At 43.7% G+C, this 52,328-nt stretch overlaps 1 protein-coding gene across 1 annotated transcript; it reads right to left on the bottom strand.

Moving 5' to 3' along the window:
* Positions 1–6,621: 6,621 nt before the first annotated feature.
* Positions 6,622–51,740, bottom strand: PPP1R1B (protein phosphatase 1 regulatory inhibitor subunit 1B). The gene is made up of 7 exons (XM_033918435.1): positions 51,339–51,740; positions 31,637–31,697; positions 26,681–26,703; positions 21,930–22,005; positions 15,456–15,644; positions 9,024–9,206; positions 6,622–6,866 (listed from the first exon to the last, which is right to left on the bottom strand). The coding sequence occupies exons 1-7, from the start codon at positions 51,417–51,419 to the stop codon at positions 6,832–6,834; spliced, it is 648 nt and encodes a 215-aa protein (XP_033774326.1). The 5' UTR covers positions 51,420–51,740; the 3' UTR covers positions 6,622–6,831.
* Between the last annotated feature and the right edge of the window lie 588 nt (positions 51,741–52,328).

The raw sequence follows: 52,328 nt of genomic DNA, 5'->3' as shown, positions 1-52,328 counted from the left end.
GGTGTGAGTTTGTCTATGTCTGGTTGAGGTAGTTTGGATGAGGCGGTTGTTTGGGTAGATTGGGCTGTCTCCGTTTATAGTTTTAATTAGTATACTGTAGAATTTAAATAGTATTCTTTCCTGAATTGGGAGCCAGTATGAGTTGATGAATGCTTCTGTAATGTGGTCATGTTTCCTGATGAGTAGACGAGTCTATTTTGAATTGTTTGTAATTGTTCAGTCATTGTTGCAGGGCAGGGGAAGTAGAGGATGTTGCAATAATCTAGAGTTGCAATAATCTAGAGTTACGCCAATACAATGATTGCTTTGCAGGAGTCAAGGAGAAAAGACAAGGAAAACTCACAGTAGGTATGCTGCTTCTTCACAATGCAATAATGTGGGTTTCAGCAGCTGAATCATCCACCCTAGCTCCCTCGGATTATTTCCTATTCTGAGTTTTGAAGAAATCTCTCCATGGACAGCGGTTTTCAAGTGATGAAGACGTCAAGGAAGCTGTGACATTCTGGTTTGAAGGTCAAACAGAAGAATTCTTTTCAAAGGGGTTAAAGTCATTGCAGGAAAAGTGGATGAAGTGTATGGAGCTAAACATAAATTTTTGAAAACTCTTTTCGTTCCTACTGAGGTAGATAAATTATTGAACACCTCTTGTATTAAATTAATTAGAATTTTTTTCTGGCTGTATGTAGTCGATAAACCACTTTTTAATGACAACACTGATAAACGGTATAGCCCCCAATTGTCCATTATCTCCCCTTCTCTGCCACAAAGATGTTCAACATCTCCCCTTCCTTTGGAACCCCCCCCAACATCCCCTCTGCCATATCTAGCATCTCTCCTCACTTTCCCTGCCACCCTCTAGCATTTCATATTCCCTTCTCTACCTCTGCAGCCAGCATCTCTTTTCTTCCCTCACCCAGGTGTCCAACATCACTTCTTTCTTCTCCTCTCCTCTCTCCATATGCAGATTTGATCCTTCCTTTCCTTTCCCTATCCTACCCCCCCCCCCCCCGGGCCCGGATTTTTCCCCTTGTTGGCCTGCATCTTTTCCTTGGTCATATTCACTGCTTTTTCAGTCACTGCCACACCTATAGGCTGCAGTACTTAAAAGCAGGAAGTGCAGTCAGTGTAGGGCCCTTAAGCTCAAAGCAAAAAATGTTGTCTCACCAAATGGTCCAAAAAATATAGAACTAAATAATATTAAATCCCACTCCTGAGTTGAGGAGGTCCCGTAATTTATGACATCAGACATAGTAATCTACCGTCTCACTCATGTAGATCCAGGGGGAAAAAAGCCTCAGAAACTGGAGCCATACGCACAGTAAATTATCCAAAGCACACTGTTTTAGCCACTGGTCTGGTCTGTGCACATCAGTTTCTCCTCCCCCATTGCGTACAATGTCTTCAGATTTCTGCAGTTCTTGGTATTAAAGCTTAACTGCTAAGCTTTTGTTCAGCCCATAAGCTCAGGCATGCACTTGAAGCCTTCTATCAATGCAATTTCCTGTTGGAGGGAGCAGGGCCCGGTACAGTTTGAACACAGCTGGAAGCTGAAAGGCCTAGTGATGGTGTCTTCAGCCCCACACAGTGGAGCTGTGCTGCTGTTGCCCTCAGATTCTGCCACCCTAAGCAGAAGCCTAGTCCATCTGGTGATAGGGTCAGCCCTGAATATTTAGGTGTTCAAGTCTCTTTTTGTATGTCTATTGGAGCAGAGCCCCTATCAGTTTGGTTTCCTTTTCTCTGGACCACCTCAAGTCTTTTTATATTCTTACTTATGTACAGCCCCCAAATCGAATCATAGTATTCCAGGTGAGGTTTCAGTCTCACCAATGACCTGGACATAGACATTATCACCTACTTTTTCAGTTGGTTATGCCTACGATTACCAGATTTTCCAAATGGAAAATCTGGACCCCCTAGACCCGCCCCCAGGCCTACCCAGTTCCACCCATCCCCACCCCGTTACGCTCTGGTCCCACCCCCAATCCTGCCCTAGGCTTCCCTCCCACTGCCTGCTCTCATGCCCGATGGCGATTTGTTGGAAGCTTTTCAAAACCCGGATAAAATGCAGGGTTTTGAAAAGCCGTCCGGACCCCCGGACATGTCCTCAAAAGGAGAACATGTCCGGGGAAATCCGGATGTCTGGTAACCCTAGTTATGCCTCTCTTTGTGTAGCACAGCATTTCTCAGACTTTGGCCATCAACTCAATACACTTTTTCACTTTGAAACAATCAGATAAAATTGCTCCAGGGTCTCTCTTCTGGTCTGCGCACATAGCCTCTCCTCCCCATCGTGTACAGTGTCTTCAGATTTCTGCAGTTCTTGGTATTAAAAGCTTAACTGCTAAGCTTTTGTCCAGTCTTCAAGTTTTTGTAGATGGTTGCTCATGTTATCTATTCTTTCAGGGGTGTCCACTCTGTTGCAGATCTTTGGGACTGATTCTATAAGTGGTGCTTGAAACGACAGGCATCTAGAAAAATGGCGCAAACCGCGTGTCAATCACGTTCACGCGCCACTTAGAGAATCGCGGCTACTGGTGCCTAACGACGAACTTAGGTGTCAGTAATGTAGGCCAGAGTTTTAAAGACCTACATTTCTGGTGCCTAGGTTCATCGTAGAATTGCGCCTAGTGGCACAAAGTGGCCCAAGACCAACTATGCCCCTAAAGACGCCTACTTAAGGCATGCGGCATCACTACTGCTTTGCTGCACCGTATGCCTGGAGCAGACTTCCTGACTCAGTGCGTCGAGCTTCGTCTCTGGCGGTGTTGAAGTCCATACTCAGGGCCCGCTTCTTTGGGAATGCTTTCGGTTCCAGACTCCATCCCATCTTCTAAGCACCAATATTTGTCTTATCATTCTCTCTGTAAGCATTGTGTATTGATGCACCTTCTTGTCCAGTTTGTCTGTCTTGACTAGATTGTGAGCTCTTTGGAGCAGGGACAGTATCTTCTATGTGTTGATGTACAGCGCTGTGTATGTCTAGAAGCGCTATAGCAATGATAGGTAGTAGTAGTAAGCACTGCTAGGTGGCCGAGTGTTAGCTGCTGGTCTTGGAAGGTGCCTAGGTTTTAAAAAAATTGCTTTTTATCGGCTTTTAATGGCACAATCAATTATCGTGAAACTTAAAGCTGATTAAAACAATTTAAGTTAAGTGCCAGCAGACGTGATCTAGACACCTGCTGGCACCTAACTTTAGGCGACCCTTACGGAATTTCCCTCTTTTTGTCATCTACAAAAGTAGAGTTACCAGACGTCCGGATTTTCCCAGACATGGACGGCTTTTCAAAACCCAGCACTTTGTCCGGGTTCCATACCTAAAGAAGGATATAACCCTGCTGGAGAAGGTGTAGAGGCGAGCCATGAAACTAGTAAAAGGTATGGAAAATTTGAGTTACAAAGAACGCCTCTGTTCACCCTCGAAAAGAGGAGACTGCGAGGGGATATGATAGAGACTTTTAAAATACTAAAAGGATTCGACAAAATAGAGCAAGAAACATCGTTATTCACACTGTCAAATGTGACACGGACAAAGAGGTCATGGACTGAAACTGAGGGGCAACAGGCCCAGGACAAATGTCAGGAAGTTCTGTTTCACACAGCGAGCGGTGGACGCTTGGAATGCTCTCCCAGAGGAGGTGGTGACGGAGACCACCATTCGGGGATTCAAGGGCAAGTTGGATGCACACCTTCTTGCAAAGCACATTGAGGGATACGGGTTAACAAGGTCTCTATCAGGGAACACCTAGCTTGGCCTCCGCATGTGCGGGTCGCCGGACTAGATGGACCTAAGGTCTGATCCAGTGAAGGCGTTTCTTATGTTTTGAAAAGCTTCCACATCGGGACCGCGTAAGAAGGGCATCTGCACATGCACGGATGCCCTCCCAACGTGGTCCCAAGGAAGGCAACAGGTTGAGGGGGCAGGGCTGGGAGGTGAGACTAGGGTGTAACGGTGTATGACTTGGGCGGGGTGGGCCTGGGAGCAGGGCTATGGGTCCGGATTTTACAGGAGTAAAATCTGGTAACCCTAACAAAAAGGCAAACTTTCCCTTCTGCTTCGGCAATCTCTTTTTCGAAGATACTCAATATGACTGGCCGCAGGACCAATATTTGAGGCATAATGCTTCTCGCCTTTCTTTCCTCTGAGTGAAATGTCTGTTATCTGTCAGTCAACCAATTTAATCCAGTTTACCACCTTGAGATCCACTCCCAGGCCACTCAGTCTATTAAGGAGCCTCCTATGAAGAAATGTACCAAAGGCTTGGCTGAAATCCAAGTAGACCATATCCAGCGTGCTCTCCATGACTCTTTTGTGCAAAAATGGAAAGGCATAATTACCTCCATCCTGCTATATGATTAAGGTTGTGATTACCTTTTAATTTTATAAATTTATTTTTGTAATCATGTACACCACTTAGATAATTTATAAGCGACATATCAAATTTTAGTAAACTTGAATTTAGCATTCCAGTTGTTTTGGTTTTCAGATGGTTATGATTGTACTTTTTGTTATTAAGAGGACTTTCCAAAAATTTGATACAATGTAAATCACCCTGGAAATTCCTGGACTCATATGTTCAATCTATTTCATAGACACTCCTCTCTTCTTCTTCTTCCTCTTCCTCTTCTTTTTCTTTACCTTCATCTTTTTTCCTCATTTTTTTTTTTTTTTTTTTTTTTTTTCTTCCTTCAATTTCTCTTTCCTCTTATCTTTTCTTTTACTAATTTTTCATGAACAGTCCTAGTACTTTAGATCTTTTAAAACGATTCAATTCTACATTGCACAATGTAACTGAATATTTGTTATACTAAATGTTTTGTTTTATATTTTGATACCATGTACTTGAACTGTTTCTTATATTTTTTCAAAAAAATCAATAAAAAATATTGAACTAAAAAAAAAAAAAAAAAAAAAAAAGAGGACTTTCAAAATACAGTTGACAATTGAAAGGTTCTTGTGAATTTCCAAAAAGAGAGGGATGAAAGGGCTTCATAACATAAGTCAGTTGCAAAGTCAGTTAGAGATGAGCAGATTACAGGTCTCATGATCTGTGAATTGCTGTAACTGAGCCTCCCTAAGCAGTTTTAGTTAATTAAAATTTGTGGCACACCCATTTTAATTATCCCTACAGGACATATTTTACAGTGGTCCAGGTTGGAATGATTGGATTCTGCCTTGTGCAATAAATGTATTTTCAGGAAGGGCATCGTTTCAACTTGGCATGGATCTGTGTTCAGGGATTTGGTTTTCAGACTGCAGATGGCAATGTTGTGGAGAGTGTGGTGCAGTGATTAGAGCTACAGCCTCAGCTCCCTGAGGTTGTGGGTTCAAACCCCAAACTGCTCCTTGTGACCCTGCGCAAATCACTTAATCCTCCACTGCCCCAGATACATTAAATAGATTATTAGCCCTCCTGGATAGCTAGGGAAAATGCTAGTAGTACCTGTATGTAAACCACTTTGATTGTGATTGTATAACTACAAAAAGGCAGTATACAAGTCCCAGTCCCTTAATATATAGGATCAGTTTTCCTTCTGATCCAATGGTAGACTCATTGGGCTATAGTATTGGCATTATGTTAGCCAGAGCTGCTATCATTAGTCCAGTGGCTTATAACTGTTATAAAATGTTCTCTGTAGGTATTGTTTTTAGACTTTTACAGCAGATGAATATCCAAACTTCTAAAACTTTGGAAAGTAGGATATGGGCCGAGATAGTGGCACATTGAGATGAATAAGAGGTTCCTTGGCAGCTTGGTTGCAATGAGGAAACAGAATGGTAAGGTAGAATATCTTCCTTCTGAGCCCAGAGCCCCTGTTACAGTGTGGTAGATTGCATTGAATGGCTTAGGGGTTTAACTATTGCCAGATAAAGCTAGTGCTTCAGTCGAGCCTGAGGAGGTTTCTGTGGCATCTAAGGTGACCATCTCCAGATGGATTCATATGGTTATCTCATTGGCATACATTGGCTGTGGAAAACAGCCACCATTTGCCTTGAAAGCACTGTACTAGAGGTGTGGCATCTTCATTGGCAGAGACAAGGGCAATTTCTCCTGAAGAGATTTGTAGAAGAGCAACATGGTCCACTCTTACTAAGTTTTATAGAGAGGATGTGGCAGCAAGAGAGTGTTGGTGTCTGTCCAAGTACCCATAGAGATTTCCAAAACCTGGCAGTTTGTCCAGGGGCCGCATCTGGAGGGCCTCTGTGCATGCGTGGACGTTGATGTGATCATGTCACATGCATACTCGTGATGTCATCACTTCGACATCCGCGCATGTGCAGAGGCCCTCTAGATGTAGCCCTGAGCTTGAGGAAGGAGAAACGAGGTCCGTGTGGAGGTAGGGCGCAGCCAGGTGTCCTATTTTTTTAAAGTGGAAATCTAGTACATAATAAATTAAAATATTACAATGTGGAAGGAACTACACTCCTGATAGGATAAAAAAATGAAGGAAAGCAGGATAGCTGATAACACACACACACACACACACATACACACTGGGTATGCTGTTTTCTAATTGTTCAGTCAGATACCATGATGTCTTTATTGCACTAACCAATAGCAATAAAGTATTAAGAATACTTGATGATATAGCACAGTGAACAAAGTTCACCAGGAGACAACGTGGCATAAGATACGAGTTGTATTTAACCAGCCTACAAAGGAGTATGTGTGCCTCCTGGGTGCCTCTTTTCTCCCATAGTTGCCAAGAGTTGCCCAAAGAAACCAATTGGATGCTAAGTTGATGGAATGCAACCTCTTCTTCTTTCTTCCCCTTCCTTTCTAGAAAGCAAGCTGCAGAGAGAGTATCGTATAGGAGCAGACCTCAGTGAGCTCACTCAGCGATGGGATTCTCCTGATCTTTAAACTCTGGAAAAAAGAAACAGCAATTCATTCCATGCATCTAACTCCTGTGCTGCAACACCCCTTCCACAGCTCTATCAATGTACCTCATTTCTGCACTACATACTGAGACTCTCACAGCTCTACCAATGTGCCTGATTCCTCTGCTGTAGCACCTTCCCCCCCCCACACCGCTATATCAGTACTGAGAACCCCCATAACAGCTCTACCAATGCATTTCACTCCTCTGCTACAACACCTCTTCTGATCTGAGCACTGAGATCTGACCTACCAATGCTGCTGTAGCATCCTCTTATCCCAAAACTGAGATTCTCACACTCAGCTCTATCAATACACAAACCCTCCATATTCATGGGTTTGGAACTCGCGATTTCGGTTATCCGCGGGTTTTGTCTGGGTGACCCACCTCCATCTCCCAGACCTCTCCACTTACTTTTTAAAACCTGATGGTCTTGCGGTGAAGCAGGGCAGGAGCGATCTTCCTACGCGCCTGCCCTGTGCAGAACTGGGAACAAAAATGGCTGCTGTGAGTTCCTGTGGTCTCGTGGGAACTCACGGTAGCCATTTTTGTTCCAGGCTCTGCACAGGGCAGGAGCATAGGTAGGGTTACCAGACGTCTGGATTTCCCTGGACATGTCCTTCTTTTCGAGGATATGTCCGGGGGTCTGGATGGCTTTTCAAAGCCCAACACTTTGTCCGGGTTTTGAAAAGCTTCCTCAAAACTGCGTCGGGCAAGAGGGCATCCGCACATACGCGGATGCCACGCAATGATATCACGCGTGCGTGTGCGTGACATCATCACATCGCATCTGGATGCCCTCCTGCCCAGGCAGTGGGGGGGGGGGAGGCTGGGGGGGCATGATTGAGATGGAACTGGGTGGGCTTGGGGGATGATCTAGGGCAGTGATTCCCAACCCTGTCCTGGAGGAACACCAGGCCAATTGGGTTTTCAGGCTAGCCCTAATGAATATGCATGAAGCAAATTTGCATGCCTATCACTTCCATCATATGCAAATCTCTCTCATGCATATTCATTAGGGCTAGCCTGAAAACCCGATTGGCCTGGTGTTCCTCCAGGACAGGGTTGGGAATCACTGATCTAGGGGTTCAGATTCTATTAAATTAAAATCTGGTAACCCTAAACCAGATCAAAACATGAGCCATAACGTGTGAGAGTTTCTGTTGTGGAGCACAGTTCTTATCTCAATAACTGAATGCCATCATTTGATATTGCAAAATCTGTGGACCGGGCTCCAAATCTTAGCATAGGAGCACATGGATCTGTGCTTTTCTGCTATAACACTTTCATATTTCACTGTGAGGCGTACCATGTTCCACCATGTGGTATAATTTGTCTGGGATAAGTCCTTCCAACAGTGTAGTATGTTTTTGAGGGCCAGAAAAAGAAGGGTGTTAAGCAATCTTGCATTATGAACAGGCAACAGTTGGTGGAGACCGTTGTCTCTCTTTACCTTGAACGCTCTAGTAACTATGGCTGTGTGTTGTGTCGACATTCCTCTTCTATATATATAGGCTTAGATCGGCTTGTTGTATCATGTGGATATTATTGTATTCATTTCATTTACATGTTCAACATGTCTGTATCTTGCCTCGTTAACATTTCTCTTTCTGTACTTATTGTACATTGTATATTAAAATCAATAAAATATTTGAACTAAAAAAAATCTGGTAACCCTAAGTGCCCTGTTTCACTGTTAGACTGCGAGGCTTTAAAAAGTAAGTATGGTAGAGAGGTACAGGAGGCGGGGATGGGTCAGAGTTGGCCCTAAAGTTATTCGCGGGCTTGGCTTTGCCTTTAACCCCCGCAAAAATGGAGGGGGATGTGTATATCTAATTCCTACCCTGCATCACACTTTAGTATTCTAGTAGAGAGACTCTCAGGCACAGCTGGCTCCTGGTGAACTTTGTTCACTGTGCTATGATATCATCAAGTATTCTTAATATCACACCTTATTTAAGTACTGCAACACCCTTTCCGTTCTAGTACTGAGACTACCTACACAGCTCTACCATGCTCTGCTATTCCAAAAGAGACCCTCATATGTAGCTCTGCCAGTACATCTCAATGACATTGTTTCCCTGCCCATTCAGACACAGCCCTAGGGTTCTCCATCTGGATCACTCCCACCCCTCCTCCCTTACCCTGGGAGCTGCAGCTTGTGGTATCACTTTGTGTGCATGCTTCTGGAGAACCAGGCTCCCCTGGTGCTGTTTCCTGTTTGTCTGAGGGCTTTCCTTCTTCAGTGATTTCTGACCTCTTGGTTTCCGTCAGTGGATGATCTTCCATGAGAACATCCAGCCTTCTACACATCGAGCTCTCCTCATCTAGGAACAGTCAGTGCCAACAGATTATTATTATTATTATTTTAGAAATTGTTCATTGAATGTAATACATATAACATAACAAAGAATATGGAACAATCAAATAACAAATATGATCCAAAAAGATTTTCCAAAAATCATCAAGCCCACATCATTGAAAGAAGTTTCAAGTTCAAGTTTCAAGTTTTTTATTTATTCTTGATTAATCGCTTTCTCTAATTCAAAGCGATGTACAAATCAAATTTAGTTAAAAGAGAACAAACAAACAAACAAAACAAACTTTGGGAATTACAATGCTTACAAAGGTTAAAACTTGTTATACAACATTGGGTAAAAATAGGGTTATGAAATACATTCGTTATATAAAAGATTAAACATAGGAAAACACATTAGGAAAAACAATAAATAAAAAATCAGGAATTAAAAGCATCATTAAAAAGAAATGTTTTTAATAGTGATTTAAATTTTACCAAATCTTGATCGTTCCGTATAAAAATTGGAAGAGCATTCCAGGTTTGAGGGGCTGTTACGGAAAATATAAATTGCCGTCTAGTATTAATCAATTTCAGTGAAGGTACTGTTAATAAATTTTGATCAATAGATCTTAATGTTCTAGTTGGATGGTAAGGTATTAAAAGTTTATGAATAAAAGCAGGAGTCTTATATAATAGTGTTTTAAATGTAAGTAAACAGATTTTATAAGTTATTCTATGGATGACAGGGAGCCAATGTGCCTTTTCAAGTAGGGGAGTAACATGATCAAATTTTTTAGATTTTGTAATAAGTTTTATAGAGACATTCTGTATAATTTGTAAACGTTTGATTTCATTTAATGCAATACCTCTAAAAAGAGAATTACAATAATCTATTTTTGATATGACTAATGAGTGGATAAGAATGTTTAAAGATTGGGCATTCAGAAATTTTGAGATGGATCTAATTTGTCGTAATCTATAGAATGAAGTTTTAACAATATGACTTATATGGTCATGAAAATTTAATTTAGAATCAACAATTACTCCTAATATTTTCGTTTTATTAACTATCTGTAGAGGAATATTTCTTATAGTAATAGGGGTGATAAGTGTGGGATTTTCCTTCCATGGAAAGATCATCAAATTTGTTTTTTTTATATTAAGGGCCAGTTTATTAGTGTTTAGCCAATGTTGAATTTGATCGAGTTTCTTACTGATCTCATGTATTTCTGATATATTATCAGTATCTACAGGGTGTAAAAGTTGAATATCATCTGCGTATCCGAAAACTTGAAAACCTATAGATTGACACAATGTAAGAAGTGGTGATAGAAAGATATTAAATAGTAATGGAGAAAGAATAGACCCTTGTGGAACACCGAAAGTGGTTGAAGTAGGATTAGATATAGATTCTTTAAAAAAAACAGAAGAAGAGCGATCTGTAAAGTAAGAATTAAACCAAGAAAGAATTTGATCCGTGATCCCAATAGATTGAAGTCGATTTATGAGAAGTTTATGATCAATTGTATCGAAAGCTGCGGAAAGATCTAGTGAAATTAATAAAGTAGTTTTGTGATGATCAAGAAAATAATGAATGGAAGTAGTTAAGCCAACTAGTGATAATTCTGTACTGTGATGTTCTCTAAAACCTGTTTGATTGGGGTGGAGGACGTTAGTTTTTTCCACAAAATCTAATATTTGAGTATAAACTATCTTTTCCGTTAACTTGGCCAGAAAAGTAAACAATAAAGGCAAATTTAAAAAAAAGAAGAACATTTTCCAAATGGGACAAACCAGACCCACAAGGAATTTTCTTTAAACTCTCAGCACTGAAAAATATTAAAGGACCCTCAGTCAGAATCAGAATAATCACTTCAAATTATTTCTCATTACCCTGTAAGAATAACTCTAATTGTGTTGGTTCCCCCCAAATATAATCCTTATTTTGTAAGTGTATCAAGCACTTACAGGGGAACTTTAAAAAGAAAGTAGCTCCCAGACCCAGAGCTCTGGATTTTAAAGCCAAAAGGGCCTTCCTACGGAGCTGCATGGGTCTGGCCATGTCGGGAAACATCATAATCTTGTCACTGGAAAATTTAGCCTCTTTATTTTTTAAAATATAATTTCAAAATCAATATCTTATCCACTTCGTTTAAGCAGGAGACCAATACAGTGGACCTTTCCTGTATCAGGTGTGAATGGTAAGAAATCTCCCTGCAGCACTCCTGCTTTTCTAGCACTGAGGTGCCCCACATACACAGCTCTTGTCAATGCACTGCCCTATAGCACCCCTTGGTATTCCTGCTTTGCAGCATCCTGTGCTATTCTGATACGGAGCCTCCCGCGGTCAGTACCAGCACAATGCAGCATGAAGTGTGATGCAATTTCATCCAGAACTGGGGAATGAAGTTTGGAGTGGCAACTTGAAACACATTATCCTGGTAGCTGCAGAGAGCACGCAGGTGGAAGAAAGTTATTTCTGGCCGATGCCTTTAGACATGGTTTTACCCAGAAGCTCTGAAGGATAGCTTTATTTGTAGTGTCTGTAAACAGCTGGATGGTGGTGCTGACTTCCAGGCTAAATGCTGAAAATGCAATCTGTGTGTTTGCAAAATAAACAGAATCACCCACTGACTGCAGACTAGTACTGCCAAGACCAGCTGTAGCTCCCTGATTAGTAGCCGTCTGCAGCCCTCCTCTCTGGCGCTAGAGTCCATACTATCATTTATCTCGCTGTGTGGGTCCCCACCAGGAACTTACCAGCTTCCCAGCTGGAGCTGCAGTTGGGGAACAGAGCTCTACTGATGTCATAGGACGAAGCAGCCTCTGAGCACAGTAGCACAATGTACGTAGATACTGAATCATCAGTCTACATCAGCTATTGAGGCTAACAACTAGTACAGCTCTGCATGGAAGATAAAAGTTGAAGCAGTACAAAGGCATCTCGGGGAAAGAAGGGAGATCCTGGCGATAGTCAGGGAGAAGTGACAGAGCAGAGCATCTCAGGAAGAGCAGAGGGACCTTGGCTGTAATCAGAGTAGTGACAGCGCATTTCAGGAGGGACTGGGTAAAGCTTGAACCTCGCCCGCATGCCCTTAAAAATCTGCTCATCTCGGGGGGGGATGGGGGGGAGGCGTGAGGGGGATCTGTGAGATCCACAGAATTAAAACAAGGATCTCTGTGGACCCCACGTCCTGGCCGCTTTCTTTTTAAGGCCATGCGCTTTGCGGGATTCGTGGGGCCTCTAGATAGAAGGCATTTGGGACACTGGGGTGCAGAAAAGCTGGGCACAACAAAAGGGAGAACTAAGGTGAAATTCCGGTAGCAGTAAATCTCATCCACCAACAGAAAAGAAGTCAGCAAAGGTAAACATTAAGAGGATCTCACGGATCCCACAGAACTAAAAGCGGCTGTGGTGTGGAGTCTGCACGGATCCTCATTTTTTTTTTTTAAACTTCTGCGGACCTCACTGATCCCGTTCACTCTACAGACCCCCGAAACCCACCCCAAAAACTTACTGTACCCCACAACAATAGCCCTTATATCTGCAGGTATCATCTTTATGTAGGTACAATAGGTTTTTTTGGGGGGCTCACCATACAATATTTCCCTATCTGTCCTGGTGGACTCAAACTCTATCTAGAGTACTTGAGGCAATGAGGGGATTAAGTGGCTTGCCCAGGGTCACAAGGAGCAGCAAGGGATTTGAACCCACAACCTCAGGGTGCTAAGGCTGTAGCTCTAATCACTGCACCACACACTCCCACATGTATCTGTGTGGCCATCTGAAACTGTCATACAGGCTGGAATATACTGTTTCTTTCACATCTTTGAGTGGTGGGAGGGGGTCAGTGACCACAAGGGGAGTAAGGGGGGGTCATGCCTTAATCCCTCTAGAGGTCATCTGGTCCGTTTGGGCACCTTTTAGGCCCTTTTTTTTTTAAACCGGTCTAGCTCCAAATATCTAAATGGTGCCTTGGATGTTTTGTTAAATGATTTATGATGCAAAATGTCCCAAGTCCTAAGTCCATCCAAAATATGCCTTTTCAACATGCTATTTTGGAATTTAAAAACAAAAGGAATTGACCCCAAAATATCCACAAAGAAGAAAATCCAGAGAAAACCAAAAAAAACTCTGTGGAGTGACGATGTTCCTAAATGGACTTTATTTGAAAGTATCAAAGTTCCAAAGGTACACTGAAATCATCCACATAAAAGCCTTAAAGGACCTAGTCTGCTAGGGATACAGGACCCAACACGGTCTGCGTTTCGACAAAAAGTCTTCTTCAGGGGCCCTATAAAGGTGAATACATGGGAAACAATTTTGTGGTGAGCCGGAAGTGAGACACTGCTTGCATTTGCAATTGAAAGGGTCTTTTTGTCGAAACGCGGACCGTGTTGGGTCCTGTATCCCTAGCGGACTAGGTCCTTTAAGGCTTTTATGTGGATGATTTCAGTGTACCTTTGGAACTTTGACACTTTCAAATAAAGTCCATTTAGGAACATCGTCACTCCACAGAGGTTTTTTTTTTATTTTCCCTTGGAATTTAAACAAACAGGGAATGGCCAGCCTAGAAAAACTTCTGAAGTATGGATTTTGAAAATGGTGATTTGGACGTTTTAGCAAGAAAGACATCCAAGTGCCATTTTATACTGTTTCTGGATGTTCTTCTCTTTTGAAAATAATCTCCATAGACACACAATCATACAGATCCACACACATACAGGCAGATACATATACATGCACACATTGCCTCCTTATTCTTCTAGAGGGCATAGAGGATCACTTGCCAGGTCCCTCTGTTAGGATGCTAAATACACTTTGATTTCCCTTCAGAACTGGCAGAAGGGCAGGAAGACGGGACGAGGCTGGTATATGAGGCTGTGAGAGTTGTGGGGGAGTGAAGCAGATGCAGCGGAGAACGTGCTAATATTGTCAGGTTTCTCCAGGATCAGAGGTACAAGCTGTATATCAGTCCATATGTCTCACCCTCTACCCCCACACCCTCCTTGACACAGATGTAAGGAGTCAGAAAAGATATTAGACAGAAAGGATGATACAAATTAGAGAATGACATGGAGACAAACTTTTCTCCGTCCCCGCAGGAACTCAATTTCTCCGTCCCGTCCCCACGAGTTTTGTCGCTGTCGCTGTCCCTGCCCCATTCCTGTAAACTCTGCCTTAACCACACTTATGATTTTAAAGTATTTGAGGCTTACACAGATGAGGACAGAGCTTGCAGGATTGGGGCAGGGATGGGATGGGATGGGAAAATGAGTTCCGGTGGGGCGGGTAAAAATTTGTCCCCCATGTCATTCTCTAACACAAATATCATCATGAACTAGGATTATTTCCACAGGCACAGAACGCAGAGAACTGTGATCAGCAAGTCACTTCATTATTTAGAAGAGCACCATAATAGCACAAACTGTAAATTTTCGAAAAAGAGCATTTAGTGCAGCTGAAATGAGGGATCCAACTGTTAGGTTTCAATCTAAAAGAACTCCTGGGTGTCTAACAGAAATACATGGGGGCCAGAGGGAGGGCATCCCCATGGCATGGGCAACCGTGGGATTATCAAATGGAAACCCCATGAAGAATTTCCCTTTGAAATTCAGCTTGCAGGTTTACCCACTGCCACAAACACAGCCACCCTCTCTACCTATGGCAAAGAGACAGGAAAACACAGAGACAAGATGATTTCCTGCTTCCAGTGTTTCTTCACACATAATAATAATAATTTTATTCTTATATACTGCCAAAGCCATGGTAGTTCGAGGCAGTTTACAATAAGAAGATTTGGACAATCAGTGAAGTAGTCACAATGTTAAATCATCGGATACATGTATGCAGAATAGGAGAGATAATGAACTATAAATCATTAGGTATCAAATCGGTTAAACAGTTTCTTTTACTAATTTTCTAAAACTAAAATAGGATGAGGAGTGCATAATAATGTTACCCAGCCAAACATTCAGTTTACCTGCTTAAAAGGCTAGGAATCTTTTATATTGGCAGGCCTTTATTGTTGGATGGGTAAACATGTGGATTCTATGTGTGGGCCTAATAGCACAGTCCAAATTAAAGTGGGAAGCCAGGTATAAAGGGGCCAAGCCAAAGATTGATTTGAGACAGAGACAAGAAAATTTAAACAGAACTCTTGCTTCCAGGAGCAGCCAATGAAGTTTTTGATAATAGGGAGTTATATTTTCCCATTTTTTAAAACCGAAAATCAGTCGTACTGCTGAATTTTGAATAACATCTCCCGTTTCTTACCCATGTTAATGCCGCTCTCTGGTTTAGATACATCAGGGGACTCTGCTGTATCCTCTGGTTCACAGGAGCTCTCAGAGCCATCTTCTTCTTCGAGATCAGAGTTGCTATTTTCTGGGCCATCTTCGGGTAGGTTACTGTCTGCCAGAGAGCTGATGGAGTGGATATGGGACTGAACAATGCGCTGGACAGCTGCAAGAAGGAAAGAAAAGATGAACCCAGGCACCAAAATAACTCCTCAGCAACTGGGGGGGGGGGGGGGGGGGGGAGGAGGGCACAGGACTCACAGAAACAACACAGCCATCTCTACAGGGCACTGAGGACACAGGGGACAACAAAGGCATCTTTGCAAGGGCACCATGGCTCCAGAGTGGCAGCACAATCCCAGAGGGAAAAGAAGGAAGGTGAGCTTCTTATTCTTCCAAGAAAGGAGAGTGAAGGGGATCCTTGGAATCAGGGGCAGAAGAACAAGAGGTCCTCATGCTTTACCATGTGTGAGAAAAAGGAGACCCAGGCACCTGCTGCTCCCCTAAGCTCCTATCCAGGGGCTGTGGAGACATAAGGCACCCACTTCCAAATCCATAAGCTGACATTTATAGATTCTGGGTGGTATTTCCTGTGACTTTTAATTAGAGAAGTTTCTAAATCACTGACTGTGATAAAGTCACAAGTCACAGCTGCTGTGCCGCTCTCAAATGCCAGCAGTTAACATCAAAAGCCTGGAAGACAAGGCTTGATAGGAGCCCATCCTATAGCAGTGAGTACAGGGTGAGTTCAGCCATAGAGAGGACGGGAGCGTCCATCGTGGTCTCAGAGTCCAGCCATGAAGAGGAGGGGGAGGGCTCATTGTGGTGTCAAAGCACAGCCAGGGAGGGCCCATCCATTGGGGGGGGGGGGGGTGCGGTTCCATTGTGGTGTCAGGGCTCAGCCATAAAGAGGAGGGGGAGGGGTCCATCATGGTGATAGAGCCCAGCCATGGAAAGGAAGAAAGGAGAACTAAAGGAATGGGCAGGGAAATATACTAGGGACAAAAGCATAGCAGACAGGATTAAAATCAAGCATCCAGCAGGAATTCAACTAGCAACAGTGCTTCCCTTATTAAATTGACATGGTTTTAGATAATACATGTGAAATATTTGTTGCCTAAAGTTAGTATTTGTTACTTTTTTGACTAGTTTTGAGGTCTTGCACTGTTTACAGTCCTTTGTACAAGTCTGTCATCTTTGCAGTATTCCACACTGTTACGTCTAGTTATTGTTCACATCCACTTGCCTAAGCCATATTCTACTCATCTATCTACCTGTCCAAAGACACCACTTTCAAGTTTAAGTTGCCAAATACAATGTTGGATGAATCGTTTTTACAAAAAACAAGGCAATAAATGATACTACTACATATATACGTCACTGGTCTAGACAACTAAACAGTCCCAGGATCTCCTGGTTTTCGGCTCAGCTGCTCTTCAATTCCGCTGCCTAGATCCTGATTGTAATTGTACACACACATACACACTGCCTGGAGCTCCAAAATAATCACTCAAAGCTGCAGGGAGGGGGAGGGGGTGCTGGTAGTTTGTCCTCTCTCTCTTCGCTTACACAGTGCTCCGCCAACCAGTGCAGATCCTGGCCTGAGAAGCACAAATGCACCGTGTTGGCAGGCGTCAGACCCACTGCTTATCCATGTGGTACGCAAGTAATGATGTGACTGATACCCAGGACCTGTGGGCGCCAGGCTGATAGCTTCATGGACATAGGCATAGTTTTTGACTGGGTTTTGAATCTGGCCTGAGCCAGCCTTATCTAGTGACCCTCGGAGAGAGTTTGACTGTTTGTGAATCTCCTCTCAGCAGTTCAGCTATAAACCTTCCTCCACCCTGCTGACGTCTTTGGCTAAAGACAATTTTGCATACCTTAGGAAATCTCTTAGCAGGCTCTGTCCAAGGGATATATTAAAAAATGCAACAGTTTGGATAAATAATGATCTAGTCCAGGGGTGCCCACACTTTTTGGGCTTGTGAGCTATTTTTAAAATGACCAAGTCAAAATGATCTACCAACAATAAAATTTTAAAAAACACAAAGCAAACTGTACGCAGAGAAAATGTTAATTATCATTCCTATTCCGGGGATTTTCAAAGAGGTCAAGGCAGATGACTTTATGCAATGTCACCTCAGGAACAACTATACAAAAATAGACAAATATACCCCCTCCCTTTTTACTAAACTGCGATAGCAGTTTTTAGCGCAGGGAGCTGCGCTGAATGCCCCACACTGCTCTCGACGCTCATAGGCTCCCTGCGCTAAAAACCGCTATTGCGGTTTAGTAAAAGGGGGCCATAGTGCAAAATATAGACAGCAGATATAAATTCTCAAAATGGACACATTTTAATCACTAAATTGAAAATAAAATCATTTTTCCTACCTTTGTTGGCTGGTGATTTCATGAGTCTCTGGTTGCACTTTATTCTTCTGACTGTGCATCCAGTATTTCTTCCCTTCTCTCAGCCTGCTGTATGCTTCCAGACCTCATTCCCTCCGCCAACTTTTTCTTCCTCTCTACCTGCCCCCTTCCCTTTCTTTCTTTCTGTCTCCCTGCCCCCCTTTCTTTCTGTCTGTTTTTCTCTCTCCATGTCCCCTTTCTTTCTGTCTTCCTGTCCCCCCTTTCTTTCTTTCTGTCTCCCTGCTCCTCCTTCTTTCTGTTTCCCTGCCTGCTCCCAAGCCGCTGCCGCCACCATCTGGAAAAACAGGCCTCCAAACCACAGCCGCCCCAAGCTCTCCCTTCTTCAAATCTAAAGTCATTATATCAGGAGTGTCAAGTCCCTCCTCAAGGGCCGCAATCCAGTCAGGTTTTCAGGATTTCCCCAATGAATGTACATGAGATCTATTAGCATACAATGAAAGCAGTGCATGCAAATAGATCTCATGCATATTCATTGGGGAAATCCTGAAAACCCGACTGGATTGCAGCCTTCGAGGAGGGACTTTGACACCCCTGACCTAACATCTTCAACAAAGTAACCAGTCATTTTTGGGCCAAGCTCTTCCTCTTCCTACCAACATCTGCTTTACTGGCCACTAGAGAGTTTACTACAAGGAACATCTAATTAGGGTTACCAGTCGTCCGGATTTACCCAGACATGTCATCTTTTTAGAGGGCAGGTCCAGGCATCTGGACAGCTTTTCAAAACCCGGCACTTTGTCCGGCTTTTGAAAAGCAGATCACGTCAGGAGGGGCATCTGCACATGGGTGGATGCTATGCAGTGGCATCACATTGCACACGCCCATGCACTCATGCCCTCCTGACCGAGACGAGCAGGTTTTGGGGGGAGTAAGGCTAGGGGTGTGGGGTGGACATGACAGGGCAGGGATGGGTGCAACTGGGCAGGCCTGGGGGCAGGTCTATGGGTACGGATTTTACATATGTAAAATCTGGTAACCTTACATCTAATGATCTATAAATGCATCCCTAGCTTTCTCAGTATAGTATTGTCTTTCTCAGTATAATATCGTCTTCTAGCTTTCTAAACTTTCAGAACGCACAGATATGATATCCTCAAAGCATCCCCCTTAATTCTATGAGAGGCGCTAAAAAGTTCTCAGCTCAACCAACAAAGTCAGAAAAATAAGGAACGGAAAAATTGGAAAATCGATGGAGACTGCCCCAGCTTTGTTGGTTGGGCTGAGAACTTTTCAGTGGCCCCTCAAATTTCACTACAGTATTCAGCCAAATACAAATAATGAAAAAATATTATTCAGCTGAATACAAATACAAATAATGGGCATTGAGATTTGACATACCAAATAATAAAAGAAGCAGTGTGAAAGCAAAGATCAAGTGTTTATTTCAGCAGGATTTGGCACAGTAGATCCCTGGATTATTTGTATTTGAATTTAAATTACTATTTGGCTGAATATGAATTATGTATTTGAGACACTAGTATTCGGAGCTGAATCAAATTGAATATAAATATTTACTTCAGTCCTAATATTATCCCCCAAATGATCATGAACAACAGGTGCTTTATTTCTTACAGACCTAGACTGATCTCCCATCATTTTCTATCCTCTATAATAAAACCCTAAGCGCGCATGCGCACTTAGGGTTTTGTGATCCCTGCCACTGTGTTGTGTCCCTCCATGCCGAATTCGATTTCCAGCGATTGGAGCGGCTTGCGACAGCGATTTCAGCGGCGGTTTGATTCCTGCGCTGCTGGGATGCCTCGTCTCACCCCCTACCAGCAAATGCAGCAGCCACGGGGCATTTGCTAGGCCGGCCCACTTCGATAATGCGAGGTGGGCCGGCCTGGCAAAAGCCCCTAGGCTGCCCAGGCTAGTGGATCAGCTAAGAGGTGCTGCTGGATAGGGGAGAGGTAAAACAAAGGGAGAAGGGCTACTGCTGGACAGGGGGGAGCAGGGAAGAGGTGCTGCTGGACAAGGGGGAGGTAAAAGGAAGGGAGAAGGCCTACTGCTGGACAGAGGGAGCAGGGAAGAGGTGCTGCTGGATAGGGGAGAGGTAAAACAAAGGGAGAAGGGCTGCTGCTGGACAGGTGGGAGGTAAAAGGAAGGGAGAAGGCCTACTGCTGGACAGAGAGAGCAGGGAAGAGGTGCTGCTGGATAGGGGAGAGGTAAACTGAAGGGAGAAGGGCTACTGCTGGACAGGGGGAGCAGGCAAGGGGTGGTGGTGGTGGACAGCCGAGGAAAGAGAGAGACAAAAAGAAAGAAAGAAAGAAAGACACACACATCTATTCTAGCACCCGTTAATGTAACAGGCTTAAAGACTAGTGTTTTATAAAAGATCCACCCTTTCCACTCATTTATTTCTCTTCACAGTGCCCAAGATACATCCCAACTACCAGCTGTAAAGAGGTCCATTCTTAACTTATATTTGAGGCGAAACTTGCTTGACTCCTGTAGCTATTTCATATCAAACATGAGCACTGGCGTGCCAGGGTCCATGTGTGATGAGATTGAAAGGGGGGAATGTGTCCAGGAAGAGGGCTCCTGAGCTTTAAAAGATGTCAGCACTGGAGCAGGTTTACAACTCCTTGAACTGAAAGGTTTAGGACCAGCACTCTGTGTTTACTCCTGCCACAGACACCAAATCTATTCAACACCTGCCTTAACTAGGTCTATACAAAAAAGTCACTACCTGAAAGATATTCATGAATAATTGTCTCAAAAAACAATTCAACAAGTGTCAATTCTTAACTTGGTTTCTTCTTAAAGTACAAACCACACTTGGATAATACAAGCTAACTGTTTTCCCCATGAGCTTTCACCTCCAGTTTAACTGTGTTTGTTTGTCGGTTCCCTGACGAAGGACCGAAATGTGGCACGTCGGAACCTGCTACTATTTCAAAGCTAAGTTTGAGTAATTTGCCTTTCAACTTTTAGATGTGCATAAGAAGCTAAGCATAGCCGTTATAGCTAGCAACATAGCAGTTAAGGAGAATATCTCACACTGGAGCAAAGAATTTTTTGGAACACTGCAATGATTGGGTGATGAGGCGGAACATATCGCCTTCATGTCTCTGAGCAGAGTTCTCCAAGTTAAGAATTGACACTTGTTGAATGGTTTTTTGAGACAATTATTCATGAATATCTTTCATGTAGTGACTTTTTTGTATATAACTAACTTTATTTAGTCACTCAACAGCAACACTTTATTTGTTGATTTTGTTACCCCTTCAGTATATTTTTTAACTAGGTCTAAGCAAGGAAAGAAGATGTGGACTGTAAACCCCAGTGGTCCGACATTTTTGCCAACTAATATCAATGAAAAATATATACAAATGTACTGTATTTGACGCAATAAAATAGGCTAACTTAGCAAACCACAATGCTGCAATTTCAAAAAATGGAGAAAAAGATACTCTAAGATCTAGGTTTTTTTTCTTAGAGCTTTAATCAGTGGTCAGAAAAAATTCCACTCATATAAACATGCAAATACATTCCAAAATCTAAATTTTATGTCAAGTCTCTTCAAATTATATTTTGCATTTCCATGTTTATATGATCAGAAAGAGTAAAACAGATTTTATGCTGCTTATCTGAGGAATAAGGAATGGATTTCCCCACATCCATCTTAATAATGGCTTATGGACTTCTCTTTTGGAAATTATCTAAACCTTTTTCAAACCCTGATAAGCTAACTGCTTTCACCACATTCTCCAGCAACGAATTCCAGAGTTTAATTACACATTGAAGAAATGTTTTCTCCTGCCTGTTTAAAATCTACTACTTAGTAGCTTCACCACATGCCCCCTATTGTTTTTGGAAAGAGTTAAGAAGCGATTCACGTCTACCCTTTCCACTTCACTCATTATTTTATCATATCACCCCTGAACTGTCTCTTCTCCTAGCTGAAGAACCTTAGCCACTTTAGCCTTTCCTCATAGGGAAGCCATCCCATCCATTTGATCATTTTTATTGCCCTTCCCTGTACCTTTTCAAAGATGATAAGGAACCATTACTTTACCTTTAAGGGAAGGTGGGTTGTAGCCACAGGGATTGGGTCTCTTTGTCTTGAGCAGGTGAGAGTCTCCCAAAGCTCTCTGGAAAGAGGAAAAAAAGGGGAGCATTACTGCTATAGAAACAGCCTCCCATTATTATGTTTTTCTTTATGATTATTATAACATTTATTTCTCACCCATCAAAAATAGTCTCAGCAAGTTAAAAGCAATTTACACAATCATAAAATCCAGACAAACAGTAGCAAATCAAATTAGACTCAATATGGAGTAGGGAAAGAGAGAGAGAGAGATCTCTTTCCCTACTCTCTTCCCTGCATCTCTTCCATCCCCTCTACTGCCACATCCAACATGTCTCCCTCGCTCATCCCCCGGATCATGTGCAGCATTTTTCACCACTGCCCACCAGCCCTATGCCCATTTCTCCTTCTATCACCCCTCTCCAACACCATGCCATATCTCTCCCTCTATCACTATGTCTAACATTCCTCCACCCTGCAATCCCTTCAGTCTGTTCCTCTGTTCCCTCTCCACCACCATAGCCAACATTTCTCTTTCTCATCCTTCTTGTCCCCATGCATCTCTACTTCAGTCCTCTCTCTATGCCCCAAAATTTTCTTCTTTCTTCCTTTCTCCATGTGCACCATCTCTTTTTCTCTCACTCACACACTCATACCCAACAATTCTCCCTTTTTTATTCCCTCTTTCCCACGTCCCAAGTTAGTGCCCCTTCTGTGTCTCATGTTCATGCCCCCTCCCTTCCTTCTGTGTCCCAAGTTCATACCCCCTTCCCTGCCTTCCAGCCTTTGTCCCAAATTCGTGCCCCTCTCATCTCCCAATGTGCTCCTTCCTCCCTCCTTTCTCTCTTTGTCCCTCAACTATGTCCTCTCTCTTCCTTATTTGTTGTCTTTAGGGCCGACCAGCTGGGCTGCTCCTTCCTGCCTTCAGCCATACTTGTTCTTTGTAGGGACGCAGGCAGCGGCTTTTTCCCAGCAGGTAGTGGCTCTTGCAGAGGGAAGGCTTGCAAGGTCAGCCACTGACCCCGCAAGCCTTCTCTCCTACGTCAGCTCTGACGTAGGAGAGAAGGCATGTGGGTCAGCCGCTGCCTGCATTCCTGCAAAGAACAAGTGCGGCTGAAGGCAGGAAAGAGCAGCCCACCTGGAACGAGGACTACTGAGGTAACTGGGATCCCGGCTGACCCAGAAGGCTTCCCTCTGACCTCAGCTCTGACATCAAAGGGAAGCCTTCTGGGTTGGCTTCGTCAGAGGGGGGGGGGCATGCAGTTTGAGGGCAGGAAGGAGGCCAGTTTTTTAAAATGGGATCCCCAGCGGTGGCGAATGACATTGGGGAGGAAGGGGGCAGGAGACCCAAGCAGTGCCACGTACCCCCAACAAGCTGTTAATGATGGTGAAGAATGAGGGGGGTGCTTCCAACTGTGGGGACAAAGCTTTACTCCGTTCTCGCCAGTGGTAAAAAGTTTTGTTCCCATGTTTGCGGCGAATCAGTCTTTGACGTCTTTATAGCCTTGGGCAAACTGTGGTTCACCACAGTGTTTGTTCACCGTGTCATTCTCTATTATAGAATACTTGCTAATCAATGCACAACTACCAAGCCTTAGACACCAACATTTACTCCAGCTTATGACTGGCACAGATGCTCTGGCCTAACCTTAGTCACTGATATCCACAGTGCAAATTCTCTTGCTACAGAATTTGCACTCAGCGCAAATCATAATGGCAACTAACATTGGGTGGCATTTACTGAATCTGGCCCATAGTGTAGAACTGCAAGGGGGTGGAGCATGCAAGTGAACAGAGCATGTCTGGATCTTCCAGATTCATAGAGCTACCAGGTTACCAATTTCAGGAGGGAAACTCTGGCTGGTCCTGGGTTTAAACTTACATCCCAAAGCCAGGGCAGGATTAATTTGTTGAGGGCTCCTAGGCACACAAGTACACTGGGCCTCCTGCCCTGCCCCACCCCACCATGCAGAAACAGAAACAGGCAGCTGCGTCAGAGGGAAGCTTTGGGTAAGTAGCACCGCTTGCACAATTACAGTTCCTGTTGCCTTTCTTACCCGCGTTGCTTGCTTGTCTTACTTTCCGTCGATGGGGGGGGGAGGGCCTGCGTTGCCGATCGATGCTGGAGGGGCCCATCACCGTTTGGAAAAAACAATGTTGATGCCCTCCTTCATCGGGCTCCCCTGACCATTTCGGGCCCTAGGCACAGGCCTACTTGGCCTATTGGTTAATCCTGCCCTGCCCAAAGCACTGTAGTATTTGTAGTCCATAATTCTATTCGTTGCTATCCATGCTGCAGGTCCCATAATGCACCAGGATGAGGTTGGCTGATATCCAGGACTGGCCAAAAAATCTCCCTCCTGGAAGGGGTAACTTGGCAGCTCTGTATAGCAGGGCTACTCAGTTCCAGTTCTAGAGGTCCACAGGAAGGCCAGGTTTTCAGGATATCCACAATGAATATGCATGAGAGAAATCTGCATGCCGGTGGTGTAATCAGAAGACAATTGTTGGATGGGCCAGTGGGTAGGCTTGGTAGGCATACGTTTCCTCTTCTCTCCTTCCTTCCCTCCTCCCCCCCCCCCTCCAAACTTTAAAAATTAAATATTTAGTTAACAAAAATTCCCAGCCTTGCTAGTTGAAGACATCCACAACCCGCCAACCCATGTTTAGAAAAGTGCAGCAGTCAAAGGTAGTGCTCTGAGCACCCCAGGCATACTCAATTCTCATGCATGAACTGAACAGTTCCTGTTCTGGTGTCAGCAGTTTAGAGTAGGGTCACCAGATATCTGGATTTCCCTGGACATGTCCAGCCTTTCAAAACCCGGCACTTTGGGTTCTGAAAAGCCTCCTCTAAATCGCATCGGGCAGAACGATGAGAGCAGACAGCGGGCGGTGGGGCCAGGGAGGGGCTAGGGCGAGATTGGGCGGGACTGGGGCATAACAGGGCGAGGGATGGGTGGAGCTGGCAGACCTGGGGGCAGGTCTAGGGGTCTGGATTTTACTATAGTTTGGAGCACCACCACTAACTGCCACAGTTTTTTGATGGGGAGTTCAGCAGGCTGCAGATGTCTTCAGCTGGTGGGGCTTGGAGATCCTTGTCAGCTACGTAAATGTTACAACTAAAGTGCCAAGTTTTTATGTTTCAAAAACTCAGCACCCACAAAACTGTACACTTAGGACCTAGAGAAAATCTACCATTACTTCCAAAACTCACTTAAAGACTATAAACCTATACTATGCCAAAGGCAGTGGGACCTAGAACATCAGTACAGCTATTGAGAAAACTGAACAAGCCAGATTACTACAGATCCTTACATGGCAACTCCATTATTTGGCCTCCACCACTCATACAGAACACAGAGACCTTCACCAAATACAAACACAGTGACCACAGAAATATGGAGATAAAACACTCATCTGAAACCTCAAGAAGCCAGATTCTTGCATGCAGTAAAACACTAAACAAACAAAAATATTCCCCCCTGTACTGTGAAAAATAAGATAGCAGATGTCAAGGCCAGTGCTTGGGGTTGGGGGGTAGTTGCAACCAGGGCAAATGCTCTGGGCCTTCAGGACAGAGAGGGCTCCAAAGCCTGCCTGAAGCTGAAGCTGTTATAATGCATTGGGGTCCCCTCCCAAATTTCTGCCATGAGCACCAACTATTCTATCACCAGCTCTAGAGATTCCAAAAAGTGACATACTCCAGTCACTAAATAGAAAATAACATTTTTCTTTCTACCTTTTTTGTCTGGTTATTTTATTTTTCTAATTGTGTTGTCCTAGTCTCTGGTTTCTGTGTTCCTCTGTCTTCTCTTAATTCTTTTCCCATTTTCTCCTGTTCATTTGGCATTTCTTCTCTCTCTGTGTCTACCATCCATCTCTCTTCTGTGTCCTTGTCCTTATCATCCTTTTTGTCCAGCATCTGTTTCTTTATCTTACTCTTCCCCAGGTCCAGCATCTCACCTTTATGACTCTGCCCTTTTTCTTCCCTGTGTCCAGAATTTTCCACATGCCTTCCTTCATATCCAGCATTCTCCATGGCCTGTATCTCCCCATGTCTGGAATCTCAATCCATTTCTTTCCCTATCCAATATCCCCTCTGTGTGGTTTCCCTGTATCCAGAATTTATTTTTACCATTCCTTCCCTTATGTCCAGCTTGCCCTCTCAGTGGCCTGTCCCTCCCTGTGGCCAGAATTTCCCCCCTCAGAATCCAACCCCAGTATACCCTTTGTCTGTTCATCCCTCCCTGTGTCCAAGATCTCCCCCATTCTTTCTCTTACAACTGGCATTCCTTCTTTATATCATTTCTGTCCACCTCAACCCCCCTCCCCCCACAAAAAATCTAGCATCTTGTCCTATGTCCTTATCCCCCCATTTGATGTCTTTACATCTTTTAATTCCAAGCAATCACCTCCCTCTCCTTAACAGCTCTTTTCCCTACTAGCCTGTTATTGAATTGCCCCATTAGAACTTCTGGTCAAGAGCATGTTTTCTGATTCAGGTTAATTTTCTCTACTGACACATTGTTTGATCTCATGAAGATCATGACTGAGGTTATAAGCAATTTCTGCCAAAAATGCCACAAAGACATTGGAATGGGGGTTAAGGGAGGTGGAAGTGCATATGGAGAGAATGGAGCCATCACTCTACAAACCTCTCAGGAGGTTCCTCCTGAGTGTATCTATGGTATTTACCAGTAACCTGCTGCTCAAATTGCACCAACATCAGCTTTACTCACCTGGCATGGAGAGGATTCTTCTTCTGAAAGAGAGAGAGAGAAAGACCATCGTAAAGATGTTTTCAAATATGAAGAGGGACCCCTCCCCCACCAAATTAGTGCACTGGGAGGAGGGGATAGAGGGGAGTTCTAAGGTGTAGTGAGGAGAAAGGGAAAATGGAGGAGGAGTGATTGCAAGTGGCTACTTAGCCCACCAGAGAAAATCATCGGGCTGAGGAGCTCCAGGAGTGGTGGACCATCAAGGACATTTGTAGGGTGTTGGGATTAACTGGAGGGAGGGGGAAAGAGAATCAAGAGTCTCTAAGGGAGATGCAATGAGCAGTGTCAGCTCTATGTTAGTGTCAATTGGAGATCTTATGCAAGACTTCCAGTTGGCACTAATGCAAAGCTGTGTGTGCATGCTCTGGCGAGATCTTCCATGTCAGTGCACATTTTTCTACGCTCGGCCTATTTACATGTTATTTGGTTAAGAACATAATAGTAGCCTTACTGGGTCAGACCAATGGTTCATCTAGCCCAGTATCCCGTCTTCACGGAGGCCAATCCAAGTCACAAGTACCTGGCAAAAACCCAAATAGTAGTACCATTCCATACCATGAATCCAGGGCAAGCCATGGCTTCCTCCATGTCTGTCTCAACGGCAGACTATGGACATTTCCTCCAGGAACTTGTCCAAACCTTTTTTAAAACTAGCTACATTAATCGCTCTCACCACATCCTCTGGCAATGCATTCCAGAGCTTAAGTATTCTGAGTGAAAAAAAGATTTCCTTCTATTGTTTTTAAAAGTATTACTCTAACTTGGAAAGCAAAATTTTGTTACGTTTGCATTACAAAAAATGGTGTCAGGTCAAAAGCGCGCCGGGACAAAGGCGCGCCCAGACAATTGAGCGCAGCGCGCGCCGCCGCGCCCCTCTAAATTACTGTTTTTAACGCTCCGACGGGTGGGCGTGGGGGGGAACCCCCCACTTTACTTAATAGACATCGCGCCACGTTGTGGGGGCGTTGTGGGGGGTGGGGAGGGTTCTAACCCCCCACATTTTACTGAAAACTTCACTTTTTCCCTGTTTTTAGGGAAAAAGTTCAGTTTACAGTAAAATGTGGAGGGTTACAACCCTCCAAACCCCCCCATAACGCCGGCGCAATGTCTATTAAGTAAACTGTGGGAGTTCCCCAACAAAACCCCCCGTCGGAGCCCCTAAAAACTGTAATTTAGAGTGGCGCGGCGGCACGCGCTTTTGTCTTTCGCGCCGTTGTCTATGAACCGTTAAGACAGAGCTTACAGGAATGGGGTAGGGACAGAGACAAATTTATCCCCGTGTCATTCTCTACTTCACAGTAACTAAATTAGCTGCTAAAAAAGTGGATGGTTGCCCCCAGAGGATAGGAGGAAAGGAAATTTGGCCACTTAGCCACCAATTTCCTGTACTAAGCAGCAAAGTTTACAAAGTTTGACTGTAACATAGAAAAGCCATCTAGTGACGGATTATAGATTGCTATATTTGTGAGGACAATTAAGGAAAGAAACACACCTAGCGTTTTATATTCTATTTACTCTATGCGGTAGACACAAGAGTTGTGAGGTAGGAATTAAAGGGCAGCCCTGCAGGAGAAACTGAACAGGTCATGAATCCAAAAAGTCAATAAGATTTCAAATTCTAACATTAAATACTAGGCTCAGATTCAGATTCTCTGAAGACACCAACAGAGCCAGTCTATAACTAAAGATTGGCCTGGGCCCCTCTTCTCACCTCAGCTTCTCTCTCTTCCACTTAACCTTAATGATAGATCCTCTATTGCAGTGATTCCCAACCCTGTCCTGGAGGAACACCAGGCCAATCGGGTTTTCAGGCTAGCCCTAATGAATATGCATGAGAGAGATTTGCATATGATGGAAGTGATAGGCATGCAAATTTGCTTCATGCATATTCATTAGGGCTAGCCTGAAAACCCAATTGGCCTGGTGTTCCTCCAGGACAGGGTTGGGAACCACTGCTCTATTGCAGTGTTTTCCAAGTCATTTCTGGAATATTCCCTTGCCGGTCAAGTTTACAGGATATCAACAATGAATATGCATGAGATTGATTTGCATACACTACTTCCATTGTATGCAAATCTATTTCTTGCTTATTCATTGAAGATATCCTGAAAACCTGACTGGCAAGGGAGTACTTCAGGACACCATGCCTGTAATTCAGGGATCTCAAAGTCCCTCCTTGAAGGGCCGCAATCCAGTCGGGTTTTCAGGATTTCCCCAATGAATATGTATTGGAAGCAGTGCATGCACATAGATCTCATGCATATTCATTGGGAAAATCCGGAAAACCCAACTGGATTGCGGCCCTCAAGGAGGGACTTTGAGACCCCTGCTGTAATTGATTGTATAACCATGAGGGAAGGTGGACCTTTAATGACACAGCTGAACATGGCTGTAAAGGGTTAAAGTTGGCACTTTTTAACTCAAAACGTGCCCCCTGTTACTTCACAGGGTCAGGAACAAAAGAAAGTCTCTTAATTCAAAGGAAAAAGTCTTGAGATGGACTTATTGCTGGCAGGGCCCAAGATATCTGTGGCCTCTGACTGCCATGCCCCAAACACAGTCTACAAAGTGTCTTTCTGGATCGCAAAGTCTGGCCCCAGCCAAACCTCTGAGCAGGGCTCACATGTATCCAAAAGAAAATTTGGCTTACCTCAGCCCAGCAGAGTATCTGTACACATAGGGTTACCAGTTTTGACGTATGTAGAATCTGGACCCATAGACCCGCCCCCAGGCCTGACCAGTTTTACCCATTCCCGCCCCGTTGGGCCCACACCACACCCCAGCCTTGCCCCTAGCCCCGCTCCCTCAGCCTCATCACCGCTTTGCATCCGCATATGAGCAAATGCCCCTCCCGACACAATCTGCTTTTCAAAACCCGGACAAATTGAAAGGTTTTGAAAAGCCATCCGGATGCCCAGACATGCCCTCTAAAAAGAGGACATGTCCGGGTAAATCCAGATGTCTGGTAACCCTATGTGTACGCATGGTCAAGGCATGGGATGGAAATCACTTCTTCCTTCCCTGTGCCTATTTAATGCAACACTGACCCTGCCTTTTATACTTCGTGGCAGCTGCTTTCCTGGATCTGCCCCTCCCATGACACTTCCCCCTTGGGAGGGGTAATGGAAATTAAGGTGGCTCTGACTGTGAGGGAGTATCCAGCAGGGGGAGTGGTAGCATCCTACGGATTAGGGAATGACACGGTGACAAAATTCATCACCGTTCCCATCTCCGCGGATAACCGCGGGAAACCATCTTCATGTCATTCTTTAAAGAGAGAGGGAAGAATCAGAGTATGAATGGCCACAACCACTGACCCACAAGCTTTGCTTTGAAGAATGCTGGTGTACAAGGACTGCGGTTGAAATAGACACTAAAAAATGACATGGGATTATTTCCCGCGGTTATCCGCGGGGACGGGAACGGTGATGAATTTTGTCACCGTGTCATTCTCTACTATGAATTCCCTCACATTGATGTATACCAGGTGTGTCCAACTTTGGCTGTTGCCAGGTCGGGTTTTCAAGATTTCCGAAATCAATATGCATGAGATCTATTTGCTGACAATGGAAACAGTGCATGCAACTAGATCTCATGCAAATTCATTACGGAACTCCTGAAAACTTGATTAGATTTTGGCCCTTGAGGACCGACATTGGCCAACCCTGATGTAAACAAACTGTAATACAGTGGATCTCCTCTTGAGTTTGCCCTCTTAACAGTAGTAGCGCTCACGTGCTAGCAGCTGTTACTGTACTGCTGGCCTGCAAACTAGAGAGTTGCACGGGGACAGAAATCCCACCCATCCCAGCCCATCCCCGCCAGGATCCTCTCCGTCCCCATCAGGATCCTCTCCATCCCCACCCATCCCCGCAAGGAATTACCTCCATCCCCGCCTGTCCCCATAAAAAGCAGCAATTACTTCTGACAGGATCATCAATTCCACAGTTTCTTTTGTGTTTGTGCTGTTTTCCTTGTGGAATCTCTTTGGTGGAACCCTTTTTTTGTTTTCTGTTCAGGTAATTAGCTTATAAACCCCCTCTTTTACTAAGGCTGACATGTCCATTATATTATAGAAACATAGAAACATAGAAAGATGACGGCAGATAAGGGCTACAGCCCATCAAGTCTGCCCACACCATCGACCCTCCCTTTTAAGTCTAATGTCCCCTTTAAGTAGAATTGTAATAATGCCATTCTACTGACCCGCTCTTTCAAGTCTATACCCTAGTGATCCTATCCTTTGGCTGACCCTCGTAGGGATCCTACATAGGTATCCCATTTATTCTTGAAGTCTGGGACGCTGTGTGCCTCTATCACCTGCATTGGAAGCTTGTTCCAATGCTCAATCACTCTCTCCGTGAAGAAGTACTTCCTGGCATCTCCACGAAACTTCCCTCCCCTGAGTTTGAGCGGATGACCTCTTGTGGTCGAGGGTCCCTTCAGGAGAAAGATATCATCTTCCACCTCAACCCGTCCCGTGATGTACTTAAATGTCTCAATCATGTCTCCCCTCTCCCTACGCTCCTCCTCGACGAACCCTGCTTCAAAAGCCTTCCATCCCCGTGGGAGTCCCGTGGGTTAGGGGGGGAATCCTGCAGGAACCCTGCGGGACCCGCGGGATTCCCGCAATTCCAGTTCCCATGCAGACCTCTACTGCAAACCCCTGCATTTTTAAGAGGACAGACTCGAGGAGGATGTATGTTGCAGCTTATTTACTTCAGTGGCCCACTAGGAGGGGATACCTGATCTCTGATAGGGCAATCCAACCCTGGACACAAATTGTTTTGATGGTTTTATTCCTGCTTTGCTGGATTTGTTTATATCTTACACATGCACTTCATCCACCATGGCTGGAGAGCAATGCCCCTCCCCACCCCCTCTTTTGGAACGGTCTGCAGACTGCAAGCATCTCACCTGGAGAGGAAGGATCTGACACACGAAAAAGCGTGGCTGGAGTGGGTCTCCGACGCCGGATCTGTAGACAATGGAAAAAAAGTTCTGTATGTTTATTATATATGTTTAAGAACTGAATTGTTCAAAGTCACTGCAAAAGCTGGAAATGCAAAGAAGGTCAAACTTACACCTTCACCTACAAACTTCTCTTTTTATTTAGCCTGAAAATAGGGGAAGAGAATTATATCATTATTACACGCCAAAGCCTCAAGCTTTCAGGACTATGAATATGACATCAGATACTGGCTGAGGATTTTTATACTGGCCTCACTGGCTTTCTCTCATGGATTAAAGCTCTTTCCTCTTTTATTTTCCTGCTACAGGACGGGTTGTTCGAGTGTTAGTGCACTGAGATCAAGGTCCCCACTATGATGGACCTCAGTGTTCTGCTACTGAACAAAACTATAGGATGGCAGGACAGAGCTGGAGTAAATGCTCCTGCCTAGGTGCTGGAAATACTTGTGTAACTTATGGCGACCCGTCAAAAGTGCGCCGGACATTGGCACGCTGACATTTGCAGGACAAATGTGCGCTGCAGCTTTGACCGCTCTCAGGCCTTCCTACGGGTGCTCTGAGGAGGTGTGTATGGGAGGGAACACTTACAATTCTTTGCCCTCCCGTTCAGGGGGGGGCATGGAGGGAATATACTTAAAATTCGTGCTCTCTTCCCAAAGCCTGGCTCTTCTGCTCTGAGGGGGTGGGTGGGGGAAAAACCCCTTCCCACTAGAATCGCGCTCTCATTTGGGGGATCCTGACACAGTCTCCCCTCCTACCCTCTCTATACCCTTAATACACTCTAATGTGCTTCTAACTACCCAACAAAGTCTAAAATGCTTCCAATTTACCCAATACTTCTCACTTTAAGATCTCGACTTCTCTTTGGTACGTTTTAAGTAAATATTATGACATCGCTTATGCTATTCCTGCAAACTTTTTAATGTAATTCTTGATAACTTTGATGTAATCCACCTTGAACCGCAAGGCATTGGCGGAATAGAAATCACTAATGTAATGTAATGTAAGATTGCCGCAATCCCCTCCCCCCACTACACTTACAATTGCGCCCCTAAAACCCTGCTCCCTTCATGCGCACACTTGTTGGTGCGTGCATTTGACGGAGTGGAATTGTCGGGGCACAATTGTCCTACGTGCTATTGCTGATGTGCCATAACTTATAGTATTCTCTAAGTTAGTGTTTCCCAAGTCTGCACTGAAGTACTCACTTTCCAGTCAGGTTTTCAGCATATCTACAGGGAATATACATGAGATTGATTTGCACACAATGGAGGCACTGTATGCAAATCATAAGAACATAAGAAGTTGCCTCCGCTGAGTCAGACCAGAGGTCCATCCTGCCCAGCGGTCCGCTCCCGCGGCGGCCCATCAGGCCTAATTGCCTGAACAGTGTCCATGACTAATTTTGTAACTGCCTCTGATCCTCTAATTCTATCCCTATTACCTACCTCTACTCCTATCTGTACCCCTGTATCAATCTCATGCATATTCTTTGTGGATATCCTGAAAACTTGACTGGCAAGGGGTACTCCAGGGTGGACTTGGGAAACACTGCTCTAACCCCCACTTTTATCATGCTCCGCTCGAGTTTTTAGTGAGACAAGTGCTCTGACACTCAAAGAAATTCTATAAGCATCGGAGCATTTACACACCGGCCCACACTAAAAACTTCTAGCGCAGCTTGATAAAAGCTGTCATAAATTATATGCACAAGTGGTGTACATTCAGGTACTTTTCCCTATCTGTCCTGGCAGGCTCACACTTTATCTAATGTACCTGGGGCAATGAGGGATTAAGTGACTTGCCCAGGGTCACAAGGAGCAGTGTGGGATTTGAACCCACAACCTCAGGGTGCTGAGGCTGTGGCTCTAACCACTGCACCACACACTGTCCATTCGTTGGCCAGACTCTGCCCATGTAACTATTCACCTGTCAAATATGTGCTATGTATAATATCAAGCCAGTCTCCCGCTTTTCTGTGTTTACCTCTGTATGATATGCTCATATTTACACAACTATGCCTGGGCAGATTTTTGGCATTCACATGCATATGTGCTGACATCACAAGGGCCTGGGATAGGCACGAGGGATCTCTTGGAGAGAGAAAGAGTTAATGGTTACTGCGGTTAGGCAGACTAGATGGGCCATTTGGCCTTTATCTGCCATTATGTTTCTATCACATATAAGCAATGGTATTCTAGTCATGTATGCCTGTATTTGCCATATACTCTATATATTAACCTCTTATTTACAGAATCACTCCTTTACTGCCTGGAGGCCAAGAACTGATGAAATGAAACTGGCACTGTTAATAGCTTTGTACTGGGATCAAGGGGCCCTTGCCTCTCAGTATCAGCACATATATTTCAGGCTGATTCAAGGTCATACCAGCTTTGTCGAATTGTGTTACTAGACACTGTGACTCTCTGCAGAAAAGCAACAAAGAGCTGTGTCCTTCAGCTAATCAACTAGGACTGCATGACAGAGAAGAATAAAAGTGGATATTTTATTCCTGGGTCACTCTTCCACCATTTGATTCCCCCTTTTTCATCATTCAGTCTCCTCTCTGCCATTATCCTATTCCTTCCTTGTTCATTATTCAACCTCCCGTCCTGCACTCTCATTTCCCCTTCTTCACCATTCATTCTCACTATTTCATTTTTCTTTTTCTAATATCCCCATCACCCTTCTTTGTCATTCAGTATCTTCTCCTCCACTATCCTGTTTCCCCCCCTTTTCATCATTTAATCTCCTCTCCTCCATTATCTTATTCCCTCCTTGTTCCTCATTCAGTCTCTTCTCCTGAACTGTCTCATTTATCCTTCTTCACCATTCACTCTCATTATTTCATCCTTTCTATTCCATATCCTGTTCTCCCTCTTTCACCATCCCATTAATGTTCTTTATTTCTCCAGGTTTTAATAAAAGAAGAAATAAAGAAAATTAATGGGATGGTGAAAGAGGGTTTTATTGCATTGCGGGGCGACCTTTATTTTTACGTTACCCATGTAAATGTGTGGTTCATTTTTCCTCACAGAAATATGTCTTTTTTGAACTGTTCAAGTTGACTGCTTTCCTTTCACTGTCACGACTGGAGAAAGACTAAGTTGCTAGCCCTAAATAGAATTATATAGAGGTAACTATTCCAACTAGATATCAGCCTGACCAGTCATGCTATCCTGTTTACGAATTTTCCCTTTTCTTTTTGACTAGCCCGCTATCTACATTTTGGATCCCATATATTGGGGACTAGAGCAATTATAGTCAAAATTTTTCTTAAATATATTGTATTCTTTTGTGTATTGATATGATTCCATATGCTATCTATATGATTTTCGGACTGAAGAAGTCCGATCACATAACCCCTTCCTACCGACTCCTACACTGGCTGCCGATGGAGGCACGCACGAAGTTCAAGCTAGGATGTCTCTGCTTCAAAGTATTAAATGGTCTAGCCCCAAAATACATTACAGACCTCTTCTCATTCCCAACCAACAGACATGAAAGAAAAACACACATGAAATTTGTCTCCCCACCGGCTAGAGGGTGCAAATATAAGAGACACCATCAACAACTGCTATCGTATCAAGCAGCCATATGGGGTAAAGACCTAGAAAAACTAATTGCACACACAAACAACTATGAAGAATTCAGGCGACACCTAAAAACTTACCTATTCTTGAAATACCTAGGTAATGAACCGGAACATCAACCCCCCTCGTAACATCACCACACACCTGAACTTGCAACTGTTAACCCCAAACCCCCTAATCACTAAACATGAACACTATACGAACTTACGGAATATTTCTACTTCTATGTAAACAACTTGGCGCTTCCTGGCCTTGCAACACACAAACTGACGTTAACATTACTAATGTTATCAGATGCACACTGCTATACTCATTAATTCGTTGTATGTAAAGTTTCTCTTTATTGTATTTACAGTTCTCGTATTGTAAACCGCCTAGAAGTCGCAAGATTGCTGGCGGTATATAAGAATAAAGTTATTATTATTATTATCTATACAAGTCTATACTTGAAATTATGTCTATAATTGTAATTATGTAAATATGTAAATAAAGTATAATTGTAAATATGAAATTAAGTCTATAATTGTAATTATGAAAATGATAAATAAATAATATTCTTTATTTCTCAGATTTGATATCTACTGTCTCAACAACACAACTCAATGTTTACAACAATACACAGCAATTATAATCAACAATATCCTCCCTACTGCTACTACTTATCATTTCTATAGCACTGCTAGACATACACAGCATTGTACATTAAAACAATCCCTGCTCAGTAGAGCTTACAATCTAATCAAACAGGACAAGTAGGGGATTAGGGAGTTTTTCAGTCATGGGTGCTTTACAAGTGGATGAACACAGAGGATCTAGAATCAGAAAATAATATTAAATATTGAACTAAGGCCAGTACTGGGCAGACTTGCACGGTCTGTATATGGCCATTGGGGGGAGGATGGGCTGGGAGGGCTTCAATGGCTGAGAGGGTGTAGATGGGCTGAAGTCGGTTTTGACGGAGATTTCGGCAGTTGGAACCCAAGCACAGTACTGGGTAGAGCTTTGAATTCTTGCCCAGAAATAGCTATGAAGGAAAAATTAAAAAAATTTAAATTGAATCAAGTTGGGCAGACTGGATGGACCATTTGGGTCTTTATCTGCCGTCATCTACTATGTTACTATGTGAATGGGGGTTAGGAATTAACAGCAACCTCAAAAAAAGTGGGCTTTCAGTCTGGATTTGAATACTGCGAGAGTCGGAACTTGATGTACTGACTCAGGCAGTCTGTTCCAGGTACATGGTGTAGCAAGAGATAAGAAACATAGAGGAGAAGGGTACAAATAAGAAAGACTTGTCCAATGAACAGAGTTCCTGTGGAGGAGTATAGGGAAAGATAAGAGAGGAGAGATATTGAGGAGCTGCAGAGTGAAAGTCAAGACGAGGAGTTTGAAGAGGAGTAATGTGAGCATAGCGAAACTGGAGGAATATGTCATGAAGCAGAATTTTGAATGGATTGAAGGAGAAAGAGATGTTACGTGTAGAGAATGTTTGAACTGGGTGTGTGATACATAGGGCTCCTTTTACTAACCTGCGAATTGCCGTGCTAGAACTAACGCCAGCTCAATGCTGGTGTTAGCGTCTAGCGCATTGGGCAATTCTGCGCGCACTAAGTTTGTGCTAAAACCGCTATCGCAGCTTAGTAAAAGGAGCCCATAGTCTGTGTGGTTCTGTGGGTGAGTGATTTAAAATCAACAGGACCAAAGAAACTTGTTTTACTGTATGTTCTGAGAAACAGCCGACTTGCTTAGTATGATGTTTGGAACGAAGGAGAAATATTAGTGCGACTGGGAAGAGTGAGTCTGGGAAAAGAAGTTTCAAGTTTATTTAAAATATTTGATATGATCGCAATATCCAAATCCAATGCGATTTACAAAGATTAAAAATTAAAAAATTAAAACTCCAACAAACAGGACACTAAAAAAAAATATGACATAAAGATGCAGTTGAGGGGATTAAAAAAAAAAATTTGGAGTAAATACAATTCCAAAATAAATGAAAAAGGATGGGTAAAGAGACAAAAGGTTAGGGAACGTTACCCACTTAATTTCTACTTAGCAGTGTTCCTTGTCCAGATATATTCCAGAGTGAGGTCATGTGATTTTAATGGGTCAGTTAAAGGCGTCCTTAAAAAGCCAACTTTTTAGTAGAATTAGCACTGGGTTAAAAAAAAGGGAACAAGACCAGAAGCAGGGCTGGCACCACTGAAGAAATGTTCAGTCATAGCTTCTTGTAAGCTGGGTGCAGTAATAGAAAAAAAATGGAATATTGCACGTTAACAAGCTTATCTGAAAAACCCTGATTTCTTGGATTTCGAGGAAATTACTTTTCTGTTATGATGATTGAAAGGTGTTGATTGCTTTGATATGACATCTCTACATTTCAGGAACGTTTGTTAGGTTGGCTATTTGTGAGATTTTTTTTAAAAGGGGAAAACTAAGCATCTGCTTAGTGTGAGTGAAATTATGGATGTGTCTTTGTGTATGACGCAAATGTATATAAAAAAAAAAAAAGCAATCATTCGCTAGAGATGATATCTGACAAGAAACTGATGTAGACCCAGATTTTAACAGCCTGAGGTTGTAAAGAGATGACGAAGGGAAATTTAGTAGGTCAGGAAAGGAAAAAAGGGTGGTTAGTTAGGGTGGTCCTTTCTTTACCTTTTTTTTGTGGGTAGGTAGAGACACAATAGGGTCAGTATTCAGCCAATGATGGCGAGTGTTTTTTTAAAGCCGCTGCTGGCATTATTATTCTGAATATCCAAGTTTATGCAGTTAAGTGTGATATTGAGCACTTAACTGACAGTGCCATAGCCATGGGCTGGGTCCCTCTCCCACACACTTTGGGCTCAGGCCCCCTCCAAACCTGCTTCACCTCCTTAAACGGCTGGTTGGAATGTTGAAATCCTGCCAGCCAAAGAAATACAGTGACTGAGCTACTCTCCTCCTCCTTGTGCTGAGTCGTTAATGCGAGGGTTACCAGGTTTTTGTTCAGAGAAACCCAGACACATGCCTCGCCCCGTTCCGCCCATAGCTTCGCCCCTGCAAAGCCTCGTCTTTGTTTTCTGACCTCCAAGTCGCATCTGGAGGGTCTCCGAGCATGTGACGTCATCCGCGCATGCTCATAGGCCCTCCAGATGCAGCCGGGAGGTCAGGGCTTTCCAAAACCCGGACAAACTACTGATTTTATTGCATTTTGTACAATCGCTTAGAATTACGATAGGCGATGCATCAAATTATTATGAAACGTGAAACTTGATTTTGGAAAATCCGTCCAGGCACCCAGACAGTCCTCTAAAAAGAGGGCATATCTGGGTTTTCCCAGACATCTGGTAACCCTAGTTTATGCAGAAGTCTTCAGTATGCTTCCTGCCATTGGCCCCAGGACTTCTTGTGCATACTTAGTTTATGTAAGAACAGAGCATGCTCATGGAGTCCTGGGTGGCTGGAGGCACACTACGGACTTCTGCATTACAGAAGCAGTGCAAAGATGAGGGGAGAACATAAGAACATAAGCAATGCCTCCACTGAGTCAGACCCGAGGTCCATCGTGCCCAGCAGTCCGCTCACGTGGCGGCCCAACAGGTCCAGGACCTGCGCAGTAGCCCCCTATCGATACCCCTCTATCCCTTTCTTCAGCAGGAAATTGTCCAATCCTTTCTTGAACTCCAGTACCGTACTCTGTCCTATTATGTCCTCTGGAAGCGCATTCCAGGTGTCCACCACCCGCTGAGTAAAGAAAAACTTCCTAGCATTTGTTTTGAATCTATCCCCTTCCAATTTTTCCAAATGCCCTCTTGTTCTTATATGTTTTGAAAATTTGAAGAATCTATCTATCAGGCATTGCATTTCTTTAGCTAGTGGGGCTTCAATATCCCCACAAGCAAAGGTCATTTTAAAGTATGCAGGGGGTAGGGGGCAAGAGGAAGAATGTGTTGACTCCTAGTCCACTCCTGGCCCCCCCCCAAAAAAAAAAAAAAAATAAAAATGGAGTGCTGGCTATGCTCCTATTAACCGCATACGTGGTAGCTTATAAAGATAGGACTGGCTTTTTATACGATCTGATTTAACTGTAAAACCTAGGTACTGCTCATGTGCCATTTCCCCCCCCCCCAGTTCCACCACAAAATAGCTGGCTTTGAGTTCAGTGGTCTGTGGTGATATTCAGCGGCTCTACCAGTTAAGTGCTGCTAAATATCAGCAGATAGCTCTGAACAAGCAATTTATTTTATTTCTAAAATTTCTAGACCGCCTATGACTAAGCTATGCTTCAAAGTACTATCAGGTCTAGCCCCTAAATACATAACAGACCTCTTCTCATTCCCAACCAACAGACATGAGAGAAGATTACACCTGAAATTCGTCTCCCCACCAGCCAGAGGATGCAAATATAAGAGATACCATCAACAACTTCTATCCTATCAAGCAGCCTTATGGGGCAAAGACTTAGATAAACTAATTACACACACAAACAACTATGGAGAATTCAGGAAACACCTGAAAAAACATACCTGTTCACAAAATACCTAGGCAACGAACAAGGACAATAACCCCCTTTGCAATCACTCCCCAAATCTGTTCTTGTAAACTGTTAATCCCAATCACTAACTTCCAACCCTGTGCAAACCGCAAGGTACTTCACGACCCTACAGTACATAACTGTTGTTATTATCATTAATGCTGTTACTATCAGATGTACATTGCAATATTCTTTGCTGTAAACCGCCTAGAAGTCGCAAGATTGTTGGCGGTATATAAGAATAAAGTTATTATAAGCGGTTAACAAATGAAACATCCACAATACTTCACAGACAGTACAAATGCAAAATACTTTCACTACAGTGCAATCACATAATAGCTTAATCCACTAAAGATGGCGTCAAAAACTGGAGGAAATGATATGTTATCAATCTTCATTAAGTAATGACTACAGTTCAAGTTTCGTATTAAATATATCTACTACCAAAATTTCAGAGAAAAGCCTCCACATACAGTTGGGCCTTTAAGATTTTCTAAACGGTAAACAGTCAGAATTTAATCAGTCGGGCGCTGTCTCTGACCAGTTACATCGCTTTGAATGTTGACCCAAATAATACGAGATATCCTGCAAATGATAAACCCATAAAAACAAGAGAGAACAAAACACTGGGAAATTAGGTTTCTCTTTTTGATTTATTTGAGTCAGAGTTGTAGGTGTCTGCGACTGAAGAAACTGCAGCTGGGGTCTGGACCAGGACAAACAGGACATCTCCGGACAGGTGCCCAACACAAGAAATAGGGATCGGTAGGAAAAATAAGTGACTCAGCTAAATGAAGAATAAAACCAGACATATATTAGTGAACACGTACTATTTTCTCCTCAGAAAGCACAAGGAACAGAAACCATTATTTCTCATACTTACAGTACCTCATAGATTCAATGTCTAAGGTTAGTGTGTGTTATCTGTCATAGGACCATAAGAATTGCCGCTGCTGGGTCAGACCAGTGGTCCGTCATGCCCAGCAGTCCGCTCACGCGGTGGCCCTTAGGTCAAAAACCAGTGCCCTAACTGAGACTAGCCTTACCTGCATACGTTCTGGTTCAGCAGGAACTTGCTAACTTTGTCTTGAATCCCTGAGGGTGTTTTCCCCCTATAACATCCTCTGGAAGAGCGTTCCAGATTTTTACCACTCTCTGGGTGAAGAAGAACTTCCTTACATTTATACGGAATCTGTCCCCTTTTAACTTTAGAGAATGCCCTCTCGTTCTCTCTACCTTGGAGAGGGTGAACAACCTGTCTTTATCTACTAAATCTATTCCCTTCAGTATCTTGAATGTTTCGATCATGTCCCCTCTCAGTCTCCTCTTTTCAAAGGAGAATAGACCCAGCTTCTCTAATCTCTCACTGTACGGCAACTCCTCCAACTCCTTAACCATTTTAGTCACTCTTCTCTGGACCCTTTCGAGTAGTACCGTGTCCTTCTTCATGTACAGACTGTTTGATTCCTATGAACTCCCCTACAGGTAACATGCACTAAGTGGGTTTTTTTCTTTTCTTGAGTATCAAAACCTATTTGGAGAGAAAAATTTAGAAAAGAATCAAGTTTCTTCAGATAAACAAAATTTAGTGAGAAAATTCTTGCAAACCGTAAGAAAAAAAACCAGGTACTTATCTGATATGTACAGCGCTGCATGCATCTGGTAGTGCTATAGAAATAATAAACAGTTGAGAGTGTCCCTGAATCTAGTTGCAAAACATGTAATGCTAAAAATTATACTAAAGAAATCAAATGCTTTGGTAGCACAATATAATTCTTACCTGAAAAAGTTGTTTGAGCTTGGAATAGATTGAGGCTTTGTTAGCTAAACTTTAAAGTTTAAGAACAACAAGACAGAAAAGTATTGTAATCAGAGGGCCCGATATGTAAAATGATTTACCAAGCAAGAGAGGCTCCTGATCCATTAAATCGTGCTGGGCAGGTCAGGAGTAGTTGAGTAGATATTCTACTTTCTGGATTTCTGCCAGTTACTTGTGACCTGGATTGGCCACTGTTGGAAGCAGGATACTGGGCTAGATGGACCACCAGCATGGCTAGTCTTATGTCCTTATGTTATGTTCTTATTCAGCAGCACTTAACTGGAAAGTGACAATATGGGGCTCATTTTCAAAAAAGAAAAATGTCCAAAAAGTGGCAGATGGACATTTTTCTTGCCAACCCCTTCCAATTTGCTATTTTCGAAACCCATTTTGTAGATGGTTTTCTAAGGGGTTGTCTGCAGTGCATCTAAATCTGAAGAGGGCCTGTTGGAGCCATGGTTTGGGCGGGCTTATCATTTGGACGTTTTGCTGCAATAATTGAACATTTTAGAAAATGTCCAAGGCACAGTTTTGACATTTGAGGCTAGACCTGTTTTAACATTGAATAAGTGCCAAAAAGATGCCCAAATTGACCGGATGACCAGTGGAGGGATAATAGCATGACTCCTCCCACATTCTCTAGTGAGTCACTGACCCCCTTCCTATCCCCAAGGGCTGTGAATAAAACAGTACATACCTGCCTGTATGATTGCTTCAGATGTTATGGCCAGTCCTAGTAGGGGTGGGGGAGGGAAAGAGATTGGACTTGTATACCATCTTTTTGTAGTCATACAACTACTCTCAAAGTGGTTTACATATATACAGGTACTTATTTTGTACCTGGGGCAATGGAGGATTGACTTGGCCAGGGCAGGAACAGCCCTGGGATTTGATCCTACAACCTCTGGGTGCAGAGGCAACAGATCTACCACAAGAGCAGATTTAAAATACAGCTGCCTGTTTAATAACAGGGTCTAAGAGATCTGATCATACGATTACTCCAGTGTTGTACCAATTATACTGTCTGTCTCTAGCAGTTTTTATTAATTTCAAGCTGATGTGTTTAGTTTATAAATTGTGAGAGAAAACAAGTGAGGAGTGGGATTGAACACATTAACCTTGGAACCAACAGATTTTATTCATATAAACTCAAGTCAAAATTAAATACATGTATAAATACATAAATATAGAGTCCTTTGCCTTAAGAAACCTAACAAGGTGCAATCGGAAGCCTGCTTCAGGGGCATGGAGGTCAGTCAACTAGATGGAGCTATTGTGCCGGAAATAAAAACTCCAAACTTGTGAGTACACATTTTACGGAGTAGGACTAAAGACACGTGAAAAAACTTTCTAAGCACTGATCATGAAGAGCGCCATCTAATGAACCGACTCCCATGCCCCTGAAGCAGGCTTCCGATTGGAGGCCAAAACACGGATCGTGTCGGGTTACCAAAGGCAAAGGACTCTATATTCATGTATTTTTATACATGTATTTAATTTTATTCATATAAACTCAAGTCAAAATCTGTTGGTTCCAAGGTTGATGTGTTCAATCCCGCTCCCCACTTGTTTTCTCTCTCTGTTTGATTCTACGTGGGGTTGTTTCTCCTAGTTTTTTTGGGTTTGTATTAGTTTATAAATTGTATCATTTGGGCTTCCAGTCTACCTTTGTAGCAAGCTGATACAATATACTTCTCAGCGGGATCTTCGTTCATCTCAAAGGATCTTGATGTCATTAAACTTTCAAAACCTAGAAAAAGTGCATTTTCATATGCTGGATCCTTTTCTAGGGACCTCCTTGCCTGAGGAGCTTCATAATATTTCTTTGTATTTTGTTTTTCATAAATTTTTTAAAACTTGGTTGTTTCAATAACAATTAAAACTATCCTTCCCCTCGCTAAAAGGCATTTCCCACACAGGAAAGCTAGGGACCTCCCTCCACTTCAAAATCACTGAGCTCTGGAACAACCTTACCTTCCCTCTTCGGAACTTGAGCTCTCTCCAAGTTTTCCGCAAACATCTAAAAACCTGGCTTTTCTCAAAAAATGTAAGTCTCCCTCCAACTTAGGAATCAAGGAAACTCTTATATCTTGGCATCCCAAGTCCTCTAAATTTTCTTCACACTTCTACCTCTAACCCTCTGTTGTAGTTCCTTCCTATTTCTCCTACTGTAAACCGCGTCGAGCTCTACGAACGTGGAGATGATGCGGTATACAAACCTAAGGATTAGATTAGATTTTCACTGATTTGTTATAGATTGTATTTAATAGAACTGTTTGTTTGTAATATTGCATTGAAATTGTAAATTGTAAACCGTTTTGACATTGTGGTATATATGCTGTATATGTAGAGGGGCATTTTTGATAGGACATCTAAGTTCGACTTTGAACATCCAAAGTCAGAGGTGGAGAAGCAGCCATTTTCAAAACCAGCAAAACCACTAGAAGTCCAATTTTTTCTTTTTTTCCCCCCCCAAATCCCCTATTTAAACAACTTGGCCATCAGGATGTCCAGCCTTAGGATGTTTAACTTTGTTCACCATTTTCAACCACAAAAACATCCAAATTCAACCGCCCAATCTAGACCATTTGAACTTAGGAGGGGCCAGGATTGGCCACACAGACATGCCAACAGAGCAATGGGGCACTGCTGTGAACTTCACAGAAAGGGTACCAGATGCACATCTCACCAATAACCTCTTTACAATTTATGGTGAACCCTCCAAAACTTCCCCCAACCAATTTTCTTATCCCTTGTTCGATCGGCTTTACTTGCGCTTGTCTTTTAGTTTCTGGCAGCTCACATCATGCTTGTACTACTTATATTGTCCAATGTTCTTCAATAAAAAGATATATAAATAAAACGTATCTAAATGGCTAATCTGAGGTATCTCAGTTTGCTGTGATATAGGTAATAAACTGGTAGGCTTGGTTCTTCAGAGCAACGTGTCTGGGTGCTTATGTTATTCATCTACTCATCATGTTATTCATCCCTCTGCTCACCTCCCACTGACATCCCTTGCTGCCACCACCAGTGCCTTCGTTTTCCACCCAGAATCACGTCCCTCCCGGTTTTTGACTTTTCAAGCCTTTTCGTTTCCTGGGTGTGATAGTACTTCATCCATATAGTTTGGAAATACCTGTACCCTACTCCTTTCATGCAGTATAGTTGAGTGATTCCTCATGATATTCACAAGGACTCGGTGGCATCAATATGCAGGAGAATAAGGCAGCTGAAACAGTTCCTGCTATGCTAAACTTCCTGTGGTGAGGAGCGTAGGAGCTGTATAGTGTTAGTCTTTATTGCAAGAATCTCTCCCACTCATCACTTTGGTTCCACTTCCTATTCCTGCCCATTGCCCCAGTTCCTCTCTTTAAATAAATTCTCACATCCCACCTCTTCTGATCCTGGATTGATGTCACAAACACCTAATAATGGCTTCAGAGCAGCACATATAGATTAAGCCAGGTGAAGGGATCACAGCCAGCATAACCACTGGCAGAAGACGAGGTCTGTGTACAAACGCTCCCTTGTCTCCTTCTGAAAGTTGCTTTTTAAGCCCTTCCTTGTAAGAGAAGGAAATCTTTGTTCAGTATGGGAGTGATCAAGAACTTATATTTACCTAGGCAAGGTTAGGAGGCCCAAAGACTTTATTCATGTCAGAATCCAGGGGGGGCTGGAGAGTGGCACAGAGATACAGAGTCTGTCGTTTCTAGGACTGAAAGGCTCAGGAGATGGGCACTGAGAAATAGAGCCGGCTCTAGGACTGGAGGCCTCAGGAGATGGGAATGGAGATACAGAGCCTGTCACCTCTAGGCAGTGGAGACAAAAAGAATGATGGAACAGTGACAGAAAATGGATGCTCTAAAAAACAAAATGTAAATGACAATATGTGTATTCATGTGTCAAGTGACTCCAGCTATGAAGAACTAAAGGGCCGGGCAGACTTCTATGGTCTGTCTCATGTATATGACAAGATGGTTTAGGATTGGGTCGGAGAGGGCTTCAGTGGAAAAAAGACCAGGATCAAATATTATATACCAAAATCATTGTTGGTTTAATAAGGAATTGATGTGAATGTGACTGACAGTGTTGGGCAGACTGAATGGGCCATTCAGTTCTTTATCTGCTGTCATCTACTAAGTTACTATGCAATTTAACACAAATTATTATTTATTTAGCAATGGAGGCCTGAGCATTTATCCCAGTTCTATGAATCCAGAAAGGCAGAGAAATATAGACTCTCTTTTAAAAACCTGCCCTGCATTCCTTCACAGAATGCTAACATAGCAGTGCAAGTTGACACGCATGATGTAGGTATGACCACGTACACAGCAATAGAGTTAATAAATATCATTCTCTCCGCAAGAAACTCCCCAACCCCCATGTGTCCTGTCTGTCTGCCCATTAGATTGTAAACTCTTCTGAGCAGGGACCGTCTGTTGCGCGTTGATTATACAGTGCTGCGTACGCTTTTCAGCGCTATAGAAATGATAAACAGTAGTAGTAAATAGAATAGTATGCCCACCTTCAAATTATGTACCATCGCCATTAAGCGCCATTTCATAGAAAAGCACATAACCAGCACATTGGCATTTCTGTGCTCACGTGTTGGTGCCCTCTTTCTAGAAATGTCTGCAGAATCTAGGACTGAAGGGCTCAAGGAGAGGCACAGGAATACAGAGAATCATTCAAAGGGTGCAATGACCTTAGCACAAAATCTATAAGTGTGAAACAAACTCATGGGATTTCAGCCAATGTGAAGTGATGCATTTCAGACCAAGGAGTGAACTCTGTTCCTAAATACTCTACTTATTTCAAATCCAAAATGTCTTTTTTTAATTTATGGGTAGTTTGGCCTTATTATAGTGTGAGCACATAAAGTTTTGTAGATCTGCTCGCCCCTTGGTTTAGAACCTGGGTCAGACCAGTGGTCCATATAGCCCAGTAGCCAATCTGGCCAATCCAGATCACTAGTACCTGGCAGAAACCCAAACAAGATCAACATTCCATGCTACCGATCCAGGGCAAGCAGTAGCTTCCCTCATGTCTGTCTTAATAGCAGACTATGGACCTTTCCTCCAGGAAATTGTCCAAACCTTTCTTAAAACCAGCTACGCTATCTGCTCTTACCACAACCTCTGGCAACGCGTTCCAGAGCTTAACTATTCTCTGAGTGAAAAAATATTTCTTCCTATTGGTTTTAAAAGTATTACGCTGTAACCTCCTCGAGTGTCCCCTAGTCTGTCATTTTTGATGGAATAGAAAATCGATCCACTTGTACCTGTTCTACTCTACTCAGGATTTTGTAGACTTCAATCTTATCTCATCTCATCTGTCTCTTTTCCAAGATGAAGAGTCCTAACCGTTTTAGTCTTTCTTCATACGAGAGAAGTTCCGCTCCCTTTATCATCTTGGTTGCTCTTCTTTGAACCTTTTCTAGTTCTGCTATATCTTCTATGAGATAAATTGACCAGAATTGAAAGCAATACTCAAGGTGAGGTCGCCCCATGGAGTGATACAGAGGCATATAACATCCTTAGTTTTGTGTACCATCCCTTTTCTAATAATTCCCAGCATTTTGTTTGCTCCTTTGGCCACTGCCGCACATTGGGTGGAAGGTTTTAGCATATTGTCTACAATAACACCCATATCTTTTTCTTGGTCACTGAACAGTGACTCCCCAGTGATTAAATAGTAAGCAATGCACACTCCTGTTATGCTGTGGGAAGAACCACAGAGCCAGGAGGCTTCATCAGAGGATGTGTGGTGTCTCACTGAACTGATATAGTAGGAAGTGTTGATACAGTAGTTTGTGTGAGTGAGAACACTGCAGATATCAATGGCATTAGTGAATTCCTCCTGGGGTAACAATGATATTAGTGGATTAATGAGGTCTCCTGGCTCCTTTGGGATATCAGTGGTATTCATGAATACATTGTCTGGGACATTAATAATATTAATAAATCCTCCTTTCCCCCAGGTATCAGTGATACTGAATATTGTCCCTCATTGGAAAAAGAGGTTGTTTATGGACTCTGAAATACTAAAATGTCTCAATCTTAATGCAGGTGAGAAATAGTAAACTGGCAAATGCATACAGACAATTGCGCCCCATCAATCATGCCCCGTCAAATGCACGCACCAACAATTCCATGCACGACAATGGTGTAGTGGGGGGGGGGGGGGATCCCCCCTCAAAAAAGAGAGTTACTTCATAACCCTCAAAAAGACAAAATAGTATTCACTGTATGGAGTGCGTGCAATTGTCCTGCATGCATTTGTCGGGTCACGATAAGAAATTGTCTCACTGCAGGTGAGGGAGAAAAGATCCTAGTTCTTATCCCAAGAGGACTGGCAGGAACTAGTTACTTTTCCTTTAAGAATCTCAAAACCAGGGGATTTCAGTAATGAGATTAGGCCAGGAAAGAAGAGAATCAGGCTCACAGAGGCTCAGAACAGGGCACTCTCCCCTCCCCTCCCCTTCCTTTGTGGAATATTTAGACACTTTTTCCATTAAGTGCTTATGTGTCCTTTTGGAGAAGAAAATATTTCAGCAAAATATATCATACTTTATAGAGGACAAAAAGATACAGAGAGGACACTAGACAGACACCCTTGATCTGGGGCTCTGTCACGCCTTGTCATGTGTAATATCCACAGAAAATCATGTATGTGAGTAGCACACCCATACATCCTTCTCAAAGATAATGCTGCTGCCCCTGAAAATGGAAATCCAGCAGTGTAATCAATCATCATCACTAGGGCCAATAAAGTGAATGGCAAACTTCAGGCCACAGAAACGTCACAAAAAATCAGCATTGTGCCAATGAGTCAGCACATCCTCACAGGCCCAGCAGGGACCCTGCTTAATCCACAAGTGGGCTAGGTAACAGGAGCCCATACAGGTGAAGGGCAGGGCCATCAGAGTGCCTAGCAGGCTCACAAGAGGTGAGAGCTGAGGAGTTAGGAATGGGTATGAGAGAGAAAACACTAGAAGCAGAAAAAGTCTAAAAGGGGAGGACCCAGGAAGGTTCATGGGAGGGAAAGGAGGAGAAGAGAAATGGTCTATAGGGACACAAGAAGAAAAGTACTGAAAAAGGGGCTGTTGGGGGAGGAGAGCAGGAGAAATAACTCTTGAGAAGGAGCCACAGGAGGACAGGAGAAAGAGAAACCAAGATGGAGCTAATGGAGATAGGGCCACAGGGGTGAGGGAAGGAGTGGACAGTTATGTGACTTGCCCAGGGTCACAAGGAGCAAACTTTGTTAAACTGTGTGGCACATTAAACTTAGTTGCCGTGGCTCAAGGCATCTGGAAGTACACAGATATCAAAGTGATGATGTCATGCACATGCGTGAAGGCCCTCCAGATGGGCCCCGAGCTGCCATTGGGGGGGGGGGGGTGCCGGCAGGGAAGATGTGCAGAGAACAGGAGAGGCGCTGGTGTTGGCTGACTGCCTACAGGACGTGCCTCTTGCCACGAGAGGCACGTCCTGTAGGCAGTCAGTTGGCACCAGCGCCCCTCCTCCTCCCTGCTGTCTCGCGGCACACCTGAAATCACAGGAGGCACACTAGTGTAAGGTGGCACACAGTTTGCGATACACTGGGTTAGACCAATGGGCTGAGAACCTGGACAGCCAGGATTCAAATCCTGTCTCTGTTGCTAACTCTCCTTGTGATCTTAAGCAAGTCACTTTTTCTACCATTGCTTCAGGTTCCCACTTAGAGTGTAAGCTCTTGGGGCAGGATATTGCATCTAAATACCACCACAGCACAATGCTGTGCATGTCCAGTACTACCATACAAATGATAAGGGTTACTACTGCTATCATTCTGACTGATGTCATTCTATGGCTGTTGTAGAGGAACCCATAAGAGCAGCATATGGACCCATAACAGGACCAAGGTATCAGCACAGAAACCCAAGAAAACAGCATATGGACCCTTAGGGGGAGAGTGTGAGACAGTGAAGCCATAGCCTCAACATCCTGAGGTTTCGAGTTCAAAACCACGCTGCTCCTTGTGACCCTGGACAAGTCACTTAATCCCCATCACCCCCATTGCCCCGGGTACATTAGATAGTTTGTGAGCTCGCCTGGGACAACAGTACAGAAATTTGAAAGAATGAGTAAATAACAGAACCAATGTGGCAGTAGAGGAAACTTAGAGAGGAGCACATGGGTCCATAAGAGGAACCAAGGTAACAGCATATGGACCAATTTCAGAAACTCATCTGTCAGCTTGATGATCCTACGTAAAACTACATGCAGATAACTCACCAGGAAGAACTACTGGGTTCTTCATCATACATGGGTCACACATAGTATATGGAAGCAACTCTATAAATGGGTGCCTAGAAGGATGTGTGGGGAGTGGGATAGACCACGTCAGCCTTGCGGTAGACAATCTTTATTGGTATAAATCAATTCACAATAATAATACACATAAATTCACATTAAAAACATAATTCCAAACCAGGACTTTCCATTATTTTGACTTTTTTTAATGTTTATTATTATTATTGTGAATTGATTTGTACCAATAAAGATTGTCTACCCCAAGGTTGACGTGGTCTATCCCATTCCCCCCTTGTTCTTCTATTGTTTGACTTTCCGTGGGGTTTCTGTTCCCTTTTTATTGCTCTGTATTTGCCTTGAAGGATGTGCCACTTGTGTGTGTCATTGGCACCAATAATTAGCAAGCACCATTCCCTAAGGTAGCGCCTAAGTACTATGGCATGTATTTGCAAGAGAGATGGACACATGCGGCAGCGCAGTAAGGTTGAGTGGCCCCCGGGGCGGTGGCGCACCTCCCCCTTCCCTTTTTCACTGCTCTGATGTAAGTGGCATGCCCACGTCGGTGTTGGCTCGCCCTTTGACGTCACTTCCTGGGTGCTGGGGTCCCGGAAGTGATGTCAGAGAGAGTGCCGACGACGACGCGGGCAGCATACTCGCACGGGGAAGTAAATAAGGTACAGGGGAGGCAAGGAGAGGAGCGGGGGACAGAGAGGAGGAAGGGTGCCGCACCCTTAAGAGGACCACACCCAGGGCGGATCGCCCCCTTCCATACTATGCCGCTGTACACATGGGCAGAGCATGAACGAGCCATGGGCGTGTCACCAAACAACATGCACAATGAGCACAGAATACTATCAGTTGCACACATTGATTGGTGCAACTCAACACACCCACTTACAGCCAAAGTGTGCCATTGACCCAGCACCTATATTTTGGTGTGCCAAAGCAGGCTTGCACTAGTACTCTGTAACAAAGTAAGCGTGCATATGTGCCCTTATAAAACTGTGTTGTGTGCTCCATTGTGGCACCTACTTCTTTGTGCCAAATTATAGAATTATTATTTTGATTTAAGCTACAACTGTATATCCCTATGTTCCCTATGTGTAATGCGTGTGTTTGGATTAAACTTCATTACATACTGTATACAGAAGAGCTCTAAAGCCCAACAAGACCCTTCAAATGTAAAGCCAGATCGCCTCTGTCCTTCTTGATGCTCCCTCTCCCATCACTCACTCACTTCAAAGACTCCCTCTCACATCATTCGCCCTCACACCAGCTACCCTCGATCTCCTGGCTTCATCTGCTGCCCACCCCCTCCAAATCTCCCTCTTCCACCTTCCCCTCTGCCTCCTTTCTAGCCCCTTCTGGATCACATAAAGTTCTCCAGTGTTTTAGTCTGAGAAGGGAAATGTCACTTTCTCACCATCTCTACTGCTCGGGGGTCCAGCTGGCCGGGAGGAGCTGGCATGGCAAAGTGGATCTTCTTCCTGTCCTTGGACTCCATCCTTCTTGCCTCTCTCTGGTCCTTCTGCTGAAATTTCTAGCTGCTCAGGTTCACATCTGTCAGTGGGAGACAGACCCCAGGCTCTGCCTCCTCTCCTCTTTGGAGCCCTGTGTATCTTTCTCTCTGACCCTCTCAGAAATGTGAAAAGCTGGAAGCTGAGGGCTTTGCCTCCGGTCCCTAGACCTAGGGCTTTGCAGACAGGGTTGAGCAGGAAGTTCTGATTTCTCTGTGCCAGAAAGCTCTGACTTGGGCTTTGGCAGGCACTAGTTCAGATCGCTGGCGCTTCTCCTACTGGCAAGAGGAAGCCCTTCGCTAGGTAGGAAAAAGGAGCAGTGAGGGGAGGAGGGGAAGAAGGAGGGAGGAAGGGAGGGAGGAGAGGAGAAGGGGATGTCCTGCTGCCTCACTGAATAATTGATTCAAATCAACCAGGGAAACAAGTTGTGTTAATGAAGCTGTGGAGCACAGAAAATACCAACATTTCCAGTGAAAACACCTCTAGTCCCTACATTAAGGAGTTTAAGAGCTGTGGGGTGGCATCAGCTGTGCAGGCAATAGCTCAAACTTTGGGTACAGACTGATCTAAATAGAGCTAATGAAATATGTAGTGTGATTATGGGGTAGGCATGAGCGCACGGATGTGCATGTGATTATGTAAGTGTTTGACAGCTGCTCAGCAGCGACTTTGGGGCCAGTCCCCCTGATCCTATCCCGCACATACCAGGGGTTTTTGTTCAATATGCATGGCTCCATCCCCTACCCACCAGAGGCTTCAGGGTCAGTCTTCTGTTTTTCCTTAAGTTTCATGGAGTGCTGGGGACAGACATTTTTGAAAGACATAGAAGGACTGAGGTTAGGCTCAAAGTCATACCCTAGAAGACCATCAAAAAACTTATGTAAAGCCGACGACGT

The sequence above is a fragment of the Geotrypetes seraphini genome, chromosome 13 (genome assembly GCF_902459505.1).
Source record: "Geotrypetes seraphini chromosome 13, aGeoSer1.1, whole genome shotgun sequence".
Classification (NCBI taxonomy): domain Eukaryota; kingdom Metazoa; phylum Chordata; class Amphibia; order Gymnophiona; family Dermophiidae; genus Geotrypetes; species Geotrypetes seraphini.
Note: the sequence above shows the minus strand (reverse complement) of the source record. Positions and strands in the feature narration are given on the sequence as shown.

Excerpts from the sequence above, each read along its gene's own strand:
- PPP1R1B (XM_033918435.1), bottom strand. The coding sequence starts at position 51,419 with ATGGAGTCCAAGGACAGGAAGAAGATCCACTTTGCCATGCCAGCTCCT. Across the intron at positions 26,704-31,636 it reads GTCAGATCCTTCCTCTCCAG|AAGAAGAATCCTCTCCATGC; the intron begins GTGAGATGCTTG and ends TCTCTCTTTCAG. Across the intron at positions 6,867-9,023 it reads CACAAGCTGCAGCTCCCAGG|AGTTTAAAGATCAGGAGAAT; the intron begins GTAAGGGAGGAG and ends TCTTTTTTCCAG.